The 60,948-nt window shown below is 43.6% G+C and overlaps 1 protein-coding gene across 1 annotated transcript; it reads right to left on the reverse strand.

Annotated features, from left to right (window-relative positions):
* Nucleotides 1–15,185: 15,185 nt before the first annotated feature.
* On the reverse strand, nt 15,186–60,470 carry LOC147618235 (carbon catabolite repressor protein 4 homolog 6-like). The gene is made up of 15 exons (XM_086774680.1): nt 60,277–60,470; nt 59,800–60,181; nt 51,223–51,389; nt 51,066–51,131; nt 19,775–19,827; nt 17,897–17,978; nt 17,771–17,817; nt 17,505–17,595; nt 17,282–17,374; nt 17,151–17,183; nt 16,955–17,052; nt 16,023–16,848; nt 15,856–15,941; nt 15,682–15,766; nt 15,186–15,581 (listed from the first exon to the last, which is right to left on the reverse strand). Exons 1-15 carry the CDS (start codon nt 60,328–60,330, stop codon nt 15,525–15,527), a joined length of 2,220 nt encoding a protein of 739 aa, XP_086630806.1. The 5' UTR covers nt 60,331–60,470; the 3' UTR covers nt 15,186–15,524.
* Nucleotides 60,471–60,948: the final 478 nt, after the last annotated feature.

Raw genomic sequence — 60,948 nt, forward strand, 5'->3', positions numbered from 1 at the left:
GAGGACTATGAGGCAACTCTCTATGCCCACTAAGAGAACGGAACACATCATAAAAAGGTTTGAACTCAACATGGTAGCGACAACAACATGTGTCACGCTGACGTGAGTACCTCACAAACCAAGGCTTACACCCCTCAAATGACCTTTGCATTTCAGTTCTCTCATCTAGTGGTTGCTACTAGGCTCACTCTTCATCGAGTACCGAGCCGAAAACACAGTTCTCGCCCTCGTTTTTGGCTTCGAGTGGATGACCATGGCATTCTATGAGAGCTAGAGAGGGTGCTGCTGACTAGATCTCTATCTTGATAGTGACTAAACTCATACTAGATGGGTTATAGCTCACTTACATTGTACTTAGATTTTTTGGGAGTGCCTAATCTCAGAATAGCTGGGGTAGCTCATTTTCATTATACCTTGATCTTTTGAGTTAGTGGCTAAACCCAGAGTGGCTGTGTTAGCTCACATTTTGATGTACTTAGTTGATGTTTATATCATTATGAGTTTTCTCATTATTGAGGATCATTGCATTTTAGTTAATGTTCATGGTTTTTTGATTTTTTAACACTTTGGCTATCATATTGTTTGTTGAAAATCACCATCACCATATTGTTTGTTGAAAATCACCAAACTTTGCAGGCACTGGTGGGTGCTAATTACTAACCCGAACATGCTGCTCTGATTATGACCAAACTTTGCAAGCATGTGGGGGTGGACTCCCCCACATGCTTGAAAAGTTTGGTCCCCATAGGAGCATGTTTGGGTACGATGGTATGGAGAAGGCCCGGATTTTCCATGGCCTCTTAAGCACCAAGAGACTTAAAAAATTCAAACTGGGCGCTAATTACTAATCCAAACATGCTCTGATTGTGACCAAACTTTGCAAGCATGTGGGGGTGGGTCCCCCCCACATGCTTGCAAAGTTTGGTCCCCATCGGAGCATGTTTGGGTATGATGGTATGGGGAAGGCCCAGATTTTCCATGGTCTCTTAAGCACCAAGAGACTTGAAAAATCTGCACTGGGCACTAATTACTAATCCAAACATGCTTTGATTGTGACTAAACTTTGCAAGCAGTGGGGGTGGGTCCCTCCCACATTCTTGCAAAGTTTGGTCCCCATCGGAGCATGTTTGGGTATGATGGTATGGGGAAGGCCCGGATTTTCCATGGCCTCTTAAGCACCAAGAGACTTGAAAAATCCGCACTGGGCGCTAATTACTAATCTAAACATGCTCCAATTGTGACCAAAGTTTGCAAGCATGTGGAAGTGGGTGCCCCCACATGCTTGCAAAGTTTGGTCCCCATCGGAGCATGTTTGGGTATGATGGTATGGGGAAGGCCCAGATTTTCCATGGCCTCTTAAGCACCAAGAGGCTTGAAAAATCCGCACTGGATGCTAATTACTAATCCAAACATTGACCAAAATTTACAAGCATGTGGGGGTGGGCTCCCCCCACATGCTTGCAAAATTTGGTCCCCACCACCATCGGAGCATGTTTGGGTACGATGGCATGGGGATTTTCAACAAAGCTAACCCAACTACTCTCAGTTTAGCCACTAACTCAAAAGATCAAGGCATAATGAAAATGAGCTACCCCAGCTAGTCTAAGGTTAGTCATTGCCCATAGATCTAAGTACAATGTAAGTGAGTTAACCCACTAGTCTAAGTTTAGTCACTGCCCATAGATCTAAGTACAATGTAAGTGAGTTAACCCACTAGTCTAAGTTTAGTCACTATCAACGGCAACCCAATCAAAATCGTCATCTCTAACTGCTGGTTGATGTGCGCATTGAGGTTACTGTGCATGTCGAGAGGAGGCTGTGCTGGCTGCAGGGTTCATTGAATATTTACGGGGAGGTCTACCTCAAAGGCAGGATCATGAGATGGTGCCGGTGTACTCGGGAGCTCAGGAGTCCCATAAGCTGCTATAGCCATCTCCCCTCTCTACGTCGTGTTACTACAAGACGTCTCTCTATGTAAACCCAAAATCTGTAATCAGCAATTATACGTGTTACTCTACGTGTGTAAGCTCCTCTGCTATAAGGACACATTGCTTAGCACCATTACCTGAGGTGCCACTAGGACCAGCACCACACCCAGACACTCGTATGCTATGATCTGGCTCTCGTGAAGGAGCTCTCTGGTATGCATCAATCTCATGTGCACTCCACTCAATCTCTGGAGAGGCACCTCAGGCTCCTGATCTCTGTCATCGGCGCGACGTCGAGTCCCAAGTCAGTAGTAGCTGAGGTGCCAATCCTAGCATCTACTCGAGCGAAGCTTGGGTGAAGATCGTCAATGCCCAAAACTTTATATGTCACTAGGTTGACGTGTGCATGGCAAGAGGGACATGCTGAGAAGCGTACTAGCTCCTGGGTGATGCAAGACAAATGGAAAAAATATCCACATCCCAGAGCATATCCACCAGTAATGTCAATGTCCTCGATACAACAGAGAGTGCAGCAGGCATCACGGAGGAATGGTGGTGCATCCTGAGAGGGAGAGGTCATTGAAAAACCTCTGTAATAATAGGCCATGGATATAAAGGCAAGTAGGGCACTATCACGTCTGAGGATCTGCGGAACTCCCGAACATGCAGCATGAACTGCTCTGCCCTATGCTATGCAATCCGCTCCATAATCATGTGCTGCTGCGCCTCAGCTCTAGAACTCTCTACCTTAGTCCGAGCCTACGCAAAAAGTAAAGCATAAAAATAATTGATTAGTCTCTCTCATTAGGTATTACTTAAATAAATTTATAACTTAGGACCTTAATTATAACTCTTTTACATGCAAGAGAAACCTATATGTTGGATGCCAGACTCTCTCACATGCTATGCCTCTGCAGTAGAGCTGCCACTGCCATCTGTAATGCAGCTCTAAGATGGTCAATCTCCGCTCTCGCCTCTACCAACTCTTGAGTGAGTCTCTCAGTGGTAGGTGTGGGACCCTACGTGACACAATCAACCATGTCGCTTATGTAAAAATATAGAAAAGTACATATAAACATGTAAATAAATGACTAAATAAACTTAAGAAGTAATAAATGTATAAATACCTCGACATCTGTCATCGATATTGATCATGAGAACAAGCGCACCATGTGCTGGGGATGCTCTCCGTGTGGTACTCTGTACGTCGATGCTAACCTGGGTGCCAAGAGCCTCGACTATCGACATAGGCACAAATGCCGAATCTATAGGAGCTACACGAAGGGCTGGTGGAGGCTGCCTACCCTGGTCCTGGAGACGGCCTCGGCTCTAGCACCACCACACCAAGCCGATGGCTAGTGTAATCCACCTCCTCCCCTAAGAGACAAACTTCGCATATAATTGCTTTGCGAAGTATATGGGAATCTCGATGTCCTCCCATATGTGGCAACATATCGACTATAGATATGTGCCGCCATACGAGGATGCGAACACCGTGAAATAGTAAGGGGCAGGCCCCATCCCACGACTATTGAGGAAAAGATCTAAGTAGGCTCCGTCCCTACTCGGACCAAGATCACAGACCTGACGATATGTTAGGCCATGTGACACAGGAGCAGTGCGATGGTGGGCTATCCACTCATCTACATAAACAATATCGTAAAGGCTACGAAGGGACGAAAGCATCACCTCCAAGTCTGCCACGATATGTAACATAGACGGTGTGTCTCTAGCACTCCTAATGGATAGCCGCTAGCTCGCGGTCTATCTCTGCGACGAGCGATGAGGTCCACAATAGATGAGCGGCCCTTCTCGTGGCCCTCCTCGCGTGACTCCATGCTAAAACCTAAGCCTAACACAAAGGTCCAATGTGAAAGGTCCAATGCTTAGTGCTAAGTAGCACTAATGAAGCTAGAAAACAATGCTAATGGGCCCATTTATGCTAATCCAAATCAAGAGAGTAAGGAGAGTGAAAATGACTTCTGACAATGAGGCAAAAAAAAACTTTTCCGATTTTATAACCTCGAATGAGGTTTGGTGGCATGCACTTTAGGGTTTGCAAGATGTACGCTCTGGATTTTAGGGTTAGTGAGACAAACGGCCAAGATACGCACTTAATTTTAGGGTTGGTGAAGGATCGACGGATGAGATTTGAATTCAGTGTCTCGCTCGAGGTACATGGATGGCTTAGATTTTAAGTCATTACCACGATCGAGGTATGTTTGACGGTTGAGATTCATTTAATACCTCGATCGAGATATTTAAACGGCTCGGATCGCATCTTCAAATGTGCGTGAATGGAGGGGTCGATGTCCCAATTGTAGAGAGAGTGAACGAAAGTGAGTACCCTCATCTTGCAACCACCCATGGACTACTTATTTAGAAGGGAAAGTTTGTTGCATGTAAATCAATAAATCTTACCTTAATGTAATGGAGGTATCTCTAGCTTGTTTTTTGGGAATATATTAGTCAAAATGCCCAAGCCGAAGAAAAAATATTTTGGTAATGCTATAATTACTTAAATAATATTTTTTGTTATCAATTTATTTTTTAGTGTAGAGTTTATTTGGAGCAAGAATCCTTTATGTAGAGTGATTAATTTATACAATGTCCTAATTTATAACTCAGTGCAAAACTTGTACATGAGAGAATTATAGTAGTAGGTGGTTGCCCACATGGACTGTGGCACCACTCATTGTATCCCAAAAGAGACATTAGATATGTTTTTCTTTACATTTCAACTTAAATGCCATCTCATAAATCATACTTAAACTTATACGCTTTCTAATAAATAATACTTAAACTTAAATGCCATAAGATAAATCTTTAATGTATTTCAAATTCTCATAAATTGTTAGATAGATTTTTCTTTACATTTTAACTCAAATGCCATATGATAAATCATAATTTAACTTTACTAAATTCCCCATGCATGCATGTCTCTATAGGGAGTGCTTGATGTGTCACTTGCTACAAAAATAGTGTTTTGATATCATAATAATTATATGTTGGACTAGATTAGAGAGATGCTAAATATCACAGAGTAGGCCCTATAATAACAAAGTTGATAGAGAAGGCCAGAACATAAAAAGCTCCAAGTTCGTTAACCACAGCAGATTGGTTAGGGAAGTAGTGAGTGGCACACCAATGCATGTGCAACCAAACTATATTGGTGATGACATTACAGTTAGTTGGCATCGAAAACACACAGTTATAAATCTTGAGGAAGATAACTCATCACATCATCTAGAGTATGTCATAGAAAACTAGCCATGCAAGAAATAAGGTAGGAGATTAAAATTTCCACCCACTATTACTTAAGCTACAAAAGGTGGTTAACACAATGCAGAGGGATTAGAAACTAAAGAAGAGCTACAAAAATTTATGGAGAATGATAGAAATTACTCAATGTGGGCTATAAGTCGAACACCTCTACATAGCAAGGTCACTTGCCAATGATGGTTAGGTGGCCAAGATGGAAAGTCATTAAGGAATAACATACTACCTTGCACACACAAGAGAAAGAAGAAGAGAAAGGTTCATGCGAGAGTCGAATCTAGAGGATAGCACTTGGCCAACCCTATGAGAGGGTTAACTCCTCGATGTGAAGCCGCTAGGGGCTCACTCTACACTCTCCTTGTGTCACCCAAGAAGATATCCAATGCTAGGTAGTGAGAAAGAGGGAAGGAGCTATGGAGAGCTCAACCTCTACCTCATGCCAATCATATGAGAATAGGACATGGTAGATAGCAATGAGAAGGTAAAAGAGAAGAGAAGGGAGAGCACTACCATTCCTACTCACATACACCAACAATTAAAGCAAGCAAGCAACCATAAACTCAAATGAGAGAAAGAGAGAGAGAAGGCAAACTCAATTAAGACAAATGAAATTTTCCCTTTTCATATTTCATCAAATTTCTTATATACATGAGCTCATATTTACGATGTCCGACTGCCCAATTACAAGTGGGGGCCCAAAAGTAGTCTTCCTAGTTTTACTAGCTCTATGTACATCAATTCCTCATGATCGGCATTACACATGCCATAAGCTCAGTCATCCCATGTCTCATATATAATTAGCACATTGTGCGGTCACAAAAGGATGTGTTACAAAAGTGGCATAGTAGCCACGTGCGAAAGTCATGTTAATCAGAGTGGTTAACATACTTCCCTCCTTAAAGCAAGTCCATCCTCAGAATAGGTTGGATCTATCTGTAAAATAGATGGAGCAGGTGCAGAGGAAATCCCAGTGAGGGCCTCGATGGAAGACCCGGTAACTGGTCCAAAAAGTGGTCTCCATTATGTCTTCAAATGTTTGAAGCCTCCAAGCAAGCATCCACATTACGCGCTTGTAGTAGCCAAAGAGCTGCTTGAGAGTGGGCCCTTTGTTGATGTCAAAATGCGAGGCCTTGGGTGCCTTCGAAGTAGTGGTCCCAAGTGGGGAATGACTCCAGTAGCATGATGATAAGATGGAAGAATTGGATGGTGGCGATCACAACTGGTTCGGGGACCTAGTTATAGTGGTAGACAAGCTCATGGAATCTCCGGACCATATTCTTGTCAGTGTAGGGATGCTGTGCAAGGATGGGGTTGCGAACCATGGAAAATTGAAATTGATCTTCGGGTTGTTTTGCTGCTCTCTGCATGGAAAGTGTTCCAGGCCCACCGACGTAGATTGGGAGGTAGTTTGGGGTGATCTGCAGAGCGCGTGGCACATGACAGTATGTCTCCCAAATGAACAGCTCGATGAGGAAAGCTCACCACTAGGCTGGCTTCTCGCCCATAAGATTGAACGTTATGGGGAGAGCAGCGAGATAGTGGGTTAGTGGTAGCCACCATGGGTTCGGGGTAGGTGGTCATGCCGCCATTGTTGTCATCTTGGGTAGGGCCAGCTGCAGTAGCATCATGAGGGTTGTGAGCATGGAAGAAATGGACAACCTTGATAGCCTCATCTGCAATGTACCCCTAGGGGAATGCGACGTGCGTATCGTTGAACTGGAAAATGCCATTGGCTTGCATGACTTCGATCTGTATAAAGCATCTGCTTCGATAGAGCGGACCAACAAGCCATCTGCGGAGTATGGTGGGAGAGGGTCATCCTGAAGAGATAGGTATGCGGTGTTGACAACATGCCACCCGATTGTCTGTAGGTACTGGAGGGCTCCTCTGGAAATCTGTGAGGGGTAGGGTTAGGGGAACATGCCTTCAAGGATGGATAGATCAATAAGGTACACTAGAAAGGGAGGGTTAGAGGGGAATCTGAATCTGAGGAGGTGGTTCCAGATCATCAGGATAGCCTGGAGAGGGTGTTAGGGGATCTCAAAAAAGTCATGGGGGTGCTGGAAGGAGAGAAGGCCCTGGAAGTAGAACTCAGGGGGATCAATGTTACTACAGAGGCGATGGGAAATTTGGTGTGGACATAGGTGAAGTGCTAGTGGGAGAGCGGCTCATCGATGTAGAGGTTCTGTTGCAAAAGGTTGAGGCGTATGCTTTTGAACCGAAGATTGACAAGCTGGTAAGGGGTTTGTGGTGGGAGGGCCAAGACCGGGAGATCTATCATCATATCCATGAAGTCATCTACCTTTTGGTAAGGTGTTGGATGAGGGATCAGAAGGTGTGGGAGGAGGCTGGGCTGCCGTGGCTTCAACATCTCCGAGATACTCTTGCAAGCTTTGAGATACTCTTGCAAGGTTCAGATGGTGGCCTCTATAAGCTCCCGATGCTTGATGATCTATTTGAGTGCGGGAAAGACTATCCTCCACAGTCTGGGCATGAGTATGGGCATCCTAATGCAAGCCTTCGATGACTGTAAGCTCATGATGTGCCCTTTTGGCTGCTGCATGGGCTTGAGTGACTTGTTAGAGCTAAGTGATGGGGGCACTTGGGGGGTTAACTATAAGTAAACCCTCTATATCACGTGCATTCAAGGCTCATTTTAAAAATCCCTTATCTGTGAATTTTTCATGAATAAATCATACCCTTTTTCTATTCAACCTATGAATACCCCCTTTAAATGGTACCCTTCTATATGTAAACAATGTGTAAAAAAAGGGATTAAAAATTTCCCTTTTGTTGAACCCACGTTCTATGCTTATATATTTATGAGTGAACCCCCAGTGTGGGAAATGGCAGTGCCCAACTCCTCAGTTTCCTCATCAAACTTCTTTTGTAGCTGCATATACTGGAGGTTTGTCTGGTATAGGTCCTAATACAAAAATCTCTCCTGAGCATTGGCTAACAACATCTCTCGTCGTTGGGACATCTGGGACACTTCTTCTTGTCAGTAAATATAGTCGGTCATTTGTGTAATAAGCTCACTTGCCATTTGAGAGAATCCAAGTGCAGAATTGGGTACATCTCTGTGGGCCACATGTACGCTCTTTGCATAAGACTAACTGGAAAATTGAAGCTGCCGGAGCGTGCCCAACAGAGAGTATTGACTCTGTTTTGTGTATCGTTGGGGGAAGAAGGGCTGGCTTGTGAATATGATGGCATTTCATTGAAGCATTGGGAGGGGGTGTTTCAAAGAGACTTCTATTTAAAAAATCATATTTCTGCTTCCCTTCCTCTTTCTTTGTGGCCTTCTTGGTGGCTTTTCTAGTTGTTGCAAGCTCTTCTTGTGTAGATGCCCATATCTCTCATGCCAAAGTTAGCTCCTACCTAAATCAGCCTAGACTACAAAAAGCACATATAGGTTGTTCCTTTAAATGCTCTTTGCAATTACCTTATCATCTCCATCAAGAATGATTGTACCATTTTTGTCAAAACAAACTGACCCATAGGGTCACAGTCTTGATGGAGATGATTGCACCATTCTTGATGAAGATGACCTTATCATCTTTATCAAGAATGATTGCACCATTCTTGTCAAAGTGAACCCTCAATTCACTGTTTGTGATGGCAAAAAAAAAGGAGGTTCCTCTTCATATCTGGAACCTAAGGAAAAAGACATGTTGTACAACCTTCTTTAGACATAAGTGATATAAGAATCTTTGTGATTGGGCACTTTGCATCATTGCCCACTATGATCATGATTGCATCTTCCAACAAGCTTTAGGGAGGAATACCAATGCTTACCCACTGGTCATGTGCATAGAAGCCCTACTATTGATTGCATCTTCCAACAAGCTTTAGGGAGGAATACCAATTCTTACCCCACTGGTCATGTGCATAGAAGCCCTACTATTGATTGTTGAGATATCGAGCTCGACTATTGCTACGGCGGACATGGATGACCCGCCTGGGTGATAGTGTGACATAACAAAATAATATCTTTCATTTTCAACTTTGTATATAGTTTTGTGGCTTTGCAATGGTAATAAGGTGGAAGCTTGTCCAATAAGATTATGGGCCCGTAATAAAATGACATCATGGCAGCGGCTTGGCGGCTACCCCGACGGCTTCTCTCCTTAATATTTTGCATTTCCTAAAGTTTGTGTAATGTGTGGATGTGCTCATTGTAAATACCAAGTATGTTCTATAAATGCTTTGGTATGGTTGTATAGGTGAGTGATGTGGAAAATAAAAGTGGGTCTAAATGTATGCATGGCTCACCTTTGCAATATTTAAATGCTATTTGCCACAAGCTAGCATGTGGAAGGCATGTGGAGAAGTGTGTGTAGGTGCATAATTAGGAAAGATTCTTCTAGAAATCCTACATGGATGAGGAGCCTTTCGACATTCGTAAAGTGAAAATGCCACATAGGTGCTACCTTGGCTACAACCTTGTCTCATGCAAGTATCTTTAGTCAAAGATCTCGAAATTAAAAATTAGAAAAAGACTTTGCCTAAAGAGACATTTCATGTGACCTCCTCACAGGTGTCATGGGAGGTGGAAGGATTCTACAAAATTGTAACTTGTAAGAAGATGAGAGGGGGTCAAATGTCCATCTATAAAAGGACCCCTCCTCTCCCTTTCAAAATCAATGAGTGAAGCCTCCACAATTGAGCTTTTGAGCATTCTTGTGTCATTATCACTCTCCCAATTCTCTTAATCCTCTACCTATTTGTAATTGTTTTACTTTGCGATGTGCTTCATGTTCTTCGAGACTTTGTTTTCCTTCTTCATAATTATTTTAGTTTGCGGTGCGCTAGAGCGTCTATTAAGCGTTCTAATAAGCACTGACATGAATTTTTTTATTCTAATGAAAAGGAAAGTGATCCTGTTAGCTCCATTGTTGAGGCTACATTACATGCCCAGAGATCTCATAAAGACGCTCATATGCTTATTGCCCGATCAGCTACTTTTCAGGTGAAAATTTCTTGAAAAAAAAAAGATTAAATATACTTGCTTTCAATCATTTGATTGAAAGTATTGCCTTATGGTGGAATGTGATTAAGCAGGGCAAGTGTCGACCTAGTACATTGAGAAAAATCCAAAAGCTTATGAAGAAACATTTTCTTTATTCACAATACAAGGTTGAAGCTCATCAACAATGGAATACTCTACGCCAAGTGGAGAAAGAAAGTGTCAAGGCTTACAATGGAATACTCTACGCCAAGTGGAGAAAGAAAGTGTCAAGGCTTACATAAATAAATTCTAGAATATTCTAATGTAGGTTCAAGTGATTGAGAAGGTCAAAGAAAGAGAGAAAAGAAGGAAATTTTTTGCCGATCTCTCAACCCAACCATTAGGGCAGATATTAATATGTTTCGTCCACCTTATCTTATTTTTGCTATGGATCTTGCTCTCAATTATCAATGAAAAACTTCTACTTCTACGAATTCTAGATTACAAGATAATTCTTATGCAAGGGATTCTAAACCCTCTTTTCCTTCAAGAAATTTTGATAAATCCAGGATGTACAAGGGTAATGTGACCAGAGGAGATGTTCAAAAAGATAATAACAATAAACCCTCGAATAGCAAGCCGAAGAATCATATCGTCATCAAGTGTTTCAAATGTCACAAGGAGAGGCACATTGCACCAGACTATCTACACAGAAAAGAAAAAGAACTGGTATCAACATGGTCAAAGATGACGATGACGATTCACTCAAGCAAGAGAGTAATTTCGATCCTGACTATTTGGATGAAGGTAAGGTTCCTATTCATGCTTTGTTGAGAATTCAAATGTTTCAAATGTCACAAGGAGGGGCACATTGCACCAGACTATCCAAAAAAGAAAAAGAACTCTACACATTTGGCTCGTATTAACATGGTTGAAGATGGTGACGAGGATTCACTCAAGCAAGAGGGTAATTCCGATCCTGACTATTCAGATGAAGGTAAGGTTCCTATTCATACTTTGTTTAGAATTCAAAGAAAAATAAAAGGAATGTCAATTTCTATTTTGCATGATGATAGCAGTTCTTGAGATTTAATTTCTATTTTGCATGATGGTGGTAGTTCTCTTGATTTCATTTTCGAAAACGTATTCAAAGCACTTAACCTTGATGCATCGAGTAAAAGATACATTTTTAAAAACTAAGTAAAATTACACTAAAGAGGTTAAGGATCTAGAATTAGAAATGAACTCATTGAAAGAAAAGAGAATATTTTTAGTTACTCCTTTGCAAGGTGTTGATGTCATATTAGGAATGCTATAGAGACATGAACATAACTCTCAAATTGATTATGACACATATACAATATGGATAATGAAAGATAAAGAAATTTATCTTCAATATTAGACTAAGCTATAAGAAAGAAGGAGGATATTTTTTATTCTTGTCACAACCAGCTTAGTGCTCAGGCTAACTCTAAACCAAACGTGCCTTATAATCATTTTATTTGTCCAGAAGATCATAAAATTGAGATAATCCTTAGAATCTCTCCACCATGTAATTATCGAGTTAATATGTTGGGGTAGAAAGAGATTCAAAAACAAGTATAAAAAAGGATTGATTAGACTCATCAATTCTCCATTTGGTGCTCTAGTTCTTCTTGTCAAAAAGAATAATGGGGCATATCGAACGGATATCGATTATCGTGCTTTAAACAAGATTATTGTGAAGAATTGATATCCGATACCACAAGCGGATGACTTGTTAGACAAGCTCAAGGGAGCACAATTCTTTAGCAAAATTGACCTCAAGTATGATTACAATAAAATTTATATGGATGAAGGAGACATTTTCAAGACTTCTTTTAGAACCCAAACCTACCATAAGTTTTTAGTTATGCGGTTTGGTTTAACTAATACTCTGGCCACTTTCAACAGAATGATGAATAGAATATTCCTAAAATATCAAAATTTTGTTGTAGTGTTTTTTGATGATATCTTAGTTTTTAGTATGAATCGTCAAGAGTACGAATATCATTTATAAAAAGTGCTATCACTTCTTCAAGAGAATCAACTCTATGTCAATTCTGACAAGAGCAATTTCTTTCAAGAGGAAATTGAATGCTTAGGATATACTATATCTCTTAATGATATTTGAGTAGACCTAAAAGATGGAAACCGCATGATATTCACGAACTTCAATCTTTTCTTGGCTTTTGTAGCTACTATAAGAAGTTCCTTCAAAATTTTTCATTTATTGCATCTCCTTTAACCAAACTTCCTCATAAAGCTAGACACTTTGATTGGACTAGTAGAGAGAACCATTCCTTTTTTTGAGATTAAGAAAGCTTTGACTCATGTACCAATTTTTACACTACCGGATTTTCAACGACCATTCTTTCTAGTAGTTACTGATGCAAGTGGACAAGGCTTTGGTGTTGTTCTCATGCAAGATGGACACTTCATTACCTAGGAGAGTCCATATCAAAACTAACCAAGAGAGAATTCGTTATTTATTAACCCAACCTTTGATTTCTTACCACCATATCAAATGGGCTTCATGTATCCAAAGTTTCCAACCCATGATTTAATATTAACCAGGGAAGGAAAACATTAGGTAGATACTTTAAGTAGATGTCCTAGTGTCCACAACATCTTTGTGATTGAGAGTGAACCCTTGCATCCTATGAGAGAGTCCTATAAGCACGACCCTAATTTCTATGAAGATAATAATTGGAATCCTATTGGTGATTACTCATGTCATGATGGTAACCTCTTCTTTTAGAAGAAGAGATTGTGTGTTACTCGCCCTTTCAGATAGTTTGTATTAGAGAAAATGCATCATCCACCATACATGGGGTTTAGAGATGTTTCTCCTACTTTGGAATTAGTGTTTGTCTAGAGAATTCTTTTAACCTTAACTTAAACAAGATGTAGCAAAATTTATGAGTGAATGTTCTATTTATATCAGAGAATTAAGAGCTATAAAGGTAAGACCCAAAGACTTCTCACACTTCTAACAATTCCTAATAATACTTTGGAACAGACATCAATGGACTTCATTACGAGTTTGCCTACTATATCTTATCATAATGATATGATTCGAGCTATAGTGGACTGTCTAAGTAAGCAAGCATACTTTTTACCTTGTAAGAAAACATTGACCGCGATCATGTTTATCAAGCAAATCTTTGTGCAAAAAGTCATTTTTATTCTACATTAATTTTTTGATCACTCTTTTCTCCAACCTAGGTACTAAGTTACTTCTCCACCACTTTCCATCCGAAAACGAATAGATAGACTTATGTTACCAATAGCACTATCTTGGATCTACTCAGAGCCTATGTTATCGAAACAACCTATTTATGGGATAAGTACATTCATCTTCAACGATTTTCATACAATAATACTCCTTGTTCGGCTATTGGTCGAGCATCTTTCGAGATCTTGTATTGAAAAGCTTTGCCTATTTCAACTACAAGACTTTCCCACAAAATTGAAGTTGTTGATCAATTCACTATAGGTTTTAGTCACATTTTAAGTAAGTTACGAGACTATATTACACATGCTCGAGAGTAATATGTTAAGAAAGCAAACCACAAACATAAAGCTATATCTTTCAAAATCAAAGATTATGTACTTTTCAAAATTGAGCAAAACAGACAAGAGTTGAGAAATTTCCAACTATTAAGCTCATCCCAAGATTTTATGGACCTTTTAAGATAATTCACAAAATAAATAATGTTGCTAATAGATTTGAATTACCTTCTTATTGACAGATTCATAATTTATTTCATGTTAATCTATGTAAACCTTTCAAAGGATCAATACCCACTCATCTTGTGTATAAGAATCCACTTCTTATCGAGGATGAAGAAAAAGTTTTACAAACAATCACAATCTGTCAAATATTTGTTGACTTTTAAAAATTATCCTTATGAAGATGTGAGATGGATTCCTGAGCAATATTATCGTGCCGTCCTTAAGATCCTCCGTTCTTTTCAACAATCCTTGGAAAAATTAACAGTGCATAAAAAATATTATCATACCTTCCTTAAGATTGTGTGTTCTTGTCAACAAATCCGTTCATACTTTTTTACAAATCCACAATTGAAGATAATTATAAAGTCAAACAAGAGAATGTTCTAAGGATGCATTTTAAATCCTTAAAAATAATATTCTACCCTTAAATAATTCAAAGATACTTGGATTATCTTTGCATCGTACCAAATTATGTTAGTATCATAAATGATTCCATTACAAATATTGATACATTGTGCACAATGACGTATATCCCACTTAATTTAATATTTAAAAGCTCTCTATTTAGATTAAAAGAGAGCATTGTGCCAAAAAAAAAACACCTTTTGTATTTTTTAAGACTGGCCTATGATTGACAATTGAATGCTCAAAATACTCGTGTGGAGAATTGGTCACAAGAGCTAAGTATTTACATGTGTTAATTTTCAGAACTTGATTTATGTTGCATTTATTGCAATCGCTTAAGTTGAATGGTTGAATAATTACTTTGCTTGAAAAATTGTTTCCACAAATTCCTTGATGGGGATCCTTGTGTCACTACCTTCGCATATGAACTAAACTACATAGCGTACACCACTTATCTTTTCATGGCATGATGGCCATGATTGGTAAAACTGGGTCCCTTTCCTATGCGATATCTTTTGCTCAACAATTCCTTACAAGGGATTCGAAATTTTGATGCTTCAGTTTTACCTAATGCCCATGTCCTCTTTTTCAAGATAGCCAATGTACTATCAGATTGATGGGAGGCATTTTAGTGTAAGTTAAACTACGAGCATACACCACTTTCCTTTTTACTTGCTATGATGGCCATGAATTGCAAGACCACACTCAATCCACCACATGTGCTTATATACGGATCTTGCCATCCTAGTCATGGACAGACTATGCAATAACTTGCCCAGTGCCTCTACCTTGGATGAGCTAGGCGCATCAGAGCAATATAGATGATGATGAGTAATCAAAGTGATGCAGGGGCACAAGTCAACAAATTATAATCTGCATGTGAATCAGAAACATACTTGCAGGGATAAGTTACTGAAACAATATGATCAAGGTATCAGTTACTTTCATTAACCAAGCCTGCCCTCTCAAACAACATGACCTCTTGTGTATGTAACTGTGCCAAGGCTCTGAACAGCTTCGTGTCAAATCATTCTCAATCTTCCCACATAGCAAAGGCATGGACGTGCATACACAGCACATCTGATATAGTGGCCACCTTTTAAAGTTTGGAAGATTAGATCTACTTAACACACCCAACACCTTGAAGCTCCAGTACAAAGTCGCTGAAAAACCAGACTGCTCCATACGTGCCCCTAACTATCTGCTTAACTTGGCCTAAAAGCAAGCTCACATGCCAGAGAAACGTGATCACTTCCGCAGACCTGCAACACATTGAAAATGAGTCAATCACAGATAACCGTATGAATGCATACCAATACATTTCGTATATTTGGAGGATGCTTCACACAGGCACAGACTAACCGTAGATGGAAGTCCGGGAGTCACCAACATTGCCTTCAAAGGTACTGTATCTAATACCCTCATGGTTTTGAGTCCATCAGAGCGCCTGACAAATCAAAAAGCAAGGACATTCCGGGCTTATTATTGGAGCCTGTAGCATTAGTCCACAGAAACATGAACAAGTGCAGCACTTACAATATGTAGTCTACAGTCCCTCTGAACTGTCTGTGATACATAGTCAGGAGAGGCTCTCCCTTTGCATCCCTAGTGTCCATCCGACCCTGAAACAAGGTATCAGACATTCAGCATGTCTACTATCACACCCTAGCTTCACAAACATAAAAAGTGAAACTGTGTTTTACCTGAACTTCAGGGTACACACTCTGAAGGTTCAGCTTATTCTTGATCACTGTGCAATCTGGACTTCCCGTTGCTATCTTCAACTCCTCTAAGTCCCAGCGATGCTCTGGCATTGTAGACTGAACAGACAAATCTGCAGGAGTGCAGTGAGGCACCGCAGTGTCCACACTTGTTTTATCAGCTGCATTGTCACATGCCACACTAGACCCAGTGAGCACCTCCTTTTCACCTCCTCCATCCACCTTATTAGGAATGCTTCCTTTTTGAGCTTCATTCCCACGTGATAACTGGTCACATGCCACACTATACTCAGTGAGCACTTCCATTCCACTTCCAGAAGAATCAGAAACATTAACTGACTCTGAAGAATTGATCGATGAAGGATGAGCAGCCTGGGCATTCGTATCTTTTTGGCCCACTGAGAGAAAACTAGACTTTGTACAAGCTGCCTCACTATGCACAACCCTGCTAATACCTTGCAATACATCCACTCCATTTACACCATCATTTGTAGGGCTCCCACCCTCCACCATTTGTTTTGAAGAATCTTGAGAGCTTAATGAACTTTCCAGAATCTCGATGGTTTTGGAGAGAAAATTCTTCACTCCCGGATCATCGGTTTTGGATTCAAGTTTATTATCTGGGTTGAATGTCCTAGTACTGCTTGTACCTGAGTACATCTTCAGCATTTCTTTGGCAGAGCTTGCGAAGTCCATTGCATGCATCTCCTGCTTTGAAGCAAATCGGGCCGTCAAAGACGATTTCAGCATATCGCTCAGCGACTCTTCTTTCTCAGACCTTGCCAAGCTGACCCTTGATGAGGAAGCCCTACATAAGAGTAAAGCACCTTGATACATCATCAATATGTGAAAGCATGAGTGTAGCCCAAACAGAAAGCTAAAAACTGATTTTTTTATGTGCAAAGGTTTCTGACCCTGATTTTTTTGTTTCAGTTCCTAGTTTAGAGGCTGAACTTGCAGCCTGTGGTAGTTGCCCTGAAAGGTAGCGGCGATCCAAGCCAGATACATCTAGCTGCACACAAGTTAAGGGTTTTCAACATTGAGATTCCAAACACATGAACAACCAACGAAAACACATGAAAAATTCGTCTTCGTTGAGTTTACTTGTACCTCTGATTTTGCAAGAAATTCATACATCAAACTCTGCAATGAACACCAAGAGAAACCTTGAAGACTCTCACTTACTTAGTGATCAGAAACACAGCCATAATAGACATAACAATGCAAGCAAATACCATTACCTGTGGTGTGCAGTTGAAACAACCCCCGAGAACTACAGGAGCCCCAGGCCATGAACTTGACAGCTTATGAGCTTGCTCCAAGAAAACTCGGCACTACAAGATAGTAAGAACAAGAACATGTTTGCACCCCCTTCCCGTGTTTCCTCTACATCCAGAGAATTGAATCCAATCCTTGGGTTATAAAGCTGAGTTCAAGAAAGAGCATACCATAGAGTGGAGTTACCTGACCAAGTTTAATATCACCTCGCCTTGGATTGAAGAGGATGTTTATATTCCCAACTATAAGACATCTGCTTTGACCTTGCCCTGGAATCCTGCATTAAAGTCACAAACAAAAATGATAGGAGCTGCTGCTTGTCTCAGTTAGAGTCATGTTCTGAATACGTCTCTTAGCATGGACCCTGATCATTTTACTAAACAAACAAGCTCTAATGATCCCCAAAAGGTTTATAAACGTATGCATGTACTTTCAGGAAAAGCACAAATTACCCAGATTTAGAAGTGTCTCCCAACTTTGAAGCTCCTGGCACAATCGACTGGTGAGTAAAAATTAGTAACCACCTTTTAAAGAGTAAAAGTAACCACTGTGAGCCTCTAGAGCCCCAAGGAGCATACCTGAAAGACACAAAACTGTGCAATGTTATCCCTCATCCCCGTTGAATTGAACTCGAGGCTTTCCTCATGTAGCAGTTGAAATCTGGTCGTTCATACAGGAGCAGAATGTCTTAGCTGGCACACCACGAGAAATCCAGCACTAACTAGAGCAAAATGGAACAGAAGAATTAATCAGGTTTAAACACATCATTACCAAGTGGATCCTGAAAGTTATTACTCTACCATGAATAAGAATACCAAAAACCATTGCTCCAAGAAAGAGCACCAACCAAGACAGATTCCACCAGGGGAAGAGGTCTCAAATGCTCAAAACGGTTGGATGTTTGTGAACGGATACAACCAGATGGAAGATTGAAATGCAAAAGGTCTAGGAGAGGAAAGTAAAAAATACAGCCCCTAAAAAAACTACAAGATTGAAATCTATAAGGCCTCTGAAAGGAAAGCTACAAAATTAAAAAGAAGTTCTAGAGGGGAGAACGTGTGTGTGGGGATGGAAAAAGAAGAAGAAGAAGAAGAAGAAGAAGAAGAAAGATTTTTAAGCGTCTGGTGTTGGGGTCAGAGATGGATGGGGGTAGAGAGAGAGAGAGAGAGAGAGACATCTGCAGACAAAAACAAATGTGCAATTGTGTTTACAATATGTAAAGGAGATGCCTAGAGCATCCTCTAGTGATAGGGCAACAAAATATACTGACGTGTAAGCTAGCAAATGCTAGAAAAGCATTGTCAAGTACCAGTGGGCTTTGCCAAGATGCTGTTCAAAATATTGCTCCAATCCTACAATCACTGCTCTCCAAAGTTAAGCTCTTTATCAATGTTGAGGACACAAGAATTGGAGTCTGATGTGTTAGCCTGAGCATACAAGGAGTATGGGTTCCTTAATCTGTCACATAGGGTGCATAGACTATTCCCCTATATCAGCCTCCCCAAGCTCTAGCCTCAACCCCAAAGATAATCGGTCCTGGTGCAGCAATTGCACACGTCTAAGCAGTAATTATGCATTTAGTTCATGGGCGATTTATTCTCTAAAAGTGTGGTTGTGTAAGTGTCGTAGTACGTGGGGTTGAGGTATGTAAAAACAGTGTCATTTTTTCATAAATCGGGAAAGTCTTCTTAATGTATGTGAAACAACCTTCAAATTTTGACCATTCTCTTTCTGTAATTCAAGCAAAACCTTTCAAAAATGATGTGCCCAAAGAGAAAGAGAGAGGCAACTATCCCCAATGAGAGAGGAGAGTCACGGTGGCATGCATAGAGACGGAGGCAGATATAGAGATTTCAGGAGGCCTAGAATGGGAAAACACCACATCAACAAGAGATGTAAAATAAGGGGCGGGAGGGAGAAGAAACACATGGAGATGTAAGAAATCAACAGAGTTATAATTTGAGATAGGGGAAAGGAGATTGGTGAAGAGAAGGAACCAAAAAGAAGCTAATAATGCCCTGAAATAGGGAGTTTTAGAGGGGCCCTTTCCTCCCTCTGTCTCCCCACCAGGGAAATGTTTCCTCAACAAAAACGCGTTTCAGGCTGCAAGCAAAGGGGAAACACCATTTGTACATGTAGGGGTGCCTTTTTTTCCCCATAACTATGGCGCCATGTAACAAACAAGAAACATGCAATAGTGAAAGATTTGACATGGAGGAGGAAAATGCAAAAAGGGGGGTTAAATTTTTGAGAATTTTTAAGAACATCGTTGCTCAATGCAGCATGCTGATCTACCTACTTTCTATATGCATTGGAAGTGCATGCACACCCTACAAAAGTAGCTGTTTGACAAACTTGTGCACTGCTAGAACTTACTGTTGACTTGCTCCACGTCATTTAATTTTTTATAGAACCATGTATCATAGGTTAATGATAAAGAATAACCATAAAAGTACCTTTTTTGCCTCCAAAATATTGCACAACCATCAGGTGCTACTCCAGTGCGTACCTTCAATCCAGATTTGGAAAGTTAACATAATCCTTTCATATAGGTTACTTAGGCTGCACAATCAACGCATGTTTTCTTGCGGCACAAAGGTATTGTGACGAAATCATTAAAGAGAATACCCTGGGCAATCAAAAATAACCCTGGGCACATGAAACACTTGCATCCTAAGAGTTGCATGAATATTTATAAAACGTGTTTCCAAAACTGCTGGCAAATAAGGGCACAAGGTTTCAGCTCATATTTGTGCGTATTAGAACGACAATTGGTATTTTTGATACACAGTAAGAAAAAAGATCAGGTCAACCACTATGCAATTTCAGTTGAAACCTATATATAACTTATGTTTCATGGACCCTTGTAACAAAAGGCTGCTTCTATACACAGGTCAATTAAACTCTAAATTCAGCCATAAAGAGATTAAAAGAGAACTAGCTTAAACAAGTAACAATTCTATATCAGCAAAGAGCTTCTTCTTCGGTTTTCCACCCAACCATAGTGTAGCCCCATTCTTCATGCACGACTCTTACCTAGAAGGCCCCAATTGAAATTCCTTAGTTCATGGCTTCTTTCACATAATACTGCACTCACGCCACCCCCTTGACCAATGCCTGCCGTGTGTTCAATTACTTCTCTAAGGTGCAAACCCTTTTGGAATTGAAGATACCAAAAGTATGTATAGTGCATCTACGTTTTCACATGAGCTGCTTAAGAAGAAAGCTAAGTGACAGGCAGTTTCTCGGCTTCCGTGTGGGTATTAGACATTTCATCTGAGCAGCAGATCAGCCCTCTCCTCCAGAGCATTTGGAGGAAGCTGCTTTTTTGGAGTTTGACTCATCTCTCTGTGGCTGGACCAGTGGTGGTAACTAGCTAGGTCCTCGCCACCATGTGGTACCTCTTGCATCATGTTGGGCGTTCTGTCAATCCTCTATTGGACAGATCTAACACCTCATTTAGAACTTCTTGTGGACCGGTAGCGACAGGCGGGCAACTTGCACCAAGGTGGCATGAAGAGTCATTGTTCATCCTACTCACAAAGAAGGCCTTGGCATCATTGATCCAGCAACCAAGAGCTGGGCCCTTATTGGGAAGCTCATTGTCCATAGCCTTTAGCCAAGGGGAGGACCATGGAAGGACTTCCTTCTTGCTCACATCTTAGCCCGCACCTCTTCCCACGGAGGACAGGCCCCTTGGCATCAGGTGGGAGAAGAAAAGGGGGGCGCTGTAGGATCACCTTACTTGGGACTGCATATAAGATACTTGCTAAGGCAATGAGCATTAGATTGCGCATTTTTTATTAAAAAATGTAAGTACCCTTTATTTATCAAAAACGTTTTTTCGGCATTTATATATATACCTAGATGAATCCACGAACATGCCCAAATTCACCTTTCGGCATTTATGACTTTTTTGAGTTTAAAAAAGCATTCATATGCTGGATATTCTTGAAAGACGTGAAAAAGCAAAGGAAAAGCTCATGCAAGATTTTTTTTACATAGAACCCGTATTTTTGGTTTTAAAAAGGGTCTTTTTATAAAAGGCACTTGTGTGTGTGTGCGCGCGCGTGCGCGCACACACGTGTGTGTTTGAAAAAAAACATGCAAGGGAGGATCGCTTATGTGAAAACATGTTTAAAAAAGGACAAGGGATTCTTCTTCTTTAATGGGCACACACATCTGGAAAAGAAAAAAAGCTACACCGCTTTTTTGGAAAAAGCATACACAGCCGTTAGTTCTCTTGCATCGGAACCCGTGTTCTTCCGTGATACCTAGTTCAGTAGCCCTTCTTTCACTCCAGAGCTTTATGCAGGTAACAAGAGAGAGCAGCTCAAGAGTTGAGGATTCCTGGCTGAATCAAGGGACTATCCACTTGGACTATTCCCAGGTATCGGGAAGTACAGATTGTACAAGGGTTCATCAGAGAGCTGAGGGAAGGCCCTGACCGGGTTGAGGAAGATTGTTGTTGGGGTAAAGGCATTATGCCCACCCTTATAGTGTGTACTAGCCCATGTGTTTATAGTACATATTACACTTAGTACTTTTAATGTACTAAGTGCACTATGTGTACTAGTGCAAATATACATGTGTGATAGGGGAGTCACACACTCACTTGATGAGTTGACTTATCCCCACAACTCTCTCTCTCTCTCCCTTCTTCTCTGCATATGTCTCCCACATGAAACCCTAACTCTTAATCTCCCATTCAACTGGTATCAGAGCCACGGTTGTGTCCGTGTGTGTGCGGGTGTGCGGAGTCATCTTCATTGCGAAGAAGAAGCTCGGCTATGGAGCCTTGAGCTTGGCACGAGCAGAGGAACTTTTTGGTGCTCAGCAAGGAGCACGTGCGCTGCAAGTTTCCTGTGCGAGTGAGCATTTAGAAACAGCGCTGGACTTTGGCCAGCGTGAGCAAGGCACAGGTGCTGCAAAGCGCTGCACAGCAAGCATTGAGTCAGCGCACAGCAGGCCGGCGTCCATCGAACACGCCTACGCTTCGGTGAGAGCCATCGCGTGTAGCACTGGCCACTAGGCAAGCGAGCGAAGAAGAAGAGCAGCGGCGCTTCACCAGCGCGCACAGGTGGTTGGAGTCGGGCGCCGTGCTGCAGGTTCGCGCGCAGCTGAGGAGTCGGGCGCCGTGCGTCGCCGACTCGATAGCACACTCAGTCCCCTACAAAGCTTCGAAAAGTCACCTGCCGTGTATTCGCCACGCTCACGTCGACTAGTTCCCTTGCCCATCGCCGGCATAAACTCGACGTCGTCTTCTTTTGTGCGCAAAGGCGGCTGCAGCGAACCTGTGTGCAGAACTGGTCGCCTTCAGCAAAACATCCCGTCGTTGTCCCCTCCAGCACCATATGTAGACAAGCGAATCAACTTACGCTTCTATGTATAGAAGCTCCAACCAGCTGCAGTTCATCTGCACAGATTTTCAGCAGCAACAGCATCAATACAGCAGCACCAAATTCAACGCCCCCTTTCTGCAACATTAATCAGAAATTTCAGAGGTACATGCTTCATTTTTTTTTGGGATTTGCAATTGGGCAGGTACAATCATCAATTGAGCAGGTACAGGTGCCAAATTGCTCAAATTTTGAGCAAAATTGGCAAAATTGGGTGACATTGGTCACATTCAAGATCAATTTGCAGGAAATTGGATGTCAAAATTTGGGGCTTTTGATGTAATTGTGCAATTGGGCATTCATACATGCTGTATGATGTGAGAAATCTCACATTCGGGCCAAAATTGCAGGAAATTGCAGTGCAAATCAAAGGGCTTTTGTGCCGATTGGGTTGATTTGCATGCAGGCACTCGCATTTGATGCTTTGGGCAATGTGTTGATGCCTGTCAAGCACTCAATGTGCCTATAAATCAAGGGGCTTTTATATATTGGATGTATATGTGGCCAGGGGGAAGCATTGTGAAGACTCTGGATGCCTTCATGTGCATTAATGTACCATGTATGATCAGAAATTGATCTTAAATCAAGGGGCTTTTCAAGATTTTATGCTTGTTGAGCTTGGCAAAGCAGCAGGCAAGACTTTAATGCCTTGAATCCTCAGAAATCAGCTTGCAGTCAAGGAGCTTTTGCCCAATTTCTGTTCAGGACTGTTGTATGCAGTGGTCGTGACTGTAAAAGTCTGATTTTCACTCATTTGGACAGCCAGGAGAGCATCTATTGCTACTGTACCTGCTGGTACAGATTTGGTACAACTTTGTGCAAGTTTTGGCATGGCTGTACATTGATTTGAGTGAGAAAAAGGTTCATTTTCAGCTGCTGTACTTGCCGGTACAGATTTGGTACATCATTGGTGAGCACTTGGTACTGTTGTACAGTACTTTGGAAGGGGAACAGAGCACATTTAAGGTGCTGTCCTAAATCTGCAGCAACCAGATTTTGGTGATTTCATCACATACAGTGGGAGTAGAGTTGCATTTGTGCTTCCGCAGTGGGAGATAAACTTTGGGAGAACAACTGTGAGCACTTTGTGTGCTTTTGGTGCAGTGTTTGCACACTTGCAGGGAGTCAGGCATTGACAGGTTGCATATTGCTATGGCAACCACAGGTGAGAGCTCTTCATTGCTTCACATCAAGAAGCTTGAAGGCTCACATAATTATGATAATGGCAAACCCAGTGCTATAATGTGTTGCTCCAGAAGAAGCAGCACAAGCCCATCAAAGAAAGGGGTGTAAAGCCTGCTTCTCTTACTGCTAAAGAATGGGAAGATATGGATGAGCTGGCAAGATCTACTATCATGTTGTCTGTGTCAGACTCTTTACTTTTCAGCATTCGTGAAGAGAAGACCGCTTGGGGAATGTGGCAAAGATTGCAGGACTTGTATGCCCAGCAAAGTGCCTCAAGCAAAGTGTATTGGTTGAAGAAACTCATAGGTCTTCAAATGAAGGAAGGGGCGTCTATGGCAGCCCATCTAAATGAGTTTAATGGTATTGTCAGCCAGGTCATTAATCAAAAGTTGGCAATGGACGATGAGTTCAAAGCCACTTTTCTTTTATGCACTTTGCCAGAGAGTTGGGACACATTCAGGACAGCCACTAGCAATTCGAATGCTATGCTGTCATATGCAGATGTTGAGGGCGCTCTTCTTCAAGAAGAGATGAACAGGAAGAACAATTCCGTTGGAAAGTCCAATGCAATGAATGCACGTGGGAGATCCCAGCGAAGGGGAAAAAGCCAAGAACGGGGAAGGAGCAAGTCTCGCTCCAAAAAGGATTTGGAATGCCATTATTGTGGCAAGAAGGGACACATCAAAAAGCAATGCTACAAATGGAAGAATGATCAAAAGGAAAAGGGAAAAGGCAAAGACAAAGACAAAGATGAAGCCAAAGATGCAAAGCCAAAGGGCAAAAGTGGAGTCAAGATTGAAGAAGTCAATGTGTCACATGCAGGTGACAGTGAGGATGAAGTCCTATTCACGTCTTCACTTGATGCCCATTCACTTCTTACAGGAGATGGTCATGGTATGCACTCATGGATCATTGATTCAGGTGCCTCCTTTCATGTCACAGGTTGCAGAGACTTGTTTGCCAGGTATACTGCTGGCAATGAAGGAGTAGTTTATTTGGGTGATAACCATGCATGCAAGATTCTTGGCAGAGGTGATGTGAGGCTTGTGTTTTCAGATGGCTCACAGCTTATGCTCCATGATGTCAGGCATGTGCCTGAGATCAAGAAGAACCTGCTTTCTACTGGACAGCTTGATGATGCTGATTATGTTACCACATTTGGTCGTGGAAAGTGGAAGATTAGTAAGGGCTCACTGGTTGTTGCCAGAGGCTCTAAGGTGGACACTCTTTACTTCATGCATGCTGGTGTTTGTCACCATGCTAATGTAAATGCAACCGAGCTGCCGGAAATCTCTATGTGGCATAGCCGGTTGGGACACATGAGTGTCAAAGGAATGGAGCAATTGTCTCCTTTTGGTTACTTGCCTTCTCTAAAGTTTTCAAGTTTTCAGTTTTGTGAGCATTGTATATATGGCAGGCAACTCCAGTGCCCCCACAAGAAAGCTATTGGACAGAAAGATGCTCAGTTAGAGCTTGTGCATACAGATGTATGTGAGATGCCTCAGCTTTCTTTGGGAGGGGCAAAATACTGTGTCTTTTATTGATGATGCCACATGCAAGGTGTGGGTTTATCCTCTTCGTTTGAAGAGTGATACATTCTCAGTGTTTCAGAAGTTTGTTGCTCATGTTGAGAATCAAACTGGCAAAACACCGAAGGCTTTGCGTTCCGACAATGGTGGAGAGTATATGTCCAAACAGTTTCAGGACTTTTGTGATGCTAAAGGCATCAAGAGGGAGCTCTCTACCCCTTATGATCCTCCACAAAACGGGACAGCAGAGAGGATGAACAGGACCATTCAGGAGAAGGTCCGTTCTATGTTGTCACATGCTGCGTTACCTCATGGTTTTTGGGCTGAAGCTGTTATGACAGCCGTTCATCTTATAAACAGGTCACCTAACACGAGGCTTGGTGGGAAAGTGCCAGAGAAAGTATGGACAGGGAAGCCTCCGTCATACAAGCACTTGAGAGTGTTTGGTTGCGTTGCGTACGTGCACATATGCACGGAAATGCGCACCAAACTTGATCCTAAGTCTCACAAATGCATATTCCTAGGATATGGTGACAAAGGTGAAATGGGATATAGACTTTGGGATCCAATGAATAGAAAGATTATACGCAGCAATGATGTCATTTTTTATGAAACATGCATGTATAAGGAGCCTGCAAGGCAACAGGAGCCTGGCAGAGTCATCTTTGATGATGATGGACATCATGGACAACAACCAAGGGCTGTAAATCAGCCATTACAGCAGCAAAACCAGTCCTTAAATGGTGCTGAAAATGGTCCAAATGGACAGCCAGAGATGGCAGAAGATATCCCTATGGATATCCCACAGTTAGAGGAGATGCTGTTGGGGTAAAGGCACTATGCCCACCCTTATAGTGTGTACAAGCCCATAAGTTATAGTACATAGTACACTTAGTACTTTTAATGTACTAAGTGCACTATGTGTACTAGTGCAATATACATGTGTGATAGGGGAGTCACACACTCATGCCTCATGAGTTGACTTATCCCCACAACTCTCTCTCTCTCTCCCTTGTTCTCTCTGTGTATGTCTCCCACATGAATTAACCTAACCCTAATTCTTCCTTCTCCCACACAACTGGTATCAGAGCCTTGGTTTAGGGTTTGTTCTCGAGTGCTGCGTGTGTTTTGAACCAGTCGCAGGCAGCCAGATAGCCACTCAGGACGGAGGGCAGTGAACTCACTGTTGTTCGCCATAGCCAAGCTAGCAGCGCTGCCCTGCAGGCGCACTTCAGCGCTGGGTAGCACACGTCTATACTCGGGCGTAAAGCCACGAAGCAGATTCGTTGGCTTCATCGACTAGCCCCTTCTCCTCTACAGCAAGCAAGCTCCACGTCACCTTCTCCTCTACGGCAAACATCACCAACAGCTAGGAGAAGCCTTGTACGCCTGCACTTGCCCATTTCTGCACAACAGCAGCAAAAATCATCAGATCTCATCAAAATCATCAACCCCATTTTCCTGCAACAAAAGAAAAATCAGAAATTACAAGGTATTTTCCTCAATTTTTTTTGGGATTTGCAATTGAGGAAGTACAATCAACAATTGAGCAGGTACAGGTGTCGAATTGCTCAATTTTGAGCAAAATTGGCAAAATTGGGTGACATTGGTCACAATCAGGATCAATTTGCAGGAAATTGGTCACAATCAAGATCAATTTGCAGGAAATTGGATGTCGAAATTTGGGGCTTTTGATGTAATTGTGCAATTAAGCACTCATACATGCTGTATGATGTGAGAAATCGCACATTCGGGCAATATTGCAGCAAATTGCAGTGCAAATCAAGGGGCTTTTGTGCCGATTGTATTGATTTGCAAAATTTGCAGCAAATTCCAGTGCAAATCAAGGGGCTTTTGTGCCGATTTGGTTGATTTGCATGCAGGCACTCGCAGTTGATGCTTTGGGCATTGTGTTGATGCCTGACAAGCACTCAATGTGCCTGTAAATCAAAGGGCTTTCATTATTTTGATGTATATGTGGCCAGGGGGAAGCATCGTGAAAACTCTGGATGCCTTCATGTGCGTCAATGTACCATGTATGATCAGAAATTGATCTCAAATCAAGGGGCTTTTCAAGATTTTATGCTTGTTAAGCTTGGCAAAGCAGCAGCCAAGACTTTTATGCCTTGAATCCTCAGAAATCAGCTTGCAGTCAAGGGGCTTTTGCCCAATTTTTGTTCGGGACTGTTGTATGCAGTGTTCGGGACTGTAAAAGTCTGATTTTCACTCATTTGGACAGCCAGGAGAGCATTTATTGCTACTGTACCTGCTGGTACAGATTTGGCACAGCTTGGTGCAAGTTTTGGCATGGCTGTACACTGTTTTGAGTGACCAAAAGGTTCAATTTCAGTTGCTGTACTTGCCGGTACAGGTTTGGTACATCATTGGTGAGCACTTGGTACTGTTATACAGTACTTTGGAAGGGCAACAGAGCACATTTAAGGTGCTGTCCAAAATCTGCAGCAACCAGATTTTGTTGCTTTCATCACATAAAGTGGGAGAAAAGTTGCATTTGTGCTTCCGCAGTGGGAGATAAAGCTTGGGAGAAAAACTGTGAGCACTTTGTGTGCTTTTGGTGCAGTGTTTGCACATTTTGCAGGGAGTCAGGCATTGACAGGTTGCATTTTGCTATGGCAACCACAGGTGAGAGCTCTTCATTGCTTCACATCAAGAAGCTTGAAGGCTCACATAACTATGATATTTGGCAAACCCAGTGCTATAATGTGTTGCTCTAGAAAAAGCAGCACAAGCCTATCAAAGAAAGGGGTGTAATGCCCGCTTCTCTTACTGCTGAAGAGTGGGAAGATATGGATGAGCTGGCAAGATCTACCATCATGTTGTCTGTGTCAGACTCTTTACTTTTCAGCATTCGTGAAGAGAAGACAGCTTGGGGAATGTGGCAGAGATTGCAGGACTTGTATGCCCAACAAAGTGCCTCAAGCAAAGTGTATTGGTTGAAGAAACTCATAGGTCTTCAGATGAAGGAAGGGGCGTCTATGACAGCCCATCTAAATGAGTTTAATGGTATTGTCAGCCAGGTCATTAATCAAAAGTTGGCAATGGACGATGAGTTCAAAGCCACTTTTCTGTTATGCACTTTGCCAGAGAGTTGGGACACATTCAAGACAGCCACTAGCAATTCGCATGCTATGCTGTCATATGCAGATGTTGAGGATGCTCTTCTTCAAGAAGAGATGAACAGGAAAAACAACTCTGTTGGAAAGTCCAATGCAATGAATGCACGTGGAAGATCCCAGCAAAGGGGAAAAAGCCAAGAAAGGGGAAGGAGCAAGTCTCGCTCCAAAAAGGATTTGGAATGCCATTATTGTGGCAAGAAGGGACACATCAAAAAGCAATGCTACAAATGGAAGAATGATCAAAAGGAAAAGGGAAAAGGCAAAGACAAAGACAAAGATGAAGCCAAAGATGCAAAGCCAAAGGGCAAAAGTGGAGTCAAGATTGAAGAAGTCAATGTGTCACATGCAGGTGACAGTGAGGATGAAGTCCTATTCACGTCTTCACTTGATGCCCATTCACTTCTTACAGGTGGTCATGGTATGCACTCATGGATCATTGATTCAGGTGCCTCCTTTCATGTCACAGGTTGCAGAGACTTGTTTGTCAGGTATACTGCTGGCAATGAAGGAGTGGTTTATGTGGGTGATAACCATGCATGCAAGATTCTTGGCAGAGGTGATGTGAGGCTTGTGTTTTCAGATGGCTCACAGCTTATGCTCCATGATGTCAGGCATGTGCCTGAGATCAAGAAGAACCTGCTTTCTACTGGACAGCTTGATGATGCTGATTATGTTACCACATTTGGTCGTGGAAAGTGGAAGATTAGTAAGGGCTCACTGGTTGTTGCCAGAGGCTCTAAGGTGGACACTCTTTATTTCATGCATGCAGGTGTTTGTCACCATGCTAATGTAAATGCAACCGAGCTGCCGGAAATCTCTATGTGGCATAGCCGGTTGGGACACATGAGTGTCAAAGGAATGGAGCAATTGTCTCGTTTGGGTTACTTGCCTTCTCTAAAGTTTTCAAGTTTTCAGTTTTGTGAGCATTGTATATATGGTAGGCAACTACAGTGCCCCCACAAGAAAGCTCCTGGACAGAAAGATGCTCAGTTAGAGCTTGTGCATACAGATGTATGTGAGATGCCTCAGCTTTCTTTGGGAGGGGCAAAATACTTTGTGTCTTTTATTGATGATGCCACACACAAGGTGTGGGTTTATCCTCTTCGTCTGAAGAGTGATACATTCTCAGTGTTTCAGAAGTTTGTTGCTCTTGTTGAGAATCAAACTGGCAAAACACTGAAGGCTTTGCGTTCCGACAATGGGGGAGAGTATATGTCCAAACAGTTTCAGGACTTTTGTGATGCTAAAGGCATCAAGAGGGAGCTCTCTACTCCTTATGATCCTCCACAAAATGGGACAGCAGAGAGGATGAACAGGACCATTCAGGAGAAGGTCCGTTCTATGTTGTCACATGCTGCATTACCTCATGGTTTTTGGGCTGAAGCTGTTATGACAGCCGTTCACCTTATAAACAGGTCACCTAACACGAGGCTTGGTGGGAAAGTGCCAGAAGAAGTATGGACAGGGAAGCCTCCGTCATACAAGCACTTGAGAGTGTTTGGTTGCGTTGCGTACGTGCACATACGCAGGGAAATGCGCACCAAACTTGATCCTAAATCTCACAAATGCATATTCCTAGGATATGGTGACAGAGGTGAAATGGGGTATAGACTTGAATAGAAAGATCATACGCAGCAATGATGTCATTTTTTATGAAACATGCATGTATAAGGAGCCTACAAGGCAACAGGAGCCTGGCAGAGTCATCTTTGATGATGATGGACATCATGGACAACAACAAAGGGCTGTAAATCAGCCATTACAGCAGGAAAACCAGCCCTTAAATGGTGCTGAAAATGGTCCAAATGGACAGCCAGAGATGGCAGAAGATATCCCTATGGATATACCACCGTTAGAGGAGATACCGGGCATGATTTTTCAGCCTTATGGCATGGAACAGGAGCCACCAATGGGTGATATGCAGGCTGGACAGCAACCTGCAAATGATGGTCATTTATAAGGAGGCTTTACAGAGGGCAGACAAGGCTCATTGGGAGCGTGCCATGAAGTCAGAGATGGATTCTCTGCACAAAAATGGAACATGGAAATTGGTGCATTTGCCTGCAGGTAAGAAGGTATTGCCATGCAAGTGGGTTTACAGGCTCAAAGTTGCACCAGATGCAAAGCCAAGATACAAAGCCAGGTTAGTGGCTAAGGGCTTCAAGCAGGAATATGGTGTGGACTTTGATGAGATCTTCTCTCCAGTGGTCAAAATGACCACACTTAGAGCTGTGTTGGCTTTGGTTGCGCATGATGATCTGGACTTGATTCAGATGGATGTGAAGATTGCTTTTCTTCACGGTGATCTCCATGAGGAGATATATATGCAACAGCCAGAGGGTTATGCAGTAAGTGGAAAGGAGAAGCTTGTATGCAAGCTGAAAAAGAGTCTTTATGGGCTCAAACAGGCACCAAGGGAATGGTATCATAAATTTGATACATTCATGAAATCACAGAATTTCAGGAGAAGTGACATTGATCATTGCTTATACACCAAGAAAGCTTTGGATGGCAGTCTATTGATCCTCATCTTGTATGTTGATGATATGTTGATTGCCGGGAAATCTCGTAAGGAGATGGATACCTTGAAGCAGAGGCTGCATCAAACCTTTGATATGAAGGATTTGGGTGATGCAAATCACATTTTGGGTATGCGAATACTTCGGGACAGAAATCAGCATGTGTTGTATTTGTCTCAGAAGGAATACATTGGCAAAGTTTTGCAGAGGTTCAATATGGACGGGGGGAAGAAGACTAGTACTCCTTTGCCTCCATATGTGAAACTCAGTGCTATGGACAGCCCACAGTAAAATAGAGACAGGGCTGATATGGCCAAGATTCCGTATGCTTCAGCTTGTGGCAGTCTCATGTATGCCATGGTTGCTACTAGGCCGGACATTGCATTTGCAGTGGGAGTGGTTTCTAGATACATGGCCAACCCTGGCAAGAAGCATTGGGAAGCAGTGAAAGGTGTCATGAGATACTTGAAGGGCACACAGGATATGTGCATTTGTTTTGGCAAACACGATGCATTAGTGCATGGTTACACGGATTCGGATTATGCCTGTTATCCAGATAACCGGAAGTCTACTACCGGTTATGTGTTTACATTCACAGGAGGTGCTGTGTCATGGATATCCAGGATGCAGAAGTGCACTGCCTTATCTACTACAGAGGTCGAGTATATTGCAGCCACAGAGGCTTGCAAGGAGGCATTATGGCTATCTCGGTTAGTGGTTGATTTGGGCTATACAGGGGATATTCCATTGTTGCATTGTGACAGTCAGAGTGCCATTCAATTGGCAAAGAACCCTGTCTTTCATGCAAAGACGAAGCATGTGGATGTGAAGTATCACTTCATCAGAGAGGTGATAGAGAACAAGCAAATTCAGCTTGTTAAGATTCATACGGATGACAACCCGGCTGATCTGTTGACAAAGAGTTTGCCTCCGGAGCGGTTTGCTCATTGCAGACACTTGATGGGCATTGGATGAGGCCAGTTTCAGCCTTGATATGGCCTTGTATATTATCATGTACATGCTGATTTTTTCTTTTCCTTTACTTAAGGGCACTTTGCCTTTAAGTGGGAGGTTGTTGGGGTAAAGGCACTATGCCCACCCTTATAGTGTGTACAAGCCCATAAGTTATAGTATATAGTACACTTAGTACTTTTAATGTACTAAGTGCACTATGTGTACTAGTGCAATATACATGTGTGATAGGGGAGTCACACACTCATGCCACCGGGCATGATTGCCACCAATAGGTGATATGCAGGCTGCACAGCAACCTGCAAATGATGGTCATTGAGTACGGAGGTCCACTAGACCCTCCAGAGCCCCTGACAGGTTTGTTCCAGGGGTTGACTACTTGATGCTCACTAACTGTGAGGAGCCCTCATGTTATAAGGAGGCTTTACAGAGGGCAGACAAGGCTCTTTGGGAGCGTGCCATGAAGTGGTAGTCAAAATGACCACACTTAGAGCTGTGTTAGCTTTGGTTGCACATGATGATCTGGACTTGATTCAGATGGATGTGAAGACTGCTTTTCTTCACGGTGATCTCCATGAGGAGATATATATGCAACAGCCAGAGGGTTATGCAGTGAGTGGAAAGGAGAAGCTTGTATGCAAGCTGAAAAAGAGTCTTTATGGGCTCAAACAAGCACCAAGGGAATGGTATCATAAATTTGATACATTCATGAAATCCCAGAATTTCAGGAGGAGTGACATAGATCACTGCTTATACACCAAGAAAGCTTTGGATGGCAATCTATTGATACTCATCTTGTATGTTGATGATATGTTGATTGCCGGGAAATCTCGTAAAGAGATGGATGCCTTGAAAAAGAGGCTGCATCAAACCTTTGATATGAAGGATTTGGGTGATGCGAATCACATTTTGGGTATGCGGATACTTCGGGACAGAAATCAGCATGTGTTGTATTTATCTCAGAAGGAATACATTGGCAAAGTTTTGCAGAGGTTCAATATGGACGGGGGGGAGAAGACTAGTACTCCTTTGCCTCCATATGTGAAACTCAGTGCTATGGACAGCCCACAGTCAAATAGTGGCAGGGCTGATATGGCCAAGATTCCGTATGCTTCAGCTTGTGGCAGTCTCATGTATGCCATGGTTGCTACTAGGCCGGACATTGCATTTGCAGTGGGAGTGGTTAGTAGATACATGGCCAACCCTGGCAAGAAGCATTGGGAAGCAGTGAAAGGTGTCATGAGATACCTGAAGGGCACACAGGATATGTGCATTTGTTTTGGCAAACAGGATGCATTAGTGCATGGTTACATGGATTCGGATTATGCCGGTCATCAAGATAACCGAAAGTCTACTACCGGTTATGTGTTTACATTCACAGGAGGTGCTGTGTCATGGATATCCAGGATGCAGAAGTGCACTGCCTTATCTACTACAGAGGCCGAGTATATTGCAGCCACAGAGGCTTGCAAGGAGGCATTATGGCTATCTCGGTTAGTGGTTGATTTGGGTTATACAGGGGATATTCCATTGTTGCATTGTGACAGTCAGAGTGCCATCCAGTTGGCAAAGAACCCTGTCTTTCATGCAAAGACGAAGCATGTGGATGTGAAGTATCTTTTCATCAGAGAGGTGATAGAGAACAAGCAAATTCAGCTTGTTAAGATTCATACGGATGACAACCCGGCTGATCTGTTGACAAAGAGTTTGCCTCCGGAGCGGTTTGCTCATTGCAGACACTTGATGGGCATTGGATGAGGCCAGTTTCAGCCTTGATATGGCCTTGTATATTATCATGTACATGCTGATTTTTCTTTTCCTTCATTTAAGGTCACTTTGCCTTTAAGTGGGAGGTTGTTGGGGTAAAGGCATTATGCCCACCCTTATAGTGTGTACTAGCCCATGTGTTTATAGTACATAGTACACTTAGTACTTTTAATGTACTAAGTGCACTATGTGTACTAGTGCAAATATACATGTGTGATAGGGGAGTCATACACTCACTTGATGAGTTGACTTATCCCCACAACTCTCTCTCTCTCTCTCCCTTCTTCTCTGCATATGTCTCCCACATGAAACCCTAACTCTTAATCTCCCATTCAATTGTGGATTAGCCAATTTCACAGGCTGAATCTGACACTCAGTTTCGGGCTGAATTTCTTCGATGGGACGATGAGTTCCATGTGATGGCCAGATTTACAGATTTGAGAATGTGATGCAGAATGGATGTATCTTCCGATTCTTATTCCGTGACCAGCACAGTACAGAGAGGGAACACACATCTTCTTGTGTGGATCCTAGAGATTGTAGGCTACGTGGTGGATACAAGGGATGATGAGGGGGAATGAATCATGATTGATAGCATGACTTTGGATATCCATACTTTTCCCTGCATGCTTGCTATGATTATCATAGTTATCGGCATATATGCTATGAGTAGTGCCACATGTGATTTATTGGCATATATGCTATGAGTAGTGCAACATGTGAACATGGGCTAACCAAGGGCACTTTTCTCCCTTTGGGTTTTTCCCGGTGTGAAAGAACACCACCATTATTATCGTATTTTGACTTTATGGAGTCAACTCCCTAGCTCCAAACATTTCTATGCAATCCTTCTTTGTGTGAGCATCAATAACCATCTTCTCTGTGTGTTTGTTGCTGCTGATTCTCTATGTGTCTCTGTCTGTTTGGAACCCTAACCCTAACATGGATTTATTGTGGGATTGCCACGGACCACCAGCAAAGAACATGATACCACCTAGGTGGTGATAGACAAGCTAACAAAGATGGCAAGGTTTTAACTTACAAGATCAACTATGAGAGCACTTGATTTGGCACAACAGTTTTGTTGAGTAGCTTTTCAGGTTGTATGGGTTGCCTTGTGGCATAGTGAGTGACAAGGGCTCAAGAGTTTTCTAGACACTTCTGGCAACTAGTTCTGCAGAGATTGGAGACTACGCTGAGTATGAGTTCCTCTCATCATCCTCAATCCAATGAGCAAACGGGCAGAGTGAATCAGGATATGCTTCATACATACATCTCCAAGTGACCATCTGATTGAGAGAGGTACATCCCAATGTTCGTGTTTGCTTACACTAGTACTAAGCATTTGGCTACTACTGGTTACATTCTATTTATGCTAATACGGTTACCAACCTAGATCTCTGGTAACTATATTGGGACTTAAGGGTATTAGGATTGATGCGGCTAGAGATTTCTTAGTGGATATGCAGGAGATGCTAGTCAATGTAAGGGACTCTATCAAAAGCACTCAAGATACAGCACAATTTTATGCTCATAGGAAACATTCGCAGAGAGTTACCCGAGGGAATGCTAGTACATCTTAGGATACCCATGACTTCTGAGACGTTGCGGACAAGAAGGTTGGAAGTTGTCCCCTAGGTATTGTTGGAATAGTCTGAGTCTCAAGGTGTGAAAGGTCTTTGGTGTGAACACATTAGATGTGAACCACCTCTATCTAAGGGCCAAAGATAAGGCCTAGGTGCCTATAAAAGCATGTACTTGGGTGGTTCTTCTCATAGCATGAAAGTATCATTTGAGTGGTGCAATCTCTTGCTCTCTTAAGCTCCACTAAAACCAGTGATGGATTTTTTAGTGTCCACACCCTAGTGCCCAAGACACGTGCCTGCCCAAACCTCAGAAATGAGAATAAGCCCATTGGGCATGATTAAAACCATAGAAATAAGAGGCTTTTGCATGGCCACCTAAAAATAAAAGTAGTTGTTGCCAGTTTTAGTTAAGAAAAGGAGAGGCTAGGAGCTGAGCTAATGATCGTACTTTTTTTTAGAAAAGGAGGAGCTTTTGCATGCATGGGATAGGGACAACCCAAAGAGAGGGGTGAAGAGCCAAAATTTGGAGAAAGCTCTAAAAAGCTTGTTAGGACTTTGTGTGTTCTGATTTTGTGGGTCGAAGGTCGTTGAAGCGATAACGATCATTTGGAAGAAGACACGAGAGTAGTGTGAGGAGGCTCCAAAGCAGAGGGTGCAAAAGGAAGCAGAGGATCTTTTCAGAGGTTGAGGAGCCCTAGGATCTCTGGGAGTGCAGCTCTATTAGAACTTTGGATCGATCTAGTGCTTTGCTCAATTATTCCTTTCTGTGATTGAAGATAGAGACCTGCAGAAAGTGGCTGCAGATTCCATTGGTGTTTGTACCTCTGAAGATGAAGACATAGGTCTAAAGAGTTGTTGCTAGGATATACTTGTGGAGGATCCCTCAGGTTTTGGGTGCTTCTTCTCTTTTGTTTGAACCCCATGTTTCAAGGTTGTTGAGATCGGCTCGATTTCATCTATATGCAAAAGGCTTGAGTGTGAGTTTTACTCCTATCAGTTGGATTGATGAGTTTTTATGCTCGTGTTATATTTGTGTTGTTTTGATTGAATTTGTTGAGAAGAATCTGTTAGAAGTCATCTCCTGTCTTTATCAGACACTAGGGCCTCTGTTGTGGGTGTGCCCGCCCTTTGTAGGTGTTTTCTCATTTTTCCCCACTCTCCATATTTTTTCCCAGTTTTCCATGGCTTGGGTGGCTGCCCTGTGATGACAGCATGTCCCAGTAGCTGGCCAACTGCATGGGTTCATCACCATGAGCTAGCCGACTGATAATTCAGGTCCACGACCTCTCACTGCTGCTGGCCAACTTGATACAGCTGGCCGACTGGTGCAGTTTGCTGGTCGTGGAGAATACAGTCCCTGTCGGCTACCCCTTCTACTGGCCGACTGCTCTCTTGGGGCCATATAAAATGGCCCCATAGCTCCCTTGCCATTGTATCTTGTTTACACTTCGGGATCTTGTGTATATAGTGCAGAGTTCTTGTGCTGTCTATTTTCTGCAATCTACTTGCTCTTGTGGTCTCAGATTTGGTTATCATCTCCGCTGCGTATTTTGACAGAATCAATTATGAATGGAAGTCTTTGTTTGTACAGAATCAGACCTGAGTCAAATAGCTTTAATTTTAAGTCAGCAGTGTTTGACAGAGTCAGTTGGAGTTAGCTGTGTATTTGGGTTAATCAGCTGATGCTGTAGAAGAGTAGATCTTGTCTTGTTGGATTGAAGGGAAGCCTCTGAAGTCTACTCTGACAATCAGAGGACTGTCAGAAGTTAGTCACTTAAGTTTGTGGACTAGATGGTGGTCCAAGTGTCAGCTGAGGGCTGATTCAGGTCAAAAGGGTGTAAGATAAAGTCAATTGTGCATCAGGGGAGATCAATTGGAGGTGTAGAAGGGTAGATATGATCCTTTTGGGTTGAAGGGAAGTGGTTCTAGGTTTGGTATGACAGTCAGAGGACTGTCATCAGCAGTCAATCGGATTGATTTGTGGGCTGAAAGTGTTCCAGAGTCAGTAGACAATCAGCTGCTGTCAGTTTTGAGTCTGTTGTGTTGAATCTCTGAGGAATCTCAAGTATTTGAGGGTGTGGAGTGTCAGAGGACACTAGAGTGGAGAGATCTGGTTCAAATTTGAGTCAGCTGAATTAGTTAGGTCTAATTTGAGTCAATAGGAAGTCAACAGGGGAGTGCTGACAGGTTCAAAGAGGTACTAAGACAAGACATTTGAAGGTTGCTAACGCTGGAGGACATTTTTGGGAACATGGAGGACATGTATCTGACTGGGGTCAGCAACAGGTATCTGATTCAGGTTACAGTCAGCAACTGATCAGCTAGGTGTGAGCTGAGAGCTTTTTTGGTCAGTTGGTTGTCAAAGGAGGTCAGCTAAAGAGTTAGGAGTGAAGATCAGATTTGTGGGAGGTCAGGTCTGACCTGGGAGGACAATTGGAGGAGTCAACTGCAGGTCAGTGAATATCAGCTGAGCTATAAAGTGCCTTGGAGTTGTGATTTTGGTGTTCCTCACGTCTGATTCAAGTATATATTCTTCTTGTGTGGCTACTGCTCGTGATATAGAGGCCATCACCCAGGACCATCGCATGTTTTAGGAGAGAGTGTCTAAGATATGTGTTTTGCTGGTGTTGTGGTGCTAGCATATAGTGTAACCCAGGGCCAGACATATGAGGATATTAAGGTGGCTTTGGTGCAGCACTACAAGCAAAGTGAATCCCCTGATGCCTTATGGCAGGAAATTCAAAACTTAAAGCATAATTTATCTTATGTTTTTGACAAGTTTGTAGATCACTTTGAAGACTTGTGGGAAAGGTGGGACAACTCCCAAGAAGAAGAGCACCCACCAGTTCTTCTAAAAAAGGACATGTTCATCCATTCTCTCCATGCAAACCTGAGAGAGAAGATGGAACTAAAGAGGCTAGGGACTTTTGAAGAAGCTTTGAGGATTGCCAGGGAGAAAGAATGGAAGTTGCAGAGGATGACTCAAAGCAAAGGGAAGTCCAAGCTAAAGGAAGACCAGTCATGCTCGAGGAGAGAAGAGCAGAAGAAGGGAGAATTGCTCCAGTGGTTCCAGTACCTACTGACCAGCTCATGCAGGGAATCACCCATTCGACTCAGCAGATGGAGAACCTGAATTTGAATCTTATGCAAGGTGGCAGGAATGCTCCTAAGGTAGGAAACAGGGATGGTCCAAGAGACAGGGGAAGAGGAGGACCTAATATGAATGTACAGTGCTTCAACTGCATGGGGAGAGGCCATATTTCCCTTCAATGTCCTTATCCCAAGAGGATGGGAGGTGACATCTACCCTTTGCCACCCAGGAGAGATGACAAACAAGATTCTAGGAGGGAAGAGGAGATGCCAAAACAACAAGTACAACAAGCTCAACAGCAGCCAGAAATGGTCCTAGACAGGGAGAGATGAACCTGATTAGGATGGATGAAGAGGTGGATATCTTAGCCAATAAGAGAACTAGAGGAACAGAGGTTGAGGATGAACCAAGACCTTCCAGAAGGAAGAAGGGAAAGCAAGTGGAAGATCATCAAACATATTGGCATGCAGGACTTCCCCTTAGATCTCATTAGGAGACTTATTTTCTTTTGAGACATCTTCAACAGAAAGGACCTACTTTGACCTAGCCCCCTCTCTTACAGTTATGTCCCAGACTTAGGAGAACGTGGAGTAAATTGGTCATCACCAGAAGCTCCAAAAAAGAGGAGAAGGAAGCCAGATTATGTAGTGAAAGTGAAAGGGGATAAAGACTATTTGCCAATCATGGATGCCTCGGTGAATGATCACAGAGTCCTAAAAGTCTATATAGATGGTGGTTCACACATGTGTGATGACAAAGCAGACAATGGAAGCCTTGAGATTGAATGTAGGTGCTGTCAAATCCCCATAGGATCTCCTCGTAGAACGCTCCTGGTACGAGACTTGAAACCTGCAAACAAACCAAACACACAAGAAGGGGGTGCAGGCTTGACTCACCTCCCAACCACGACAGCCGTGGGCAAGCCCACGAGACTTGGTTGTCCCCACCGAGCCACGAGCTGAGCTAACTAGATGGACGTACCGACCAATCTCTACCTCGTGACGTCCCATACGCCTCGAGACTGCTGCCGGCCTCCGCTGCATGAAGCAGGTGCACGTCTGCACTAGATCCAAGCTCCAGACCATAGAGCTCTCACAAAGTCACGTGAGACTCTATATGACTAATGACTAACCTTGGCCACCCTTTTATAGGCTCTTGGCCGGTCATCGGGCGTCCACACTTGGGCGCCCGCCCGTCCATACTTGGGTGCCGCCCATTAGTCCATCCCTAACTCAGCTTGTCACCAATTGGCCGACCATTTGGTCCATCTCTAGATTTGTGTCTTGTTCACTTGAGGCCAGACCGGTGTCTCATGTGAAGGGGCCAGTATTTTGCATAACATGGACGGGAGCCATACTGGTGCCACCCGTGTGTTAGCAAGATGGTGTTGTATGGACCGGAGCCAGACTGGTGCCACCCGTGTATGACCTGGACTGCGTTCTATCCATGGGATTGTCACGCCATGGAAGAGCCAGTATTTGTGCTGTGTCTTGCCTATAGGACTGTCACTCCATAGAGAGGCTCGTGCCTGGATCTGTGTCTTACCTATGGGACTGTCACTCCATAGGAAGACCGGGATTTATACTTTCTGTCATGCCATCACTGTGCCCGACACGAATGTCTAGTACTTGTTCCATGAACGGGAGATATGTCCATGATACTGTTTGCACATGTATTCATGTTTGCATGCCTGAAACTATTTTCACGTGACTTGTATTCTTGTGTTTGCCTCCCTGACGTGCCACTAACTGAGCGGGGACGCCTGCCAGTGAGTCGTGAAGTTTGCTCTGTCTTCTGAGGAGTTTTGTTGCGTGTGAACAGGTGGTAAGTGTATTGCATTTGTTTATTTTATAGCATTATTTCTAACCTTTGTTTTTTATAAGGTTGCAGGTTCACACTCATTAATGAGTGGGCAGCCTCCTCAATATTTTATGGTGCCCTTTTGTAGGGTGGGCACCCACACATGGGCCATGGTGGGGAGAGAAGCCCTCCCTTAATCATGTGTGTGGGGGTGGGTGCATGGCCACCTACCCACCCCCCCTTGGGAGCCTTCGAACTGGCCGCTCCCCATGCAAAGGGTGGGTCGGCCAGCTGTACGTGGTTCCGCCACCATTGCTTGGCGCCTCTCTCCCCCCTGCGCAAGAGGGCTGCAACAGGGGACTCTCTCTCTCCTAAGCTATCGGGCAGCTGCAGGCAACCCCCTCTCTACCACGCAAGCGGGCTACAACAGGTTCTCTCTCCCTCTTGCAGGCGGGCAGCAACAGCAGCTATTGGGCCTTCACCTCTCATGCATGGGTGCCCAGGACACAACAACAACTGCAGTTGAACTTCCCTTTTGAAGCATGTGTGCTCAGCCGGCCAACAGCCGTTTCAGTTCTTGCAGCTCTATTTGAGGCCATATTCATTCCCGGGTCCTTGGTGTAAATCTTTCAAGGGATATTCACTGCTGCTAACATCCGTTCGGTGCCGGGTAGTCCAAGCTTTTGGAGAACCACGGTTCGTGGGTGCCGAGATCGGGAGAGCCGGGCGTTAGTACGAGAGCGCCTGTTTGTGCATGGTCCTGGAACACCAGTGGGGCGCTCTCTACGGATTCCAGTGAAGGCACGGGACCGTAAAGATTGGGCTTCTTCAAGTGATTCGCTCTACTTCTTCGAACGTCTACTTCAAGACTATTGTTTGGTAACTGTATTCATTTCAGTTGCACATGGACATCATCTGGTTCATTGAACCCATGGAACATTGTACCCCTTAAATACTCCCAATAATATATTATATATTGAGAGGGGGGTCAGCCCGTTCCGGCCCCAGTGCTGGTGTCCATTGATCATTATTTCATTTCAGTTTTTCAGTTGTCATTGAGTTGTTCATTCATATTGTGATTTTTAAGTTGTGCTATTACACGTGTGGGTGTCCAACGGAGTCTACTCCCACTCGACGGGATCGGTTTCATTGGTATCAGAGCCAGGTCATTTCCCTCTTCTTAGTGGGGAAACGAACCTGTGTTTTGGACACCCCGCTTCTAGCACACTTAACACAATGGACAACCAAGGCAACCCTTTGGAAGTGCCTAATTCGAGGGGCCCATCAAGTGCCTCGCGTGGTTCTGATGCTTTGCAGGGAAGGCACAAGCCCCTTGAGAGGGTGAATGATAGTGATTTGAGGGGACAACCGTCTGGTGGAAAGACAGTTATGCAAGAAGAGGAGCCTAATGCATTGAGGGCTGAATTGGAGCATAAGAGAAAGCTTATTTCAAGCAAAAGAGCAAGAGCTGAAATTCTTGCATGAAGATCCCCATGTACAAAGTGCCATTGAAGCAAGGAAAGCCGATGCAATGGTGGACATGACTTTTGAGTCTATGGCACAAGAAGTGGACAAGAAGCCAAGGGAGTTGGCACTCTCCTACCTCCTCCGCAAAGGTTATATCAAAGAGGGGGAAGATGGAGAGCTGAAATTCAGAAATCCACCTCGCTTGAAGCGTGGAGATCCTGCATCTCAAAGGTTGAGGTCATTTATGCAAAGGGAAGAGGTGACAGCCACCTCTCGTCATGCATCTTCTCCACAAGGCACAAAGGGTGACAGGTATATGTATGCTAGTGCTCGTGGAGGGCATGATGGTCACATGTATTCAAGGCATGTATCCCATGGAGGGGGTGACAGGTCTACAAATAGAAGAGCTTTGCCTACTGAGTTGTCTCATGGAGAGACATTGCCTTATGCAGAAAGGTCACATGCATCTGATTTTCAGGTTTGTGGAGCACATGCCACCGTGCTTCATGAAACCTCCATGATGGCCCATGGAGCCGATGCAGATAGAGCTGCCCCGTTGGATAAGGGGAAAAGAAAAAGAAAAGACCATGAGCCTCATGCCAGAAAGCTCAAGGAATTCAAAGCAGGTGACAAGTCCGTTAAGTTTGATGCCTTTCATGGAGGATATGATGCCTCTAAAGTGCTAGCTTTTGTGGCACAGTTTGATATTGCTTTTAGTGATGAGGACTTCACTGAGAAGTCCAAAGTTCGTCATGCAAGCATGTTCTTGAAGGGGACAGCTGCCCATTGGTGGATCACTGAAAAGACCACCAAAGACCCCATTTGCATTTGGAAAGAGTTTAAGGACAGATTTTATGCACAATTCTTGCCACCTAATGCGGAGTGCAAACTCTCACCCAAAAGTGGGATAGACTTCAGCAAAAAGATAATGAAAGTGTGCAGCAATATGTCAATAAGTTTTGGAAAGTGTTGCTTGAGGTAACTCCCTTTATACAAATTGCTGAGGATGAAAGTAAGAGGAAGTTTCGCTCCGGATCGCTTGGGTATTGAGGTTGAGAACATGGGGCCTCAAATTGAAGCAGAAGCTGCCTTTGTTGGTAAAGAGGTGCAGGTTACCCCACTTATAGGGAAGTTGCGCATACATATCCAGGATTACCTTGATCATAAGCATTTCTTGGTTGCACCACTTAATGGATGTGATGTATTGCTTAGCAAGCCATGGCATCATAGGCTTGAGCCCCGCAAAGAGTACAAGACAAACATGATTTCCTTTATGCATAGAGGCCGCATGCATGTTATTGATGCTGGCAAGGAAGGGGATTCTATCCCACTTGTATCTCACATCCAGATTAATAAAGCAATGAAAAAGAGTCTTTCTACGTACTTGGTTTTTGTTCGTGATAGCATTGAACCAAGTCATCAAAATGTGGATATTTTGACTCAGGATAGGCTGAATTTTCTTCGTGCATACAAAGATTGTTTTGCTGATGCATTGCCTAGTGAACTACCTCCTCAAAGGCCCGAGGATCATCGCATAGATCTTGTGCCAGGTAGTTCTCCACCTAACAAACCTGCATATCGTGTGAGTGCCGCACAACAACAAGAGATCATGAAGCAGGTTAATGAGCTTTTGGAGAAAGGTTTGGTTCAACCAAGTTCCTCACCTTATTGCTCTCCCGTGCTTCTTGTTCAAAAGAAAGACGGGTCATTCCGCATGTGTGGATTATAGAGCTCTAAATAAGCTCACCATCAAGAACAGATTTTCAATCCCGCGTATTGATGACATTTTGGATAAGCTTGATGGCTCGGCTTGTTTCAGCCATATTGATTTGAAGAGTGGTTATCTCCAGATATGAGTGGTGCCACGGGATGTCCACAAAACTGCATTCAGGTTAGCTTTTGGATTGTATGAATTTTTGGTGATGCCTTTTGGTCTCACCAATGCCCCAGCCACATTCAATCGTATAATGGATAGGATATTCTGACCCCATCGAAAATTCACAGGTGTATTCTTTGATGACATCTTGGTTTTCTCCAAGGATGAGCAGGAGCATAGAACTCATTTGGCCACAGTGTTTGAAGAGTTGTGGAAGCATAAACTCTTCATTAATGCCAAGAAAAGTGAGTTCTTTCTTTCAAAGATACACTATTTGGGCCACATTGTATCCAAGGATGGTGTAAGAATGGAATCTGCCAAGATTGAAACCATTCGGAATTGGCCAGAGTTGCAAAATGTACATCAAGTACGTAGTTTTCTGGGATTATGTTCATACTATAGGCGTTTCATAAGGCATTTTGCTATGATAGTCACCACTCTACATGATCTCACAAAGAAGAAAGCCACTTTTAAATGGACTTCAAAGGAGCAGGATGCCTTCTTGCAACTCAAGAAGGAGCAGGATGCCTTCTTGCAACTCAAGCATGCTATCATATGTGGACTCGTATTGATTGTTCTCGATTTACAAACGTCATTCATAGTGGAATGTGATGCTTGTGGCAATTGTATAGGGGCTGTCCTAGATCAAGAAGGTCATGCAATTGCATATGAGAGCCGTCGATTGCATGATGCCGAGCTTCATATGGATTTTTATGAGAAAGAGCTCTTGGCTGTAATTCATGCCTTAAAGATATGGAAACATTATCTCCCTGAGACTGAATTTGTAGTCAAGACAGATCATCAAAGCTTGAGATACTTTCTATCTCAAACAAAGCTTTCGGAGAAGTAGATGAGAATGGCAAACTTTCTTTCCATGTTTCGTTTTCAGATTGTAAATACTCCGGGAAAGAAAATGTGGTGCCAGATGCATTATCCAAGAGGCCTAATGTGGCTGCAGTTTCAGTGGCCAATAGGAGAACTAGAGGAACAGAGGTTGAGGATGAACCAAGACCTTCCAGAAGGAAGAAGGGAAAGCAAGTGGAAGATCATCAAACACATTGGCATGCAAGACTTCCCCTTAGATCTCATTAGGAGACTTATTTTCTTCTGAGAGATCTTCAACAGAAAGGACCTACTTTGACCTAGCCCCAGCTCTTACAGTTATGTCCCAGACTTAGGAGAATGTGGAATAAATTGGTCATCACCAGAAGCTCCAAAAAAGAGGAGAAGGAAGCCAGATTAATGTAGTGAAAATGAAAGGGGATAAAGACTATTTGCCAATCATGGATGCCTCAGTGAATGATCACAGAGTCCTAAAAGTGTATATAGATGGTGGTTCAACACATGTGTGATGACAAAGCAAACAATGGAAGCCTTGAGATTGAAGGTAGGTGCTGTCAAATCCCCAAAGGATCTCCTCGTAGAACGCTCCTAGTACGAGACTCGAAACCTGCAAACAAACCAAACAAACAAGAAGGTGGTGCAAGCCTGACTCACCTCCCAACCACGACAGTCGTGGGCCCACGAGACTTGGTTGTCCCCACCGAGCCACGAGCTGAGCTAACTAGATGGACGTACCGACCAATCAATACCTCGTGACGTCCCATACCGCCACGAAGCTACCCTCGCGGGCCTCGAGACAGCTGCCGGCCTCCGCTGCATGAAGCAGGTGCAGATCTGCACTAGATCCAAGCTCCAGACCATAGAGCTCTCACAAAGTCACGCGAGACTCTATATGACTAATGACTAACCTTGGCCACCCTTTTATAGGCTCTTGGCCGGTCATCGGGCGTCCACACTTGGGCGCCCGCCCGTCCATACTTGGGTGCCGCCCATTAGTCTATCCCTAACTCAGCTTGTCACCAATTGGCCGACCATTTGGTCCATCTCCAGATTTGTGTCTTGTTCACTTCAGGCCAGGTCCGTGTCTCATGTGAAGGGGCCAGTATTTTGCATAACATGGACGGGAGCCAGACTGGTGCCACCCGTGTGTTGGCAGGATGGTGTTGTATGGACGGGAGCCAGACTGGTGCCACCCGTGTATGACCTGGACTGCGTTCTATCCATGGGATTGTCACGCCATGGATGAGCCAGTATTTGTGCCGTGTCTTGCCTATGAGACTGTAACTCCATAGGGAGGCTCGTACTTGGATCTGTGTCTTACCTATGGGACTGTCACTCCATAAGAAGACCAGGACTTATACTTTCTGTCGTGCCATCACTGTGCCCGACAGGAATGTCTAGTACTTGTTCCATGAACGGGAGATATGTCCATGATACTGTTTGCACATGCATTCATGTTTGCATGCCTGGAACTGTTTTCGCGTGACTTGTATTCTTGTGTTTGCCTGCCTGACGTGCCACTTAGTGAGCGGGGACGCCTGCCAGTGAGTCGTGAAGTTTGCTCTGTCTTTTGACGAGTTTTGTTGCGTGTGACCAGTGGTAAGTGTATTGCTTTTGTTTATTTTATAGCATTATTTCTAACCTTTGTTTTTTATAAGGTTGCAAGTTCACACTCATTAATGAGTGGGCGGCCTCCTCAATATTTTATGGTGCTCTTTTGTAGGGTGGGCACCCACACATGGGCCATGGTGGGGAGATAAGCCCTCCCTTAATCATGTGTGGGGGTGGGTGCATGGCCACCTACCCACCCCTCCCTTGGGAGCCTTCGAACTGGCCGCCCCCCATGCAAAGGGTGGGTCGGCCAACTGTACGTGGTTCCGCCACCATTGCTTGGCGCCTCTCTCTCCCACGCAAGAGGGCTGCAACAGGGGACTCTCTCTCCCCTAAGCTATCGGGCAGCTGGAGGCGACCCCCTCTCTACCACGCAAGCGGGCTGCAACAGGTTCTCTCTCTCTCTCTCTTGCGGGCGGGCAACAACAGTAGCTATCGGGCCTTCACCTCTCATGCATGCGTGCCCAGGACACAACAACAACTACAGCTGAACTTCCCTTTTGAAGCATGTGTGCTCAGCCGGCCAACAGCAGCCGTTTCAGTTCTTGCAGCTCTATTTGAGGCCATATTCATTCCCGGGTCCTTGGTGTAAATCTTTCAAGGGATATTCACTACTGCTAACATCCGTTCGGTGCCGGGTAGTCCAAGCTTTTGGAGAACCACGGTTCGTGGGTGCCGAGATCAGGAGAGCCAGGCGTTAGTACGAGAGCGCCTGTTTGTGCGTGGTCCTGGAACACCAGTGGGGCGCTCTCTACGGATTCCAGTGAAGGCACGGGACCGTAAAGATTGGGCTTCTTCAAGTGATTCGCTCTACTTCGAACGTCTACTTCAAGACTATTGTTTGGTAACTGTATTCATTTCAGTTGCACATGGACATCATCTGGTTCATTGAACCCATGGAACATTGTACCCCTTAAATACTCCCAATAATATATTATGTATTGAGGGGGGGGTCGGCCCGTTCCGGCCCCAGTGCTGGTGTCCATTGATCATTATTTCATTTCAGTTTTTCAGTTGTCATTGAGTTGTTCATTCATATTGTGATTTTTAGTTGTGCTATTACGCGTGTGGGTGTCCAACGGAGTCTACTCCCACTCAACGGAATCGGTTTCACAGCTGGCCAATCAGCCTGCCTAGCTCCAAGCTTCCCCAAACCTCGAAGCTAGTCTTGTGTGCATGTAGCACACGGTAGATACACACTGTGCACATGACAAACTCCCCTTCCTCTAAGAGCTCACTCCTGAGCTCACTAAAAAGCCAGGATAATCTCTCTGAAGAGTAGTCAATGTCTCCCATGTAGCGTCCTCCTCAACACAATCCTTCCACTTGATCTTGTATTCCGTGATAAGCGTATTACGCAATCTTCTTTCACGAAATCCAAGAATCTATTCAAGTTCGTGTGGAACAAATGTCAAACAAATAGATACACGACTCGTTACGCATGTGTTCTCGTGGATGATATTTTGATATATAGTCGTACTCTTGAGGATCATGTTAGATACCTCACGATTGTCTTATCTATTTTAAGACAGAATCGACTATATGCTAAGTTAAGTAAATGTGAGTTTTTTATGACAGACATCATTTACTTGGGACACAAGATCACTAGGGATGAATTGAGCATTGACTATGACCGAGTTCAGAAGGTTCTGGACTGGCCTATACCGCGAACAGTGAAACAACTTCGTTCTTTTCTCGATTTTGTTGTTTTTCTTCGGAAATCTATGCGGGAGTACTCTCAGCTCACACTACCGATGACCGACTTGTTGAAAGGTCATGGACGTAAGTCAAATCAGGCTATCACTTGGAATAACGATTTGGATATGGTCTTCAGACTTTTGAAAGATAAAGTCAAGGAAGCACCTATCTTAGCATTACCCGATCCTAGTCGGCCTTATGTTCTTGAAACTGATACCAGAGACTATGCCATCGGGGTTTCTCTATTTCAAGATGGTAGACCTGTTGCTTTTGAAAGTAAAAAGCTAGACGACACTCAATCTCGTTGGCCAACCCTGAGAAGGAGCTTTATGCTGTGATTCACGCTCTCAAGGTTTAGAGACATTATTTATATGACTCCAAGTTTGTGGTATTGACTGATCATCAGTCAATCAAGTATGTGTGTGATGCGGATGATTTGCGAGGAAGGAAAGCTCGTTGGGCTGAGTTAATGCAAGATTTTGATTTTGAGATTCGTTATCGAAAAGGGTCCATGAATAGTGTTGCAGATGCGCTTAGTCGAATTAGAGAGGTGAATACTTTGTCGTTCACCGAGATTTCTACTGACTTATTTCAGTCATTGAGAGGGCTTTGCAGGACTTATAGTTATTTTGGTCCATTTTGGCAGAAGATCCAGGACGGGAGCTCATTGATTGACCAAGACTCGATGACTGAGCAGCCTACCATTCAAGCTGCAGGAGGCCAGTGGATGAATCAGAATGGTTTACTATTCCGTAATGACAAAATTTGTGTACCACAGATCCCGGACATTAGGTCCAAGATTTTTAAGGAGTGTCATGACGCCCCTTCTGCTGGACATTCTGGGGTACACAGGACACTATCGTTAGTGAAACACACTTTTTATTGGCCAAAGATGAAAGGTATGTAAAAGATTATGTTCTCGAGTGTCAAGTTTGTCAAGCAAATAAAGCTGAACGCTTTAGACAGGCTGGGTTGTTGCATTCTTTGCAAATCCCAAGTAATAAATGGGAAAGTATTTCCATGGATTTTATTACCGAATTGCCAAGAATACATCAAGGCCACGATATGCAGAAAGTGCAAGCATTTCCCTCTCTTACAGAAGCCAAGATTGCATTAAAATACAAGAAAATACTGAAAAGGGTGAAAATAAACAAGGATACTTTTTAAATTTTTGAAGAGCCTGTTACAGGTGGTGATAGGGGGGGCTGATGGAGACTCGTTACTCCTCGTTCCTGCAAGATACAAGTGAGTTGCTGCTACACTAACAAGGTCATACGTGGGTTATTATAGAGTGTCAAATATTAACCTTTGATATATCCAAGGTTTAAAAAACAACACATAAAGAGTTGACTATTGCTAAGATGAATAGCATAGGTTAGAATATAAAACATGTGGAATTATCTCCTAGAATGGCAAAACAATGGGGAGAAGCAAACAAACGCAGTTAAGTTAAAAAATGGGCTCCAAAACCATGGGCAGGAAGAGCTATGGAGTTCAACAGTGTAACAAAAGGCTTCTTCTATACAAAAGAATGCAATGTTTTAAGCCCTAATTTCAGTAAGAAATAAATTGACAGCATATTGGAATAATTAAGGGAAACCCCTATAGAGCTTCTTTAAATTTCCAAAACCCACCCACCAATAGTGTAGGCCCATTCTTTATGCACGACTCTTTCCTAGAAGCCACAATTGAAAATTCTTTAATGCATAGCTTCTTTCGCATGCGAGGCCACACACCCCTTTGCCTAGTGCTTGCCATGTGGCCAACTACTTCTCTAAGGTGTAAACCCTTTTCGGCCTTATACCTTTTTCCTTCAATTGATGCCTTTGGGAGTCTCGTTAGGCCTTTCTACCTCACATTGGCCACCTCAAGCATTGGCTAATCCCTTAACTCCCGAAATACGCATCTATCCCCAGGTGAATCCAATTGATACAAGACTAGTAACAACCCTTGTCAATCAAAAGCAAAGCTAAAAAGTCAGTTGTTGATGAACACTTTTTTTTTCCAATTTTGATGTCCTTAGATAGCCCACCACATGGGTGCGTGAAAACAGTATTTTATCAAGCCCTAACAAGGGTATTTTTTCTGGATTTTTAGGTTTTATTTCTTGCTTTGTGGGTCTTTTCTGCTGGCCGACCAGCAGCCCCATACACTATATATAGCCTTGCCTCATCACTTCACCACTTGTACCACTTCATATTCGGTACCACTTCTGCTGCTGTTGCTGCTGCTGGGGACTGCACATCATCTGCTTCATCATCATCAGCTCTTCAGGTCAGCACATCAGCGTTTTACATCAGGCCACACCTTGGGACAGCAACCCACTCTTTGCTACATACAGTACATCAGCGTTTCATATCAGGCCACACTTTGGGACAGCAGCCCACTCTCTACTACAGTAGAGGACTTCAGCATTTTTCCTCAGCTCATGGGACAACAACCCACTCTCTGCTACACAATAGAGGACTTCAGCGTTTTATCATCAGTACCTATCTTGGTTTATCATCGTTTTTCTTCTTTAGTTTACCTTGGGACAGCAGCCCACTCTTTGCTCAACATCTCACATCATCAGGACGACAGCCCTCTCTGCTTATCTTCGCCATCGACACCACTCGGGACGGCAGCCCTCTCTACTCTTCATCTTCACTCAGGTACCGCAGCACCCTTGTCACCAAAGTCTGCATCCCTTCCGCTGCTCACTACCACCTCGGAGTGCCTCTGCATCCACCGACGCGAGCCTTCGACACCAACCACCTCACGGAGTGCCTTTGCCTCACATCGACGCGGAAAGATGAATACAATGACTTATGATTCTCACAAGGAAGGAGGTCACGTGTGGAAGGCGAAAGAATCCACACAAGTAATAGCCTGATCGTTTTTTCATGGAGGCTAGAATTTTTCTTAAACCACGAGTTTTTTCTTTTCAACTTGCCTTTGGCTCAAGATCCTCCGGTAGTTACCAATTTTTCACCGCCCATAGGCGCTTATTTATCCACTCGTAGGCGATGCCGCCGAGGAAGCACCAAGGGGGATTTTGAACCCAGGACCTCTTGGTCCTAGTCAAACACCTTCACCACTTGAGCTATCACCTCATTGGCTTAAACCACGAGTTTTTATTTTGCATATACTCATAAAAGGGATCTATTCAATATCATCTGCCTGTGTACAACATAACTGCCTTACAAAATACATGATTTTGCATGACAATACAACATAGCACCATAAGATATTACTTTATAATCAAAACAGGTAGTCAAAGAAACTGACCTTATACAGTCCAGCATAACCTTTCAATGCCAAATCTGACTGTAAATCACTGAACCTATCAACCTCCTGCTTAATGAAAAACATAAATTTTTGGCTGAGCTGAATCAAGAAGATACAAGTAGGTTCTTTCAATTGACCTGATCATAACTCTGAGTACCTGGAGACATATGATGTCAGGAGAGCACAATTCCAATTCAGATAATACTTTCCTTCTTCGACTTTTCCAATCAAGTATCTGACCAGGCACATGCCCGTACAGATGTCCTCTATGCTTGAAGGCATTTGCTGAAGCAAGAACTTTGAATGACACAAAGGTAAATGTTTCTGTCAACAAAAACTGTTCATGAGTAAAGAAAAAAGTTTGAAGGAAAATAAATATCAGAAAAGAAACAGTTAATAAATTCTCAAGGCACAGTAACTCTCAAAAGTCAGAAATTAGTTTCTATACTACAAACAGCTAGCACAAACCCAAAGTTGGTTATGATTAACTCCTCAAATACACCTTTTCTGTAAGCTTGTAACCTAGCATTAAAGCACATTTAGGGCATACATCAAAAAACTCTTTTTGATAATGGCTATTGCTACACAAGAGCTTCCTTATGAAATCATGCCTGATGCTTATAAAGTTGCTACTAGTGCAGTTCTTAAGCAACAAAAAAAAAACGATGTATGGGAGAGGTTGGTATCAACAGACTGTAACCAGTGGCCACATGCTTAGCACTGATATAGGCAAACTCGACCATCACGATGTACTCCAAAACCTGATTCGCCCTCTCTATTTGCCCATCAAACTGAGGATGATCAAAGGAACTCGTACTCAATGTAGTCTCCAATCTCTGGAAAACTAGCTGCCAGAAATGTCTAGAAAACTTGGAGTCCCTATCACTGACTATCTCAAAAGGCAATCCATACAACCTAAAAGCTGCTCAACAAGCTGTTGTGCCAATTTGGTTGCCCTCACTCACTTTTGTAGGTAAAAATCGTGCCATCTTCATCAATCTATCTACTACCACCCAAATAGCATCGTGCCCTCTGCTGGTCGGTGGCAAACCTACAATGAAGTCCAAGGAAATACTCTTCCGTTTACCTCCTAGGATCCCTAGAGGATGTAACATACCTCCAAAGACATTCAATCTTATTCACTTGACATTAAAAATACTTTACCACATAGTCTTGAACATACGTCTTCATCTTAGGCCAATAAAGCGTTCCTTTTACTAAATCATAGGCCTATTGTACCCTTGGGTGACCCACTATAGAAGCGTCATGACATTCATACAGGATTATTTTCCTAATCTCAATGTTATCTCATACACAAACCTTCTCATTTTGGAACAGCAATCCATTCCGGATAAGGAACTAACCACCTGCCACACTCACGGATGGCATGACTCTTGAGTCTCGGTCTAAATCTATGGAGATCCCACCCGAACCAAAACGACCATCGGTCTCACATAGCGCTCTGAGAGAGCCATAGAGGTCAAGCCTAATCTCAGTGAAGCTCAAAGAGTTCACCTCCCCAATTCTATTCAAGGCATCCGCCAATGTATTCAAGCTACCCTTCCAATGGAAGCAACGCACAAGCGCTTATAAGCATGGGTTAATGTGAAAGCCTATTTATAACTATAAATATTAATAAGTGTGCTTTCCTGCTTTATTATCAACCCCAAGCCTTTACAAGTGGCATCCTCATAGGGGGACCAAAACCCAAGCAAGGCCTAGACCTTAAGCTCTTGCCGCACACCTGGCAAGAGTGGGCTACGAACCACGGTGGTATGAGATGTCGTGGCTAGAAGCAAGGTCAAGGTGTTGGTCTAGCCTAATAGCTGGAGGATGCTCCGTGGGAGCTATGGTCAAGAGGTGAGCAACCGGCACCATCGTCTATTTGTTTATACATGTGTTTGAACTTTGTACCCAAGGGAATCTCAAAAGAGTTTATGGCAATTTCACATCATATGGAGTTTATGTCATCCACTTGCTTGACTTTGACATTATAATACTCACTAGAGAGACGGAGCAAATGAGCACTATGTGCTTAGATGCCCAATTACTACAAGATAGAGGGGAGCTTCTGTTACCCTCGCAATGGCAGATTTACTTGAGATGGCTCAGAGGCATGTGAAGATCCCGACACTCCCCACATTCCTAGTGGACCGTCAGTTAAACGGGAACATCTACGGCATATGGAAGGTAATGATGGAATCTCTTTTGGAGTCTTACGACCTTGCTGATTTCATTGTTGTTGGGGTTCCATGGCTGGAATTAGAGGAAGGGGAGTTACCCTCGATTCAAAAGGAACGCGAGACACAGGCACAATTGTGGGATCGTGTCAATGCCAGGGTCCGTTCTTTCATCTTCCTCAACTGCACACCGCAAGTAATCAATCATATCAAGCATATGACGCTGGCCAGAGGTATATGGCAGCATTTGGCTTCTCTCTATAACAGGGTATCGCCCATGAAGAGGATCTCCTTGGAAGTACAGTTGTGGGTGATGAATCCTGCAAAGGCGTCAACGATGCGGGAGCACATCAACAAGCTGCAGGCTCTTCAGCAGGAAGTTCTCCAAGCTGGGAAAGTGATATCATCGGAGGATATGGCATCACGTTGCTGTCGCATTTGCCCTCTCAGTACTCAGCATTTTACTCTTCTTTGATTACCAATGGCAGGCTCAGCGTCATCACATGGGAGGAGCTTGTGCCCATGGTCTTGGACCAGGAGGAAAGATTCACGAACCCTCCACAAGACAGAGGTTCGGAGGCCTTAACTGGCCAACGGTCGAAAGGCCATACCAACAAGGGCAAAGGGAAGGCTTCATCGGAGAAGTCTCCTGAGAAGATGTCCAACAAAGACCGCGAGAAACTGAAGGCAAAGAGGACCTGTAATGATTGTGGCGAGAAAGGCCACTATTGGAGGCAGTGTCCCAAGCGGAGCACCGAGAAGGGTGCAGAATCCTCAGCAACAACCGTGAAGACTCCAGCTTTTGTGCACCTAGAGGTGATGGACACAGATGCTTCATTTTCTTCAGGCAGGGAGGAGGTTGGAGGACTCTCCGCTACGGATACTCGGGAGTGGATTCTAGACAGTGGTGCTTCCAGGCACATGACTCCTTCCCATACGGCTTTACAGGATCTCTGCAGGTATTCTGGTCACATTCTTACTGTGGATACATCCAGTTCACAATGAGGACAGGCTGGAGATAGTTCTTGATGGCAGAGGGGGGAAGCATTCCTCCCAGGTGTTGTATGTTCCGTCACTTGGTTTTCATCTGTTGTCAATGCATCAGGTTTGCAAGACTGGCATATGGGTGGAGTTTGATGAGCATTTTATTGCTCTCCGGGACAAGGCAACAGGCCAGGTAGTTTGGGAAGGCGAAGTGGAGAATGGAGTTTACAAGCTTTCAGCACTCTCTATCCCAGGTCCTCAGTTTTGTGATGAGTGGCAGTCTGGTAATGGCCACTTAAGTGTGGATACCTTGCAGGTACAGGCTTTCCCCGACCAGATGGTGGATAGCTTTGCCAGTTGATGGCAGCAGTTGGCAAGAACTTTCCAGTACAGATGTTGGTAGTTCTTGTGTTCGTCAGTCAGAGGAAACTTTACAGGTAACCTATGCTCTGATGTCTCGTAGCATTCGGGACAAAGAAATTCATGTAGTTGAGGAAGTTCTTTCCATGAGGACCTCTTGGAAGGCCAAGCAGGTAGCAGTTGATTACTTGCAAGTGAAGGTGGATGTTACACATTCTCCAGGCTTTGTGGTTCCGAATTCAGAGGGGGTTGGCTCCAGGTTTCCGAAGGCCTTGAGTGGTCTTCAACAGGTTTCCAGGACTTGGCATCCCACCGTAACAGGTGTTGATCCTTGTGAGCAGTATGATGCCTCCTTGACTCAAAAGCAGAATGGTTCATTGATCTGGTTGCTGGATATCAGATTGGATGGGAGCTTTCTAATGAGGCTGTTAAGCTCATGTTTGCAGAGGACTCTTTGGGAGGCAGGATTGCATATCTCGTGGTTTCTGCAGCATGTGAAGGATCTTGGACTCTTACACACAGGAGAGGGATTGATGGATGGAGTCACACTCCACAGTCAGAGTGACTCAGATTGGGGAGGAGAGCCAGACACGAGGACCTTGACATCAGGCTACAGTTTTTCCCTAGGCTCAGGAGCAGTTTTATGGAGCAGTAAGAGGCAACCATCTATTGCCTTGTCGTCGACAGAGGCAGAGTATCGGGCTGCTTGTGGTGCTGCTTACGAGGTGGTGAGGTTGCAGAGGTTACTTGGCAAGATTGGGTTTCCACTGGTGGAACCCACGATCCTCCAGAGGCATTTTGTTGCCTCTATTGTGGGTATTCCCGCCCGGATTAGGTGTTTTCTCATTTTTCCCCACTCTCCATATTTTTCCCTATTTTTTACCAGGTGTGGGAGGCTGTCCTGAGTGGTCCAGGTGTGAGGGCCGACTCTCTGAGGCTGGCCGACTGGAGCTGGTGCTGGTCGTGGGCCTTCAACTTGCTGTCGACTGCTGGCCGACTGCACATGTCGGGCCATATAAAATGGCCCCATGGCCCCTCCACTTATTGTATCAGTTATTCGGGATTTTCTTGTGTATATATAGAGCAGAGTTACACGCCTCTCTCTCTTTCTCCACTGCTATATTTTTATGCACTGCACTTGCTCTTGTGTTCTCAGATTTTGTCATCATCTCCACTGCATATTCTAACAGTTTCTATGACAGCTTCTACTGCCTCTTCATCAGGGAGAGGTTTCGACCTCTTCACACTAATGCACTATGAAAATCAAAGATACCTGAGACAATACTTACTAGAGTTGAGTCATCACACAAAGATATTGACAACAGGCCAAGAGGTGAGATACGGCACTCGATTTCTTTGGCCATCACCAAAGGGCCTTGGCTAACACAGCCCATGCGAGATCCACTCCGATAGAAAGACCAAAGGGAGAGCCCACACAATGAATACACTGCAGGCTTGCAACATACTAACACCACACACTCGTGGAGTCTTTTGAGAGAGTGCACACGCCCTTCAAAAGGCCAAACGCCCCGCCTAGGGACCCAAACCCTCTACTAGATGTAGAACACTCGTGTCTATGTGCTAGAGTTTGAGAGTAGAGTGCAACAGAATCAAACACACACAACCATAGTTGTTTCCGTACGACACCATATCGTACGGTACGATGCCGTACGGACTCATACGGATTTTTTTCAAAAAATGTTTTTTTTCCTCTAAAAAAAATTTCCAAAAAAAAAAAAAGGAAGTAATGGTCTTGTTTTTATATACCTAGATGAATCTAGGAACATGCCCAAGTTCACCTTTTAGGAACGTGCATGTTATATACTCATGGTAGTCAACCCACAAGACTATATAACTATCAACTCCATTATGCATAGTATGGACTAGATACTACGACATCCCCACCAATGTCATCGATGCCCAATAGTGGGTGTAGAACTCTGTATCAAGATATGCTCTCACACACGCACTCCACACCACACACACACACACACATAAGAGCATATATTCACACAAAGCCCTTCGTACTGAGTTTCTGTCAAACCTCCGGAGATGCAGGGTAGACTCAGCCATAATGAAGCCTGTTTGAGCTTCCTCTATACTATGATGCTTCCGTAAGTTTATAAGTATTTTTTTTTAATCGTACAATAAGAAAAAAAAATTACATCATACCGTATTTTCCCGTACGGTATCGTACTTGACAACTATGCACACAACACACGAGTAATAAAACTAATGTTCTATATTATGTGCAAGAAAGAAGTAACACAACTGAATTTCTAGTACAAATGATAGTGAGAATGACTCAACCCAAACACTGTTGTAAATCTCCTAGGCCATCTTGGACTCTAGAGAGACACTCTATACGCTCTAATCACCGAGAGTTTGCATATGATTATAACGATTTTGTTATGGACGTATATATATAAACAAGGTGCTAATCGGCCCGTACATAATGTTGTCGACATGTTATTATTGACCACGACAGCATTAAAATTGTCGATATGCTATCCGATTGACACGTGACATGGGTGCCTACCACGTGGCACCTGCTGGCTTGAATCTGTTGTTGGCTCTACCCACATCCTATACGTAGGTGAGGTCACATTCTCCCTCCCTTGCATTGAAACTACCCTCATCTTCACGGTGTCCAAGTGCCCTCTCATAAAAGGAAAAGATCAAGCAAAGCTCATCCAAGATGTCACATGCACCTGTTGTACTAGGGTGCCACATGGACATTTGGCATAATATGTACACTTACGATACCTTTTGATGGACACTATGTTGTAAGCCCTTGTCCAAGTGCAGTCCACCATGCACCATCTAGGTCTAGGAGTCACGTCAATAACGGAAGGTCAAATGTAACCCACTTGCAAGCTGTAATGTTGTACAGGGATTCCATGCACTTGTTAGACGCATGGCCGGATGCCCAAAATACCAGTCAAGTCATTTAGGAATTTTAGAGTCTACCTATGCAAAAACCCTTTTCCATCCAAGGCCACTAGGAAGTTAACAGATGGCCATGGAAGGTTGGTGAGAGTATGGCATGGGCCCCATGGCTATGGGAACCTATGGCCACTAGGAAGGTTAAAAAATGGCCATGGAAGGTTGGTGAGAGCATGAGCAAGCTATGGACAGCCTATGCACACCCATTGAGTGCCCATTAACCAATTTATAAAGGGCAGTGCCCATCTAGTTAAAGACGCCCAAGCAAAATGGGAAAAAAAGCCTCTTTTCCCTAGTCGGCCAATTTTAGCAAGCTAACTTGCTCGTGAGGTTGGTATAATATATATATACGTGGCCTCACCAATATTTCATCATTTCCATATGCAATAATCTCAAGCATATGTGTGTACTAAAGTCCCCGGGCAAGCCAATGAAGGAAAACACAATCATCTAGAGGTCATGAGGCATCGATGTTTTTTTTCTCTCACTGAGAGAGGAAAACGTAAGTCATCATCAAGTCAAGGGAGAAGGGTGATTCTCTATGGGAAATCCTACTCTTCTGGGCAGATTCAACCCATTCATTTGAACTCATTCAGCAATACAAGCAAGTACTCTCTTCGGGAGGGGGGGGGACTTATGTGGGTAGTTGCTCTTACCATAATCAGCAATTGAAGCACACTTGATCACAATCAAGAAGACTTCTGTTATGCCGCATGTAACACAAGGTAACCAAGATCCCGAACATCACAACACTTTGCGTTAAGTGCAAAGCCTCACATTCCGTCCTCATCACGTTAGCACAAAGACTTGCAAAGAAACCCAAAGGTTCTTCTCCTGACATTATTGCCTGCTCATCCATGCAAGTTGCCTACTCATCCATGCGAGCCCTCCAGCTAAGAAGCAAATCAATAATTTGTGAATCCATGACAAGTAGCCAAAAACCTGTGAAAAGAGTGACATGTGTCTTATGTGCCAAGGTTTGAGAGTAGAGTGCAACAGAATCACGTGTCTTATGTGCCAGGGTTTGAGAGTAGAGTGTTACATAATCAAACACAAATAGCACACACAAGAGTCCTATAACTATTGTTATGTATTATGTACAAAAAAGAAGTAATACAACTGAAATTCAAGTACAAATGATGGTTGAGAAGGAAGACCGCAGTTCTCAGCCCAAACATTGTGAATCTCCTCAACCAGCCTGTCCTATAGAGAGACACTCGGTCGGCTCCATAACGCTGAGAGTTTGCGGATGATTTTGACGATTTTGCAATGCACGTATATATACGCACTAAAGTGCTGGTCCTGATATTATTGTCCACGACCAGCATTAATGTTGCCGACCTGCTGTCCTACCGACACTTGGCATGGGCACCTGCCAATGCACATATTTATATTCACTAAGGTGCTGGTAGGTCAATAAATAATGATGTCGGCCTGATATTGTTGTCCACAACCAGCCATAATGTTGCCAACCTGCTGTCCGACTGACACATGGCATGGGCACCTGCCATGTGTCACCTACGTGGCCGGAATCTGCTGCTGGCTCTGCCCACAGCCTGTATATAGGCGAAGTGTGTAACATGAGACATTCTCCAGGCTCCAACACCACCAACCGGCTCCCCCACATATATATGTATGTGCACATATATATGTATGTGCACATATGCACTAAGGTGCTGATCACCAATAAATAATGATGTCAGCCTGTTATTATTGTCCAGGACCAGCATTAATGTCGCCGACCTGCTTTCCAACTGACACGTGGCATGGGCGCCTGCCACATAGCACCTGTGTGGCTTGAATCTGCCCACAGCCTGTATGTAGGTGAGGTGCGTCACATGAGACATTCACCACCAAGTAGCTCCCCCGCACACAGTGGAAATGCTTCCATGTACACAGTTGTAGGAGAGGATGACACGTGACAAGTCCAGACACACGAGGTTTATATGCTGACTCCATTGTATACACAGGGCCCGCATAGTACACTGGCCCTGTTTTTCTTTTGGCAGCTTGGTTTTCTTTCATGTTGTCTTGTCATTCAATTTACTTCGGGATCACACGTAATATCTTTTGGCCTCACATACCCTAGGTCTTTTGTAGAGGTTAGTATCGCTCTCTCTCTCTCTCTCTCTCTCTCTCTCTCTCTCTCTCTCTCACACACACACACACACACATTACATTCAAAATGTATGGCGGTACAGAGAGACTGAAGTGAAAGATAAAATCATGCATCGCAACATGCAAGAGATCAGAAATAGAAGTACCATCAGTAGAAGGCTGCAAATCTGGAGCCGGTAACCAAACGCGGTTTTGAGCCCAGTTAGGCTGTGGAGGAACGTCCACTGAGGGGCCTGGATGAGGTAACTGCTCCTCTGTGCTGTCAGAGCTCCTCTCTAGAGGTCTGTGTTTCTGTGCGGCCCAAGCTCTAGAGAAATAGTTCTGCTGTAATGGAGTCCCTGCAGACTCCAAGTGGTTGAGGTGAGGGGAGGCAGAGACAAAGTCCTCGTCTTCCACGTTCCTGAGCTTCCGAGGGGCAATGCCAAAAAGGGCCTCTGTATTCGATGCAGAGGGATTCTCTGTGACCTCTGTGAGAGAGACCTCTTGATTCTCGGGTGCTCGGCTCAGCGGCCTAGTAAACAGGGCCACCTGCTACAAGAAAAGCCAAAAAGAAAGTCAATGTTCTGCAGGCGAACATACCAGGCAACCACGAGCCTCTGCATGGAGAGGGGCATGTGCATGACCTTGCACCTCTGCCTCCATCTGTACCAGATGGAGGTGGACCTCGCTGATAACATCTTTCTCTTTTCCTCCGCGCTCAAAACCTCGCTGCCGATTCACCTTGTCGCACATCCTCTTCACTATAGTCCATTGCGTGCTTAGGGCATTCAAAGAGTATAATGGTAAAATCCTACTATAATCAATAATTATTGGCTACACTAAATCTAAATGGCTACTAATTTTATGTATAATCCCAGCTCTTAAGGACGTGATTTGAAATAAACACCAAAAACGATATTGTAGATTTGGATGTAAAAGAATTGGTAGAAGAAGAGGGAAGAAGAAAATTACCATGGTCTTGTTGGCAAAAGGAGAGAGAGATCCGATATGGATCTTGTTGGTTGAGAGAAAGAGGGAAGGAGGAGAGAGATGTGCAACATGTTGAACTATGGAGAGAAGGGAGAGGGAAGGAGAAGAAGAACGTGATGAACCCCAATAATAAGGAAGTAAAGTCCTATCAATAGAGGTTAGGGGAGAAGGGAGAGGGAAGGAGGAGAAGAATGTGATAAATCCCAATAATAAGGAAGTAAAGTCTTATCAATAAAACTTAACTCTTGACAATAGAGGTTTACACCTATCAATAGTAGTCTTTGCAGGTGCAAGTGTGCTAACATTAGGATAACTAAAAAATAAGA

The sequence above is a fragment of the Cibotium barometz genome, chromosome 35 (assembly GCF_041138505.1).
Source record: "Cibotium barometz isolate CiBa-2024 chromosome 35, ASM4113850v1, whole genome shotgun sequence".
Taxonomy (NCBI): Eukaryota; Viridiplantae; Streptophyta; class Polypodiopsida; order Cyatheales; family Cibotiaceae; genus Cibotium; species Cibotium barometz.

What these genes read in the sequence shown, in the direction of transcription:
- LOC147618235 (XM_086774680.1), bottom strand. Translation starts at nt 60,330, where the DNA reads ATGTTATCAGCGAGGTCCACCTCCATCTGGTACAGATGGAGGCAGAGG. An exon ending in CTGACATCATATGTCTCCAG is followed by an intron (nt 51,132 to 51,222) that starts GTACTCAGAGTT and finishes TTCATTAAGCAG; the next exon opens with GAGGTTGATAGGTTCAGTGA. An exon ending in AATTTCTTGCAAAATCAGAG is followed by an intron (nt 17,053 to 17,150) that starts GTACAAGTAAAC and finishes ACTTGTGTGCAG; the next exon opens with CTAGATGTATCTGGCTTGGA.